Source organism: Protopterus annectens, chromosome 12.part0, assembly GCF_019279795.1.
Source record: "Protopterus annectens isolate FY-2018-M chromosome 12.part0, PAN1.0, whole genome shotgun sequence".
NCBI lineage: Eukaryota > Metazoa > Chordata > Ceratodontiformes > Protopteridae > Protopterus > Protopterus annectens.
Window position 1 is genome coordinate 541,182,239 of NC_056746.1, and position 72,089 is coordinate 541,254,327.

Genomic DNA, 72,089 nt, shown 5'->3' on the forward strand with positions numbered 1-72,089 from the left:
TAACACCACATACACAAATACCATAGAAATAGTCAACTTTCTGGCAGAAAGATTCAGTGAAAACTTCACCCTCCTGTCCCCCCATCAGTAAACCAGGACATCCCCAGCACCTGCCCCCCTCCCCTCATCACCAGGGAGCAGGTCCTTAATACCCTCTCAAAGGCAGAAAATACAGTTTCCATGGGACCCAGTAAAATCCCTGGCTGTATCCTACATGAACTCAGGCATGAGCTTTCAGCTCCGTTAGACACCCTATTCAACCAAAGCCTGAGTATCAGCTTCATCCCACCTGAATGGAGGACAGCCATTGTCATCCTTTTACACAAAGGTGGAGCAACCATTGACCCAGGCAATTCCCCATCAGCCTAACTAGCCTGATCTGCAAGGCCATGGAAGGCATTATCATGGATCTTATAAACAAGGACATTGGCAACCTCCAAACGCTTGACCCCACACAGTTTGGTTTTGTCAACGGGAGATCATGCCTGTTAAACTTGGTCAACTTCTTTGAAGCAGTCACCAAAGACATGGACAAGGGGAAGATGGTGCACACCTACCTTGACTTAGCCAAAGCCTTTGACACTATTCCCCACTTGGGCATAATAGATAAACTCTCCCAGCTAGGCATCAACCCATGTTACCAGATGGGTAGCTATCTGGCTCACTGATAGAACCCACTCAGTCAAAGTAGGGGAAACCACCTCTAGTAGTAGACCCATAATGAGCAATGTACCCCAAGGATTGGTCTTGAGGCCTCCACTGTTTGGGATATACTTTTCTGAGATGCAAGCCAAAACAAGTGGTCTGTGGCTGATCAAGTTTGCAGATGACTGCAAGCTGGGCGCTGTCTTAAATTCCCCTAGTGATGTGAACATCCTCAAATAGGGCCTTACCTAAACTAATGACTGGCCTCAAACTGAATGCCAAGAAATGCATCATTATCTCCTTTGGGGAAAATGTCATCTCCACTAATTATCACATTAATAACAATGTACTAAGCATGCCATCAGTCATGAGGGACTTGGACACCCATGTTGATAGCAACCTGACTTTGGACCACCACATTGCCTCCATTGTACAGAAGGCTTTCTACATGGCCCACCTCATAAATAAGGGTATTTCATCCAAGAACAAGGAGGTTATAACATCCCTGTACTCGTCCCTTATCAGACCCATTATCGAGTACAATGCCCCCTTTGGCATATAACTTGTCAAGTGCATGCAGCAGTTGGAGAGACCACAGAGGTTTTTGACCAGGAAAATCCAGATTCTCAAACACCTATCCTATACAGATAGGCTAAAAGTCCTGTCTATCTACTCATACAGACTGCTCAGGGGTGACCTGTGTCTGGCATACAAGGCCATTCAGACCCAGCCTTGATGGAGTTGCCGCATATCCGTAAGACAGACTCCACTTGCACAACCTGGGTGCAAGGCCTTACCCTGGTCTGTGAAATTAATAGAACTTGTTGACAGGATATATTTGTGTCCCAGAGACTCCCCCATCTGTGAAATAGACTACCTCTCCATGTCAAGCAGAGTATCTCTCTAGCCCTCTTTAAGAGGAACCTGGACGACTGGCTGGGAAACAGAAAGTATACCCCTGGGATCCCACCTGTGTCCCTGCTAGAAAGGGGGAACAGGTGCTGACTCTGAGGGCACATGGTGAAATTCTTGGCTAGGCTTATAAGGGCCTCCGGGCCAATAGTCTAGTATCATCCTATAAACCTATGAACCCATAAAATCATTTTACTTCTTTATTGGAGAAAATGAAAATTCATCAGTGCTCTCACTTGCATGTCCATTGAATGGTGAAGTTTAGCAAAATACAGAAAGTACTGCATATCTGCAAGTCAAATGGTACACAGGTTATTCACTCCAAAAGCCTTAACCTGGTATGTGACATTAATAGACCCTGCAGGAGTGACAAATTTGTCTCCCAGAGGTTAGCACACCTCTGAAACAGACTCTCACTTTATGTCAAGCAGAGCACCTCATTGCCCCTCTTCAACACACAGTCTCAACGATTGGATGGGTAACTATAAGTTCACCCCAGGGGTTCCACCTGTGTCCCTCTTGGGCAGGGACAATAGGTGCTGACCGTGGAAATAAGTGTAAAACTTGGCTCGGCTTCTAAGGCCCCTAGGGTCATTAGCCTAGTAACCTCCTATTATCCTATGAAAGAAACCCTAGTTCTGGTGAAGGCAAAGGTGATCCTAGGAATTCTCTTCTGGTTGAAGTGATCCATGCAGTCCTGTCCTTTTTTTTTTTTTTTCAAAAAGAGTTCAGGTACATGCACTGGTAATGTAGGAAGGGGAGGCAGTATGCCATTTTTTTCATACAGGTTATAACAATGCATAGCTCCATTTTTCATCATAGGAGGAGCTGGGTTTATGGCCTGTGATACTAGCAGAGTACACGTGTATGAATATATTTGAATCTAAAGGTAGAAATAACCATCTACAGCCAGCCTTGACTGCAACAAGTCAGGAACAATACAGACTGAAGTTCAAGTGCTTGATATTGGGAACTAAGTTTTATAATGGATGGTGTTATTTGCCAATCATGAAGCATTATTATATGGTGAAGAAACTTGACTTTGAATGCAATATTGCAGTCTTGTACATAAATAATTTAATAAATTAAATGTTCTGCAGATGACTAAGATGCTTGCCAAGCATGGAGAATTTTATTTAGTGAAAGAAGTAACTCTGTATCCAGTATTTGAGACTGGACATAAATAATTCAATAAACTAAATATTCTGCAGCTGAATAAGATGCTTGCCAAGCATGGCCATGTTTTTCTGAGTCTGTATTCGATGTTCAAGTCTGGATACAAATGATTCAATAAATGAAACATTCTGTAGTTGAATAAGATGGATTTTAATTCTTTATCTAGTTTGTCAAGTTCATGCTGTGTTTCTCCATTATTGTTTTTCATTTAGGTGTTAAATGTCTCAAGCCACCTACTTAAAAATAGCAGTGCATTTTTACATTAAATATCTGTCAAACTTCTCCTTTTATTAATAAAGTATCATCTTAGGTCTCCATAGACCTTGAAACTGTGGGTTCACTGCCTGTACCCATATTACAAATATCAATGAAAAATATATGAGTGTGTGTGCGTATGTGTTTGTGTGCTTGGCTGTACCCTCTGTACTATTTAGGTAAAATTTAGTTTCATCAGTAATGTTCGCTCTAGCTTTGTTTATTATGCATTTATTCTAGTACAATGTGAATGTAATTAGTTCTGTCATGACAAACTGGCGAGGTCAGGCCTATGTGTGCAGCTATGTTTTAAAGGGTACAGCTTTCAAAAATTAAATTAATGATAGGAATAAAATAAAAGTGCACAGCTGACAAGATGAATAAGGTTAGCATGGTCATACTGCCCATGCATTATTGCAACTATCGCTGTTTACGCCTTGATGGATATCTTCATTGCGTCACTCACTGACGGGATGCACTTATGCACTAGTAAACTCATAATGTTACAATTTAGTTTTGTGTCTTTTTTTCATTTAAAAGAAGAGGTGTGTCTGCTGTATATTTTACAATTAAATTGGATTGAAAAAGGAGGAACAGCTAATCTTGGTTAAATTGTCACCAAGAAATAGAATTCTAACCTTTTCCATGGTTGCTCACAGTACATTATTGCTCCTTCTACTGAGGACATACATGATGGTGTCATCATTTAATGCGCTGTATTTGGTTACAGAAACCTTCCTGCCATACAGCAAGAATTGGCACACAGCTGTTATGCTACTCAGAATGCCTATGAATAAATTGTTTTAGATCCATTCCTTATCCATATGGAGCAAGGAACACTGGAAACAAAGAAATAGAGGCCAGGCAGGTTATTACTGGGGCTCGGTGTAGCAACTGCCCAGAACTGTTTTTGTTAATATATGATTGCAATTGCACTTGTAGTCTAATAGATTTCCCACTGGCAAAGATTAGTTTAATACCTCAAACTCTTTTGATGAATTATAGATGCCCGGTGATTGATTATGACGACACACCCTTTAACGGCCAAGTATGCTAGATACAAGTGTTGATTCTGGATAATTGCATACAGAGGGCCTTCCAGTATACACTAGAAGAGACTAACAGCTAGATCATGTCTCTTGGGCAAGACCCACTGGAAACTTTGATCACATGTGCTTTAGAACTGCTACTTCTGAGTCAAGCTTTTTAATGTTACAAGAAAATAGCTCAAGAACACCGAAGACCGTTAGATATTTTACTTTGTTATGATTCATGGCATGCTCTGTAAATAACACGCTTTTTCATTTTTGTATGTGAGTAAAAGATATTTCCTTCATACCAGTTATGCTATATTGTTTAGAACTCAGATAATTTTTACATTATTTGCTTTACAAATTCTCACCTGTAATGCTTCATCATAAGCATTTTAAATATACCTCTTTTCTGACAGACTTAATTCTTTAAACAGCCAGATAACCTGCACGGATGGCAAGTGCAAGGCTCCAATCCAAAAGGCAAAGTTCAAACCAAAAATGAGCCAGCACATGTACAGTGGGTCACAAACTATTTTAATATATATTTTAATCCCATTCACATGAATCAAACCGGTTTCGGCTGATGCCTTCTTCAGTGATATAAACAAAAGTAAAAAGTTGCTGAATAACATATAAATTTATATACAGCGGCATCTTGTGTGTGATTGCATGATTGGATAAAATGAATTCAAAAATGTTCATTTAGTCCTGGTGGGATCAATCCCCCCCCCCAATTTAACTATCCACTTTTTTTCCTTGCTATTGAGTATTTCATGTAAAGTAGCTTTATCATTCCTTTTATACCTGATACAGTCAATAACAGTGAATCCAAAAGTCCCAGTAGCATGTTTCGAAATGTGTTTGTACAAAGCATTAGATTGCTTTTTGTTTCGAATATCGCTCAAGTGTTCCCCTATTCTAAACTTTAAAGGTCGTTGTCACCAAGAAATAGAATTCTAACCTTGCAGTGCTAGTATCTTATGGTGACTGTTGTCTGCTGGGTCTGTGTCCCCCACGGGATCGTCCAGGACCACATGCCCATGGCCTGCCACATCATGGTGTGGACAGCACACTTTCCTCTGTTGCACTGGAGGTACTGCCACTACGGGAATGTGAGTGTGCATGGCCATGTGGACTCTCAGCAGATGGTGTTCCTGGCCTACGTCCATATGTCCAATGCCCAACTCCAACCAGATGTTCCAGTACAGCCAATGTGTGGTTAAAGACACACACTGTCTCAGCCCACCATCTGTCCACTACATCAGTGAAACATTCCAGGGCATCACCCATGTGGTGGAGGCAGTCATGGATGTCAGACTGGGTTACAGATATAACCATAAGCATCTTTCTGGTGTTGCATTCCAAATGTTCCTGTGCCTCCATGACAGCCCAAAACATGGGGCGAGTGACCCATGATGTGACATCTGCAACAGAAGGTGGATGGACAGCAGTCCTCCTTCAAGCTCCCCTGTCAATTTGCCTGAGTGGGACCTCACCAGCTTTCTGGCTATGGCCAGTGTCTACACTCACTGATGCCATAGTTCTCACACTGTCCTCTACTATATCCCCACCCTCTGACTGTCCAATATCTGTGGCCTCTGGGATGTCAATATCTAGGACAGATTCAGCCGCCGACAATCCCACCTGTGGCTTACTATTGCCAACATTATCAACACAATCGATGAAACACTGACAGGTTGTGAGGAGGACAGATACCAAGCCCCCTGTTCACCTGTGAGAAGCAAGACAAAAGCAGTACATTAACACCTGCAATATTATGTATGCTAATCCACAGAGACTCATACAGATGAGGATCCACAACTCATTACATGTCCCACATCTTCTCACCTCTGATCCCATGCACAGCACACAAATTCACAACAACATACACAGACAACTCTGGCCCTGTATAACATGCACATCACCTACATCCGGATAATGTTGCCAAGTACAATACACTTGTGAATTATGCAATATGACAGTGTATGTGATAGAACTAAAGATAAAACCCAGTACACCTATCTTGAGAATGATATGATAGTTGTAGTATCACTGCCTCAGGGATGTACCTGTGATACTCGTGCACTGGCCTAGCAACCAAGGAGCCTCAATCCTCACCATTAACACCAGTGAGGAGCATCCATACAGGGAAAGGATAATAAATACACACACAGTAAAATACAATTCCCTTTAAGAGCACGCAGAGATCACAGTCAGATTGGAGCTGGTTTCTCCCTTTCTCTTCAGGTCCCAAATAATACTCCCCACTAGCACAGCTATGGGGTCCAAATCTCAGCCTAGTGGGCAAGCTAAAACCTCCAACACCCTCTCTGTCCAACCAGTGCTTTGTGTCCCTGCCCAAGTAGCTGACACATGCACACACACACACACACACACACACACACACACACACACACACACACACACACACACACACACACTTTGAGATAAGAGTTATATGCAACCACACAGACACTCCTGGGATAGGCTGGCACAGGATCTCCAGCTGTGCCCCTTTTCTGCCCAGTCTAAAAGGGAGTACCAGCTGCCACCACACACTAATATCAGCTACTCAAAGGCCCTTCTAAAAGGTTGTCCAATTATTACTCTGCAATATTATTATCCAAATGGTAAGTGTGACTGAACAGGCAAGGCTTATTAGAGTGACTTGGTACAGTATCACTATATACATGCAATGTCCTCTAGAGCTTAAAGTATCTCTACACAAAATAGCCACAGTTGAAAGGTTTAAAAATATTTAATAATAAATAATAAAAACATGAGACAATACTTCTTACGACACAGTGCCAGTCAAGAGTTCAGAGATCAGAGACAAATACTTAAAATAATACCGTAGAAAAGTTCTGACATCACAGAAAAACAGACTTGATTTTAATCTCCTATTTAAATGCTCAATGTGCTTATTTTACTTGTACTGATGAAGGGTGTGAGACCCGAAAGCTTTATAATAAACTTTTTGGTGTGTTTATAATAAGTTTGGAATATTTTGACAGTGACACCATTATTGTCTATCCACTGCAAATGCTCAGCACAAGGGCTTCCCTATCATGTTATGGTTTCATCATGTTAACATGGTACAATTTGTGCCTCTGCCTCCTGCCTAGCAGTTCCAATTGTAGGTAACATCACTTACATTTCTTACCACCTTTAGGGTCCCTCACAAGCTAATTGCAGCTTGCTGTGTCTAACAGGAATGAGAGCCATGCCCCACAGCATACTCTCAAGGTTGAGCATTCCTGTCATACTACACCTTTTTTTATTGTTGGGCTTCTGCCAAGTTCTTCTGGGCAAACCCATAAGTTCCCTGAGCCTTGTCCTGAGATTTAGGACATATGGCACAACAGACTCCTTGTGAGGTTCACACTCACCTTCCCACTAATCATGAATTAAATCTAGAGAGTCCCTCACCCTATGCCCATATAGCAACTCAAAGGGTGAAAAAACAGTGGATTCCTGAGGAACCTCCTGTAAGCAAACAACAGATGGGGCAAATATTTGTCCCATTACCTGTTAAACTGGTCTGCAAATGCCTGTAGCATGGACTTAATTGTAGAGTTTAACCTCTCAACCAGACCATTAGTCTGGGGATTGTAGGGAGTGGTCTTCAGGGTGATTCACCCCACAGTACTTCCACAGACAAGCCAGCAGGTCTGACATGAAATTGGCACCTCTGTCAGTCAGTATTCTTTTGGGAAACCTACCCTTTTGAAAATCTCTAACAAAGCATTTGCCACCTTTTCTGCCTCAATGGAGGACAGAGCCACTGCCTCAGGCTATTGTGTAGCATAATCTACTACACTAGGGTATACTTTTTCTCTGTGAAACTTGGGGTACCAGTAGCCCCACAATAACCACAGCTACCCTCTGAAATGGCTCCTCGATCACAGGTAAAGGCATTTATGGAAGTCAGACTGGGTTACACACATAACCATAACCATCTTTCTGGTGTTGCATTCCGAATGTTCCTGTGTCTCCATGACAGCCCAAAACATGGGGCGAGTGACCCATGATGTGACATCTGCAACAGAAGGTGGATGGACAGCAGTCCTCCTTCAAGCTCCCCTGTCAATTTGCCTGAGTGGGACCTCACCAGCTTTCTGGCTATGGCCAGTGTCTGCACTCACTGATGCCATATTTCTCACACTGTCCTCTACTATATCGCCACCTTCTGACTGTCCAATATCTGTGGCCTCTGGGATGTCAACATCTAGGACAGATTCAGCCCCTGACAGTCCCACCTGTGCCTTACTATGGCCAACATTATCATCACAGTCGATGAAACACTGACAGGTTGTGAGAAGGACAGATACCAAGCCCCTGTTCACCTGTGAGAAGCAAGACAAAAGCAGTACATTAACACCTGCAATATTATGTATGCTAATCCACAGAGACTCATACAGATGAGGATCCACAACTCATTACATGTCCCACATCTTCTCACCTCTGATCCCATGCACAGCACACAAATTCACAACAACATACACAGACAACTCAGGCCCTGTATAACATGCACATCACCTACATCCGGTTAATGTTGCCAAGTACAATACACTTGTGAGGTATGCAATATGACAGTGTATGTGATAGAACTACAAATAAAACCCAGTACACCTATCTTGAGAATGATATGCCAGTTGTAGTATCACTGCCTCAGGGATGTACCTGTGATACCCGTGCACTGGCCTAGAAACCAAGGAGCCTCAATCCTCACCACTAACACCAGCGAGGAGCATCCATATAGGGAACGGATAATAAATACACACACTGTAAAGTACAATTTCCTTTAAGAGCACACAGCGATCACAGTCAGTCTGGGGCTGGTTTCTCTTTTTCTCTTCAGGTCCCCAATAATACTCCCCACTAGCACAGCTATGGGGCCCAAATCTCAGCCTAGTGGGCAAGCTAAAACCTCCAACATCTTCTCTGTCCAACCAGTGCTTTGTGTCCCTGCCCAAGTTGCTGACACACACACACACTTTGAGATAAGAGTTATATGCAACCACACAGACAATCCTGGGATAGGCTGGCACAGGTTCTCCAGCTGTGCCCCTTTTCTGCCCAGTCTAAAAGGGAGTACCAGCTGCCACCACACACTAATATCAGCTATGCAAAGGCCCTTCTAAAAGGTTTTCCAGTTATTACCCTGCAATATTATTATCAAAATGGTAAGTATGACTGAACAGACAAGGCTTATTAGAGTGACTTGGTACAGTATCACTATATACATGCAATGTACTCTAGAGCTTAAAGTATCTCTACACAAAACAGCCACAGTTGAAAGGTTTAAAAATATTTAATAATAAATAATAAAAACATAAGACAATACTTCTTACTACACAGTGCCAGTCAAGAGTTCAGAGATCAGAGACAAATACTTAAAATAATACCGTAGAAAAGTTCTGATATCACAGAAAAACAAACTAGTCAAATCTTCCTATTTTCTACTATATCTAAGAGAATACACAGTTCTAAGTAACTTATATATAGAAACAGGGAGTGCCCATGATGTTGGATGTTCTCAAGACAAAATGCTCTGAGCTCTCTGATTTTCTCTCTCTTTAAATAGATAACACAGAGCTGCTTCACATGGCATCATTCTTCACACTTTTCTAGTGTTCCCAGGCTAACAGAAACTACATTTACATTCTTTACACCTGGTCAGAAACTAGAGCAATAAAGGACATTTATACATGTAAATTCTAGCCATTAACTCTGGTCTTAAAACAATAGGCAGGATGCCTCCATCTAGACAAATCAGCTGCAAATTTTGACATCAAAGACAGTCATAAAATGCTTGACTTAGCTTTCTTACAGCAGAGTCCACTGTTGTTACATTTTTGCAATTCAATATCCATTGCAGTCTTTTCAGATTTAAGAGAACAAGCCTGTGGCTTCCATTAATATTTACAAATGGCAGAATTATCTATAAAATTTTATCTGGCTAGGCTGGCAGCCTTCCACCTATCTTCACACACCCGCCCCTCCCTGGAGAACACAAGCTAGTTTTTCAAGTGACCCTTGAGAAACGTTGCTTGAGAGGGTTAGGTCTATTTGAGTATACCTTACCCCATTCCCTGTCTTGACAGCCCATCTGCATTGGCATTTCTAATTCTACTGTGGTGCTGCACTGACATATCACATGCTTGCAACCTTAGGCTCCATCTTAGCAACTTGATATTTTACTGGCTGGCTCTGTTCTTCCTTGTCAGGTCTGTGAGGGGAGCAGCTATGGTACTATAACTGGGGACAAATGTAGTGTAGTACCCTGCTGTCCATAAGAATGCTCTCACCTGCTTTTTGGTAACAGGTGCAGACCATGCCTGAATGGCTTCTACTTTGGCAGGTTCTGGCCTGATCTTTTCACTCCCCACTCTATGTCCCAGGTAGGAGACCTCTGCCATACACATCTGACATTTGCTGGGCTTAATGGTCAACCCTGCCCTCTGTAGTCTGCCCAGCACCTCCCTGGCATGCTGAAGGTGCTCTTGCCAGGAATAGTTTAGATGGCAATATCATCTAGTTAAGCAAAGGAAAATCCTCCTGCTGCTGCTAGGATATGATCTACAAGCCACTGGAAAGTTGCTGGGGTATTTTTCATCCCAAAGGGCATCTTTGTGAACTCATACAAGCCAAAAGGAGTCACAAAGGCTGACTTCTCTCTAGCACCGGGAGTCAAGGACACCTACCAGTAACCCTTGGTATGATCAATGGTTGTAAGATACTTAGCCCCACCCAGCTGCTCTAGGGCCTCATCTCTCCTAGGCATAGGGTAAGCATCTGACTCTGTGTGATTATTTAATTTCCTGTAGCCCACACAGAACCTAGTGCTGCCATCCTTCTTTGGCACCAGCACCACTGGGGAGGCCCAGGGACTGTTGGACTCCTGAATCATCCCTAGTTCCAACATCTCCTGTATCTTCTCCCTCAGAGTCTGTTTGACTCTCTCAGGCTCCCTATAAGCGGCCTGTCTAATAGGCCTTTGGGGTCCTGTATCCACCTGGTGCTGCACCAGGTGGGTGCACCCTGATTTCCCAGTGAACATGTCCCCAAACTCCTGTGACACTGTTCAGATTTCTCAAACCTGGGTAGGAGATAGCTGCTGGGACATTGCTACCCCTTCCATTGAGGTGTCAGTCCGAGCCTCACTGAGGAGATCAGTCACCAGATCTCCCTCAGACTCCTCCTGCAATCCACTGCAAATGCTCAGCACAAGGGCTTCCCTATCATGTTAAGATTTCATCATGTTAACATGGTACAATTTGTGCCTCTGCCTCCTGCCTAGCAGTTCCACCATGTAGGTAACATCACTTACCTTTCTTACCACCTTTAGGGTCCCTCCCAAGCTACTTGCAGCTTGCTGTGTCTGACAGGAATGAGAACCATTACCTGCTGCCCCACAGCATACTCTCAAGGTCAAGCATTCCTGTCATACTACACCTTTTTCTATTGTTGGGCTTCTGCCAAGTTCTCCTGGGCAAACCCATAAGTTCCATGAGCCTTGTCCTGAGGTTTAGGACATATGGCACAACAGACTCCTTGTGAGGTTCACACTCACCTTCCCACTCATCATGAATTAAATCTAGAGGGTCCCTCACCCTATGCCCATATAGCAACTCAAAGGGTGAAAAAACAGTGGATTCCTGGGGAACCTCTCTGTAAGCAAACAACAGATGGGACAAATATTTGTCCCATTACCTCTTAAACTGGTCTGCAAATGCCTGTAGCATGGACTTGATTGTAGAGTTTAACCTCTCAACCAGACCATTAGTCTGGAGATGGTAGGGAGTGGTCTTCAGGGTGCTTCACCCCACAGTACTTCCACAGACAAGCCAGCAGGTCTGACATGAAATTGGCACCTCTGTCAGTCAGTATTCTTTTGGGAAACCTACCCTGTTGAAAATCTCTAACAAAGCATTTGCCACCTTTTCTGCCTCAATGGAGGACAGAGCCACTGCCTCAGGCTATCGTGTAGCATAATCTACTACACTAGGATATACTTTTTCTCTGTGAAACTTGGGGTACCAGTGGCCCCACAATATCCATAGCTACCCTCTGAAATGGCTCCTCAATCACAGGTAAAGGCATTCATGGATGCAAGACTGGGTTACACACATAACCATAAGCATCTTTCTGGTGTTGCATTACGAATGTTCCTGTGCCTCCATGACAGCCCAAAACATGGGGTGAGTGACCCATGATGTGACAACTGCAACAGAAGCTGGATGGGCAACAGTCCTGCTTCAAGCTCCCCTGTCAAATTTCTTGAGTGGGACCTTGCCAGCTTTCTGGCTATGGCCAGTGTCTACTCTCACTGATGCCATAGTTCTCACACTATCCTCTACTATATCGCCACCCTCCAACTGTCCAATATCTGTGGCCTCTGGGATGTCAACATCTAGGACAGATTCAGCCCCCAACAATCCTACCTGTGCCTTACTATGGCCAACATTATCATCACAGTCGATGAAACACTGACAGGTTGTGAGGAGGACAGATACCAAGCCCCTGTTCACCTGTGAGAAGCAAGACAAAAGCAGTACATTAACACCTGCAATATTATGTATGCTAATCCACAGAGACTCATACAGATGAGGATCCACAACTCATTACATGTCCCACATCTTCTCACCTCTGACCCCATGCACAGCACAGAAATTCACAATAACATGCACAGACAACCCAGGCTCTGTATAAAATGCACATCACCTACATCCGGTTAATGTTGCCAAGTACAATACACTTGTGAGGTATGCAATATGACAGTGTATGTGATAGAACTAGAAATAAAACCCAGTACACCTATCTTGAGAATAATATGCCAGTTGTAGTATCACTGCCTCAAGGATGTACCTGTGATACCCGTGCACTGGTCTAGCAACCAAGGAGCCTCAATCTTCACCACTAACACCAGTGAAGAGCATCCATATAGGGAAAGGATAATAAATACTCACACAGTAAAGTACACTTTCCCTTAAGAGCACAGAGAAATCACAGTCAGTCTGGGTTTGGTGTCTCCCTTTCTCTCCAGGTCCCCAATAAGACCCCACACTGGCACAGTTATAGGGTCCAGATCTCAGCCTAGTGGGCAAGCTAAAACCTTCAACACCCTCTCCTTGCAACCAGTGCTTCATGTCCCTGCCCAAGTAGCTGACACACACACACTTTGAGATAAGAGTTATATACAACCACACAGACACTCCTGGGGGAGGCTGGCACAGGTTCTCCAGCTGTGCCCCTTTTCTGTCCAGTCTAAAAGGTAGTACCATCTGCCACCACTTACTAATAAGCTACTCAAAGGCTCCTTTGAAAGGGTGTCCAATTATTACCGTGCAATATTATTATCCAAATAGTAAGTGTGACTGAACAGTCAAGACTTATTAAAGTGACTTGGTACGGTATTACCATATGCATGCAATGTACTCTAGAGTTTAAATTATCTCTACTCAAAACAGCCACAGTTGAAAGGTTTAAAAATATTTAATAATAAATAAAAATACAAGACAATACTTCTTACTACACAGTGCAATTCAAGAGTTCAGAGATCACAGTGAAATACTTAACATAATACTGCAGAAAACTTCTGACATCATAGAAAAACAAACTAGTCTAATCTTCCTATTTCCTAGCTATATCTAAGAGAAAACACAGTTCTAAATAACTTACATATAGAAACAGGCAGTGCCCGTGATGTTGGATATTTTCAAGACAAAATGATCTGAGCTCTCTGATTTTCTCTTTCTTTAAATTCATAACACAGAGCTGCTTCACATGACATAATTCTTCACACTTCTCTGGTGTTCCCAGGCTAACAGAAACCACATTTTCATTCTTTATACCTGGTCAGAAACCAGAGCAATAAAGGACATTTATACATGCAAATTCTAGCCATTAACTCTGGTCTTAAAACAATAGGCAAGATGCCTCCCTCTAGACATGTCAGCTCCAAATTTTGACATCAAAGACAGTCATAAAATGCTTGGCTTAGCTTTCTTACAGCAGAGTGCACTGTTGTTACATGTTTTCAGTTCAATATCATATTCAATATCCATTGCAGTCTTTTCACATTTAAGAGAACAAGCCTGTGGCTTACATTAATATTTACAAATGACAGAATTATCTACAAAATTTTATCTGGCTAGGCTGGAAGCCTTCACCTATCTTCACAGTACCATCTCCATACTGTGTTTGAATGGGCATCTTGGAGTAATTGCTTCATGTATAGAAGGCTGCAGAGTTGCTCATAACTATAAGTGCAAACATGTTGATGTCTGTGCAAATGCACACCTGTCATTCTGTAGACTATGCATTGTAGTTAACTGCTCTGAAATGGAACATACAACTATTCTACTCTGGCTAAGAACAACATTTGTGCATTAGGCAAAAATGGCAGCCCTTAACTTTCATAGAGTATATATGATCTGTAAAACAACAGTATCACACTTCCCAGGTACAGGACCCTGGACTCCGGCCATTCTTGTGGACCTATGAAAAGGTGAAGGAGAGTTATTGCAGCAACATCAAATGGTGCAGTGCTACAAGGTAATATGTGCATATATCCACATGTACAGTAGCTAATGTGATACTGGCTATATTTCTGACATTCTGAGTATGTGCACACAACTGTGGGTAAAAGCCAGCCCCCTCCCCTAGTGCAGATAGACCTGACATCCATATACTGGTCTGTAGATCCTACCACAGTGACTGATACAGTATTATACTGGTGAACATGCTAAACTTACCTGGACACTTTTCTGATGTGGATGCTGTGACACTCGCCTCCAGGATGTATGGAGTGATGGAAGCCTGGGAACTGTTGGTTGATCCTAGGCTCACCAGGAATTCCTCTGTGACTGAGAGTGTTACAGGCCCTCCACCAGTGGTAGCACGATCTCTGGCAACAGTAGCTGCCCTTTGACATGCAGCATTGACCGTATCCATGGTCCTGTGTCAGACCTGCTCGTAGGTCCTGTTCTGTTGGCCAATCTGATTAACAGCTCTCACAAGGTCGCCCCACAATGCTGCCCATTGTTCATGATTGTGGCAATCCCTGGAAAGCATGATGTGATGGTAGAGTCTGAGGGCAATCAGTATAGCATCATTCTCTGCAAATGAAAATGGTGGATGTCTCCACTGGTACATTGTTCCTGCATAGTCCCTCTCTCTATCAGGTGATATCCATCCCAACCCAGGCCCCATCAAGTCTCCTTCCAATAGTATCTCCACCCCCTCACACCCCCTCTCTCCTAAATCCATTCACTTCACAACAATTAATGCACAAAGCCTTAGCAACAAAGTCCCTACTTTACATGTCTGGCTCTTCCATAATCAACCAGATATTGTTGCTATCACAGAAACCTGGCTTAAACCACATATAACTGACAGTGAAGTACTTCCACCTGGCTACCAAATAATCCGCAATGATAGACCCATTAAGAAAGGTGGTGGAGTAGCCTTAATTTACTCCTCCACCTACACAATAGCACCATATACCAACCCTATCCCTACTTTCTCTAACTCAGAATTAACCATAGCATCTCTTAAGATTAATAATCACAAAACTATATGCATAGCCACTGTCTACATCCCCCCAGGCCACGATAACATTCCAATACTTGAAGATATCCTCTCCTGGTTCTCTTCCACCTACAAAAGAGAAACCTATATCCTAGGTGACGTAAACATTAACTGGGCCAACATCAACTCTCAACCACCTTCTCATGCAATCAATCTCTTTAATTTTACCCAGATAATTAATGCCCCTACTAGACTTAATAAAAATGGAAATTCAGGTACCACCCTTGACTGGATATTAGTATCTCACCCCAATCTAATATCATCCTCTGGCAGCATCCCTGACCCTATCAATGACCACCTACCTGCCTTCGCAGATCAGCAACCAATCTCTACTCCTCAAGCAACACCACTACATCCAAACCCGTAACCTTTCTAAGTTCAACCCTCAAATATTTAATGATTGTCTAACCCTAATCAACTGGAACACCTTAAAAGCCCTTCCCCTCAACAATGTTATCACCTACTTCAATGAAGCCTTTCTAAATCTACTTAATGACCGTGCTCCTCTTAGAACCAAATTAGTCAAATCTAAAATATCTCCTTGGTTATCCAAAGAAACTAAACAAACCATGATGCTAAGGGATAAAAAGTGGAAGCAGTTCCACATCAATAAACTACCCACTACCCTAGTAGAATACAAACAGCTCCAAAATTCCATAAAAAAACTAATAACTAGAGACCGGAAATCCTACTACACCAAACTCCAATCAGCACACCCCTCCAACCCTAAACAATTCTGGAATACTATCTCCTCTCTCCTTCATCCCGAAAACAAATACAGCCCCTGCCCCAACCCATATCTCTCTGAACTTGATACAGCCACATTATTCAACTCCTTCTTTGGGGACTGTATAGCTAAACTAACCACCTCCTTCCCCAACCTTCTTCCTAGCTCTCTATCCCCACCCTCAGCATATCCTCCTGACAGCATACAACATCCATCCTCCTTCAAACTCAACTCTGTTCCTACAAGCATCATAAGAAAACTCCTATCCCAACTAAAACCTTGCTCTTCTGCACCAGACAACTTACCCTCTTTCTTCCTCAAACTTGCAGCCAACAGCAAAGCCCTACCTATTTCCATTTTAATAAACAGGTCCATCAAAGAATCCCACGTCCCATCTATCTGGAAACACACATTCATCATTCCACTCCACAAGGGTTGTAAAAACTATGATACCACCAACTTTAGGCCAATTGCTATTCTCTCCCCACTCTCAAAAATACTAGAAAAATATATTCATATCCAACTAATGTCACATCTAACCCACAATAACCTCCTCACCCCACCCATCATGGTTTCTGCTCTGGCCATAGTACCACTACAGCTCTTCTGTCCTTTCTTGAATCCATCAACCAGGCCCGTGACACTAATAAGCTAGTATCATCCTTATTCCTAGACCTATCTAAAGCCTTCGACACCGTCTCCCATCCCATACTCTTATCACAACTTTCCACTCCTAACCTTTCTCCCTCTACACTATCTTGGTTCTCTAGTTACCTCTCTGAAAGACACCAAGCTGTAAAATGGAAATCCTTAATCTCCTCCTTCCTACATACCCCCACTGGTGTACCACAAGGATCTGTATTAGGCCCCCTTCTTTTCAACATTTCCATTAATAACTTTCATCTCTCCATTCCAAATTCCTCTGCAATTCAGTATGCAGATGATTCCACTATCATGTGTACTGCTGACTCCCCCTCTGACTTACTATTAAAAACCCAATTAGCCTTTTCAGAAACTGAAACTTGGATGCAGAACAACCACCTTGCCCTAAACTCAAGCAAAACCAAACTAATGGTATTTACTCCCTCCAGAACTTCTACCATTGATAATTCTTCCTTCATTATATTAACCCAAAACAATACCTCCACTGAAATTGTATCTCACACAAAGCTCCTTGGTGTCATTATCAATGATCATCTAAAATACAACATCCATATAAATACTGTTATTAAAAAAACTCATCAGAAATTAGGACTCTTGTATCGACAAAACCGCTTCCTTACTCCAGCAAACAGAAAGACCTTAGCCTCCTCCTTCCTTTTCCCCTCTCTCACATATGGTGCCCCCCACTCACCAATCTCCAACTCAGTTTATAATCCAAGTTAGAATACTGCTACAATAAAATCAGCAAATTTGCCACCAACTCCAAATATTCATCCCATCACTGACTTGAGTTACCAAACTACCTAAACCTGCTAAAACTCTCCATAGCTCACAAACTCATCTTCAAACCATCTAGCTGTCCAGCTCTCTCCTCCACCTTATCCCCTATACTCCAAATCACCCACTTCGGTAAGAAAACCAAAACCTATTACAAATTCACAAACCCTCTAGGCCCCTGGCCGCTTCCTGCTATCTTATTCTATAGCCAAACTCTGGAACTCCCTCCCCCCTACCTTCAAAACACTGCAAATCCCACCAACTTCAAATCCCTCCTTCACTCATATCTATTCTCTAAGTGGATTTTCCCCTGCTCTTCAACCACAAGTTCCCACTTTGTAATTCGTCATTCACACATAACACTCTGCTCATCTCTTGCATCCTCTATATTACTAATACATTCTCTGTAAATACTATACTAGGTTCACTCTGCTTCAAGAACAAATTTTTACTACCACTACAACTATACTTTATTCTAACACCTACAAATGCTAAATTCACTAAGTTGTACTGTAACATGTATGTATGTCTGTTGTTTTGAACAGCTAAATTCACTAAGTTGTACTGTAACATGTGCTATATGTCTATTGTTTCAAGCAATGTCCTCTTAATGATGAATCTAACTTACTATTGATAATATTTTTGACATTTCTGAATTGTAATTGACTTGTTACTGTAATTGTGTCATGGAGCTTATCTCCCCGGGACTTCACTGAAAACGGGCCTTTCAAAGCCCAGTGGACTTCCCCGGTCATCAAACTGAAATAAATAAATAAATAAAATAAAATAAGAAAATAAGGTGGGAACACATTATAGGACCAGATCCATGGATGTTGACTGTGTACAGAACCCACACACCCATAATGGCCTGCACTATCCACTGCTCCCTCACACGTCATACCCCACAGTCTTAGCAACACACTACATGTGTGATTATCACCAAGATAGTAGAAATACTGGATAATGTCCCTGTGTGCCGTGACAGATTCTGCTGTATGTCTCTACACCCATCACTGCAGTGTACTGTGGTGTGTCCCCTATGGGCAAATTTCCACTAATATGTCATACAGCCACTGTTGGACAGATAGCAGTGTGCTATTACAACACCTATACAGGGACAGTTCAGCAACACCAGTGTACCACAATGACAGAAAGCAATGCAAACCTGCTGCAGTATATATTCCCTGTAGGCATCATACCCATCAACTCTACAGGTGTTTGCAGAATGTCAACATGTTTGCCTCATAGATGTGGTCCTTTTTGCACAAACTTGTGGATGTCTGACAAATGGTTGTTCAGTCATTGATGGTTGCTGTCAGAAAATTAAAACAGAATCTGTCACACATCAGATGCCTCAGAAAACACGCATGCCACAGTAATATCTGTTTTTCTACTCACATTCTTACTTTATATGGCCAATATGTAAATTCTGTTACTGAGTTTGGGCCTTTGTCCTGATTTCTTACTGTAGGAGGTTGAGAGGTATGCCATGCATAGCTCTCAACCAGACAGGGACGACTGTCCACAAAACACAGACTTAGCCAGAGTACATCAGGGACATTCAGTGACACTTTTACAATGTTAGTACTATTTATGTGTGACATTGACAGACTGAGAGGAGGTGAATTGCAGTACATCGTTTGATGTTACAGGAGTATACACCCTTACTTAGTGTCACACATGTAACATGTCTTACATGTAATCCACTATCTTTACTACAACATCCAACTGTTGTAGGAAGGATTGACAGGGATAAAGCAGAGATGTGATTCAAAGTGGGTGCAGTTGAGAGGCATGCCTGTAGGTGTTGGACAGCAGAGTATCACTGACATGTCAATATCATAGATCTAATATAAGCCTACTATGTTAATCCCTGTTCCCCATATTTCCTTCCTCCTATCTGCATCCTGTTTTATGGTGAAATCTAGTACATACCTGATAGAGTGATGTATTCCTTTTTTGAAGTGTTTTTCTGCAAATGCTTCGCACATATGCTGTCTGTGTGAGCAAAACTACATACAAACTTGTTCCCCATATGCAATTGCTTACCTTTTGTAGGTAATGCTCATTAACAGGTAATTGCCTCTGTGGAAATCTGTGGCTCAGATTTGTTAACTGAATCCAAAACAGCTGAATTGCACTATCATTAGTCAATGACATGGCAGCAGAGTGCAATATATAAAGCCTTCACGTAAGCCATGGCCGCTTTCTTAGTTTTTGAGATGGACATTACAGAGGTGTAGAGACTACAGCATCGCAGAGGGTGAGTACAAATACTGTTCACTGTAGAGATGTAAGAAGTATGTCCACAGTTTTGCCACATATGTTTGGTCAGTGTCTCATGACAGTGTGGTTATCTGGCAATTCATTGGCAAACATTGTGGGTTGAGGTCAGTAAGGGGAGAGAGACTTGTGAGTGTCGCACTGCCTACCCTTCAGAATATGCAAGCTAACGCAGTAGCTGGTATTCTTTCAATTATCTTTGTAGGGGCAAACTGTAAAACATGTCCCTATCTCTGGGCCTTTGCCCCCCCTTTATATATTGTTGTGTCTGGATCCCTTGTTATAGGGGTTTGGAGGTATGGTTGGTCTGTATCAGTTACCTTAACATGCAGCTGTGTATGCTACAGGCTGCAGCTGCTGAGCAGCCTAGGACACATATGAGGGAGTGTGAACACTTTGGATGCCAGAAAGCTGTATGTGTAACTGTGGCAGCAGTGGTAGCCCTGTCATTACAGCAGAGCCAGAGCAAGGGTACCCTTTACAGTCCAATTAGAGTAGTAAGCAACATATAATTAGGCAATACAAATATGTGCAGTATGTCCCTACCTGCAGGCCTTTGACTAGCAAAAGTGGATAGCAGATAATTCAGTAGGAGTAACCTACTGAGATTAAAATTGCATGACTCAGTCATTACTTGCTGTCTTCACAACAATGTAATTGAAATGCAGCACACTGGATTTGAACCCAAGACTGTGTGTGGCAACATGTACTGTATGCAAGGCATTTAACAGACTGAGGTGCTGAGTCAGTACTAGAGCAGGTGTATTTGGCAGATATATGTGCAGATATACAGGCTGTGACACACATTGTCTGCAACCATCAGTATGTGCATGGCTTTCAAAGGTAGATGTTCTGCAGCAGAGTCCCAGTTGAACATATGTACTGTGCCATTGATACCTTAGCAGGTGTGTTTATGGATGTTGCAAGTAAAAGGGAACATTTACCTGCTATCCCAGGCCTCACATACTGCCATTATTATTTATTTGCCTGTCTACTGGTGAATTTTTGCATCAGAGTCCCAGGTTCACTCCCATTTTTCCCATTAGGCTTCATTTCAGTCGATCAGTGGCAATCAGTATGTATTGCTGGAAAGAGGTGTTTTAATTAAGATCTATGTGGCATAGTGGGTTAGTGCAGTAAGCTGTAGTTGACAGGGCCCTGCTGCAGGGGTGATTACTTTGTACATGTGCCTAACACTGTGAGAAACACGTAAGATCATTAAGACACATTAAAGCTCATTTAAGTGGATTTGCGTGCTGCGGCGAGATGTGCTGCATCGCAGCACTTCACTTAGCTCTGCATAAACTCATGCTAAAAAATTAAAAAGGAAATAAAAAGGGGATGATAGGAGAGTGGGGAAATGGGGAAAGCAGGGAGAAAAACATAGTGAAAGGCAGGTAGGGATGTGCAGGATGGGTGTAGGAAAGAACTATAGCTTTCCATTTCTTGTACAGCAACAGCTGTGCATTTTGACAAATTTTGTTGATGAACTGGGACTCTCAAACCACAGAGAGAGTGGTGTGGAAACATAAATGTGTTGTCAAGCAAATTGGACCAAATTAGTTGTGTCCAGTGGACACGTGTGTGAAATGGAGAGCTATGTATGGGGCAATTTTTTTTTATTATTATTATTTTTTTTATATAAGGAGGGAGTGGAATGTTGAAGAAGGGATATAGTTACGTGTTAGGACGTAAGTTGGGTAGGAAAGGATACAACTGCAGACAGACAAGACAGCAGACAGGGAAGGTGTGTAACACATGAGGGGTAAACACTTTGGATGTGGAGGGTGTTGTGGAATCTGAGAAGAATGTGCCTCCAGACAGGAGCAGCATGACTGTGGTCCCCACCCATGGGCAGTCGACACTGCTCCTTCACTGCCCCAAAGGTGGCTGTGCTGGAGGCTGGGTGGCTGGGCCAGCTGGCCCCACCAGGTTGTCCAGTCCACCCTTAATCTGGCACAGGTGATGTTCATAGCTCCTATGAGCAATCCTGTGCTCCGTGGCTGGTAGTTGACTTTGGGTGACTACCTCCCCTCTGGCAGTGCTCCTGAGGGGACGGGCCCCATCCCCTGAGGCAGTTACATCTGAAGATAGTGCAGAGCCAACAGAGGGGGCACCACAGGCCTGTGTCCCAGATGTGCTAGGACCTGGTGCCATAGCCAGTTGAGGTAGGGTAGGCAGATCACTGGGAACCAGTCTACCCTGAAGTGCTGTGGTGATGGATGTATAGCAATAAGTATAGGTTAGTTATTAACAAAACTATTGTTAGTAATAACAGCATGCCAGAACATTGGAAATAACCCAGTTGCATTTCAATGCATATTAAGTGAAACACAACAATAAATAACAGAACATTCAGTATATTAACAGCATGCCGGTAACAGTTATGGAATAAGGCCAACAGAATAGGTAATTCAACAAGATATGTTAATATGCAACCATTTTAATACACACAGTAACAAAATACATGCCCCAAAAATACAGTTTAATGTAACAACATATGTTAATAGTAAACCATAACCAATAAATAACAATAATATATATATGAAGATAAGGGGTGGGGAGAGAGAGAAATACAGTCCATTAATACCATTATAGGCTGTATAGTTGACAGCAGTACTGCTATCTACTCCACAGGAATGTCCTATCTTTATTTGTAAAAGTGCCCATAGCTGCTGTAGCATATACATACCTGTCAAGCTATCCACATGGAACAGTATGGGTCAAGAAGTAAGAACTGCAGGTACACAACTACACACACCACTTGCACATCAGGTGAACCTATATAACTATCAAGGGGTACTGTTGGCTGCTGTAGTGATTCTTTGTTATTTACATATTCGTGTCAATGATGAATCTGTGAGAGAGGGAATACGCACTAATAATTACATTATGTGACAGCTTGACACTTGAGAGACATGTATGTGTACAGTACAGAGAGTAAACAACTATCATGCCTTGCTTGGCAGGCATGGGGATAGAACCCGATAGCAGTGACTGCAGAGGTCATCTACATTGTATTAATTGACTGCAGCAACTTTTAACAGACACTCCAGGCATATAGCCATACCAAAGATTACACATTTTATTTCATTTATTTTATTTTATTATTATTATACTTGTTTCTTTATTTAACATACATTCCTGGTAATGATTGTAACAGTCTGTGACATCTAAACACACAATTATTTACTCATAATATGGGCTACCTCACCCAGGTACCTGTAGTTCCTGTGGAGAGAATATATGTTACCTTTTCATGACTGATGCTGTAATATTTAGTGCTACATAGCACTGGATTTGAACCCTAGTCTGTGTGTCACAAAATGTACTTCCTACAGAGCATTTAGCAAACTGATCTACTGAGTCACTGCTGATTACTGACTGACTGATATTTGCCTAGAGCTCAGCTGGCACCACAATATGACTTGGTAATAGTAGTACAGTTTTATACTAGACTGCAGTGACAGTTGAACACACATGCATGAAATTCAAGCATGACAGAAATAGAAGGTAACCTATACATTACTACATAGAATGCAGGTGTACACAATATGTCGCTAGTGTGTTGAAATATCTGTGAAATCAACAAAGAATATCTGATTATGGGTTATTATTTGCAGTCTACAACTATTACACTGTTATGCATGATGGCAGCACTGTACCTCACAGTCTAAATGCATATAGCTGACGTAATGGTGAAAACAAGACAATCCTGATGTACACAATTTACCTTGGTGTTATTGCTCTTGGTTCTTGTGTAGTTGCAGAACAGTTGTCATAATTTCTTACAAAACAGCTCTGAATCTACACTTACTGCACAACAGACTTTATTAGATACACTTTCATGCAGGTACTGATATTACGTTGTGTTTTTATTGCAGAACAGTTGTCATAATTGATTTCTTGCAAAACATCCCTAATTCCACAGTTACTGCACAACAGACTTTATTAGAGATACCTTCATGCAGGTACTGATATGTCACGTTTTTATTGCAGAACAGTTGTCATAATTGATTTCTTGCAAAACAGCCCTAATTTCACACTTATTGTGCAACAAACTTTATTAGAGATATCTTTATGCAGTTACTAATATAGTTTTGAGTATTTTATTGCACAACAGTTGCCATTATTCAGGTGTTGCAATACAGCTGTAAGTGCATAGTTATTGCACTACAAACTTTATTGTATATACTTTATTACAGTTAATGCTTTACACTTCCCTGCTTATGGCACTACAGTTGGTAGTATGTACTTATTGCAGTACAGCTGTAAGTCCACATTCATTGCGATACACTCTTTATTGTATATTCCTAATCGCAGTTAATGCTTCTCTCTTTCTTGCTCATTTGACTATAGATAACAAACTACATCAGTACCACATTCACGGCGCAACCTGGCCAAGCGCCCAGCATGTACCTCAATGTTGTGAGCCCTCTCCTCTGCAGCTGTTGAAAGAGAAGAACACCAATTTGCATATCAGTTTAGCAGACATTCAGATTAGATATTAGTGGTATATAGGTAAAAGTAATTACATGCATGTGAGACATCCCCTGCCCAAAATTCTTGGACACAGGTGTCCAAGAGATCCCCCTGATGTCTCTTCAGGTCATCATAGTGTGGTGATGACACTGCACACCTGTGTGGGGGATAGCAGTAGCACTGGTGAGATATCTTGGCAGCTGGTTCCAGGCCTCTGCCTTGCACTCTGAGCCCTGCTAACCTCCCTGCAGAAGCCAGCCTTCATGATTTTTAATAAGGAGTCTGACCATGACTCTGGACTCCAGGATGCCCCAATCCTGTAACCAAAAGCTCGAACCCTCACCAACGCCTGCCATAGTATCCTTCAGAGAAAGAACTCCAATGCATTATGCTGTATTCCCACCTATTGGGCTTAATATAGCTTGTTTTCCTGCCTTAGCATGCCATTGGGCAATATTTAAAAATATGGTGTATCATTTAGCAGCACACAAACCAGCGCAGCCGAGCTGAACAATGCGAAAACCCAAATACCTATATACTTAGCGGTGCTTAGTGGTGCACAAACCAAACCAAGCACAGCAAAACAGTGCATAAACATTTTCAGCCATCATTGTGTTTATGCAGTAACCCAGCCACTGGGGATGCACAAGCCAGTGCATTTCTTTGTGCCGGTTCCAAGCCCGGATAAATGGGGAGGGTTGCGTCAGGAAGGGCATCCAGTGTAAAATTGTGCCAAATTGTACATGCAGACAACAGTACAGAAATACATACCAGATCAGTTGAGGCCCGGATTAACAATGACCGCCACATGTACTGTTGGCCAACAGGGTGCTGGCAGAAATTGGGCTACTGTTGGCTGAAGGAGGAGAAGAGGGGGAAGGCATGCCTGAAGGCAGGTAAATGCTAGGACTGTGATAGTGAGGGTTGGAACTTTGAATGTTGGCGGTATGACTGGTATATAGAGAGAGAGCTAACTGATATGATGGACCGAAGAAAGGTTGGTATATTGTGTGTGCAAGAGACCAGATGGAAAGGGAGCAAGGCTAGGTGTATTGGAGGTGGTTTCAAATTGTTTTATCATGGTGTGGCTGGGAAGAGAAATGCCGTAGGAGTTATCCTGAAGGAACAGTATGCTAAGAGTGTTTTGGAGGTGAAAAGAGTGTCGGATAGAGTGATGTTTATGAAGCTGGAAATTGATGGGGTAATGATGAATGTTGTTAGTGCATATGCTCCACAGGTTGGGTGTGCGATGAATGAGAAAGAAAAATTTTGGAGCGAGTTGGATGAAGTGGTGTTGACTGTACCCAAGGGTGAGATACTGGTGATTGGAGCAGATTTCAATGGGCATGTTGGTGAAGGGAACAGAGAGGATGAGGAAGTGATGGGTAGGTATGGTGTTAAGCAAAGGAATGCAGAAGGTCAGATGGTAGTGGATTTTGTGAAGAGGATGGACATGACTGCGATGAATACATATTTTAACAAGAGGGAGGAGCATAGGGTAACATACAAGAGTGGAGGAAGATGCACACAGGTGGATTATATCTTATGTAGAAGGGCCAGTTTGAAGGAGATTGTAGACTGTAAAGTGGTGGCAGGGGAAAGTGTAGTTACGCAGCATAGGATGGTGGTTTGTAGGATGACATTAGTGATCAAGAAGAGGAGGATGAGTGTGAAGACAGCACCAAGGATCAAATGGTGGAAAATTAAAAAGGGTAATTGTGAGGTGATGTTCAGGGAAGAGTTAAGGCACTGGGTGGCAGTGAAGAGTTACCAAATAGCTGGGTAACTACAGCAGAGCTAGTAAGAGAGATGGCTAGAAAGGTGCTTGGTGTGACATCTGGAAAGAGGGAGGAGGACAAGGAGACCTGGTGATGGAATAAAGAAGTACAAGAGAGTATACAGAGAAAGAGGTTGGTGAAGAAGAAGTGGGATTGTCAAAGAGATGAAGAAAGTAGACAAGAGTATAAGGAGATGAGGTGCATGGCAAAGAGAGAGGTGGCAAAGGCTAAGGATAAGGCATATGAAGAGTTGTATAAAAGGATGGACACTAAGTAGGGAGAAAAGGACCTGTACTGACTGGCTAGACAGAGAGACTGAGCTAGTAAAGATGTGCAGCAGGTAAGGGTGATAAAGGATAATGAGGGAAACGTACTCACAAGCAAGGAGAGTGTGTTGAGCAGATGGAAAAAGTACTTTGAGGGGTTGATGAATGAAGAGAATGAGAGGGAGAGAAGGATGGATGATGTGTGGATAATGAATCATGAAGTGTAGTGGATTAGCAAGGAGGAAGTAAGGATAGCTATGAAGAAGATGAAGAATGGAAAGGCTGTTGGTCCAGACGACATACCTGTGGAAGCATGGAGATGTTTAGGTGAAATGACAGTGGAGTTTTTTAACTAGAGTGTTTAATGAAATCTTGGAAAGTGAGAGGATGCCTGAGGAATGGAGAAAAAGTGTTTTGGTACCAATTTTTAAGAATAAGGGTGATGTGCAGAGTTGTAGTAACTACAGAGGGATTAAACTGATCAGTCACAGCATGAAGTTATGGGAAAGAGTAGTGGAAGCTAGGTTAAAAAGGGAGGTGATGATTAGTGATCAGCATTATGGTTTCATGCCAGGAAAGAGCACTACAGATGCGATGTTTGCTCTGAGAGTGTTGATGGAGAAGTACAGTGAAGGTCAGAAGGAGTTGCATTGCGTCTTTGTGGATTTAGAGAAAGCATATGACAGGGTGCCTAGAGAGGAGTTGTGGTATTGTATGAGGAAGTCGGGAGTATCAGAGAAGTATGTAAGAGTGGTACAGGATATGTACGAGGGTAGTGTGACAGCAGTGAGGTCTGAGGTGGGAGTGACGGATGCGTTTAAGGTGGAGGTGGGATTACATCCAGGATCAGCTCTGAGCCCTTTCTTATTTGCAATGGGGATGGACAGGTTGGCAGACGAGATCAGACAGGAGTCCCCATGGACTATGATGTTTGCAGATGACATTGTGATCTGTAGTGAGAGTAGGGAACATGTTGAGGAGACCCTGGAGAGGTGGAGATATGCTCTAGAGAGAAGAGGAATGAAGGTCAGCAGGACTAAGACAGAATATATGTGAATGAGAAGGAGGATAGAGGAATTGTGAGGATGCAGGGAGTAGAGGTGGCGAAGGTGGATGAGTTTAAGTACTTGGGATCAACAGTTCAGAGTAATGGTGAGTGTGGAAGAGAGGTGAAGAAGAGAATACAGGCAGGATGGAGTGGGTGGAGAAGAGTGTCAGGAGTGATTTGTGACAGACGAGTACCAGTAAGAATAAAAGGGAAGGTCTACAAGAGGGTAGTGAGATCAGCTATGTTATATGGGTTGGAGACAGTAGCATTGACAAAAAGGCAGGAGTCAGAGCTTGACGTGGCAGAGTTGAAGATGTTAAGATTTGCACTGGGTGTGATGAGGATGGACAGGATTAGGAATAAATATATTAGAGGGTCAGCCCAGGTTGGAAGGTTTGGAGACAAAGCCAGAGAGGCAAGATTACATTGGTTTGGACATGTGCTGAGAAGGGATGCAGAGTATATTGGGAAAAAGATGCTAAGGATGAAGCTGCCAGGTAACAAGAAAAGAGGAAGGCCTAAGATAAGGTTTATGGATGTGGTGAGAGAGGACATGCAGGTGTTTGGTGTGACAGAGCAAGATGCAGAGGACAGGAAGAAATGGAAACAGTTGATCTGCTGTGGCGACCCCTAACGGGAGCAGCTGAAAGAAGAAGATTGTGTTTATGCAGTGCTTAGCACATCTTAGTAGGTCTTAGCAGAGCATAGCTGAGTGCAACAGGCCAGGATTTAAAAATAATTTGCATAATTTGTATTTTGAAAATAAATCCTTACTTGCCCTTCCATGTATTCAAATCCTGCACTTACTGCACATGAGGCTGTAACTCTACCGGTTTATCTAAGTGGATATCTAAAATATTGCTATACCTTTGCATATAACTGTGATCTACCTTTAAGCAGTGCTGAGAACCATGCAGTGCCATGCAAATCTGCTCAGCTACACTTAAATATGACCTTTAAATAATTAATCAAATACATCCAGTTTTGATTTTTTAGATGTCTGGCAGGTGTCTTAGCCCCACTTAGCATTTCTGTGCTCTGTGCCGCACAAACAAACAATTAAAAATAATTAAAAAAAATTACGTTGATATACAGCAATCAGACAGTGCAGGTAGTTACTCATCTGCAGACACAGTTAGCACCACACTCCCTACACTGATTCAATAACCGTGTTCAATGGCTCCACCCTGGCAATGCACCATGATTAATATGTAAGGCATGCTGCCGAGGGGGAACCATGTATATGGACATGTTAACATGCCATGTAGGCTCTACACTATGCCTACACAGATTTTATTTGACTACTGTGTTACCTGCAGTGAGTGATCCACTCTTTTTTTTCTGGAAGAAACCTATGACATCTAATTTTGAGGTGTTGATTTTCTTCGAAGCTATATCCATCTTGATATTAAGTATGCTGGATGCTGGAAGTCACAGTTACTTGAGTCTAAGAGGATAACTTTATCAACAAACAACATACATACAATCCTTACATCTCCAAAGTAAACTGAAGTGCACTTTCATATCCTATCCATAAAAAAAATCATAAAAAAGAAGGGAGATAAGAACATCCTTGCTGAAGTCTTATGTCATACTTTGTAATTTGTTCATTTTCTTGGGTACATCACAGCACTTTCTGAGTTAAGTGTCACAATGTACCAATATTATTTTGTTTCCTTATTTAATTGAAACATTTTACTAAAATGCTTCATAATTGTTTTACTAAACTATGGCCCAAATAAGTTTAGTGTATCTTTCAGTGTTGTCAACTAAGGAATAAAGTGAAGTGTGTTCATAGACTTTAATGGATGCATCTGTGAGCATGAGAGCTAATGGGTCCATTACAGTGTATGGACACATTGCAATTTCCTTTAGTTCACATCACCAACGTCAAAGTTTACTGTTTGTTTTCAGTGGTTCAACATTAGGGAAAGCAATACTTTCAAAGGATTGTTATTTCAAAAGGTGCCGCTTAAAATGTTTGCCAATGGGGTGAAAATACTGTTTGTCACTTCATGTACCACATACTGCTGTGGCAAGGGCATTTTTTTTACAGAACAAACTACTTTAAATAGATTTGACTTGACATCCAAAACTGGGGCTACTGAGTTAGGAGCACTTTCTGCCTGTTCTGGAGAATAATTCAGCTTTTGCCTTCTGCATTTTGATTTTTCTCAACCAAAAATGAGCAATTTGTCCAACATTTAAAAGCAAAATTTGTTAGAAAAACTACTACTATATGACTTCTTCCTATTTTTCCAATATGTGTTGGCATTTGCCTTCTCTGGAGTTACAGCTTTTCTTGTCTAATAATAAAGTTCTCTGGTTATGAGTGTTTCCTGCCAAGGAGATTACAGAACATGAATATATGGATTCTCAAACCTTCAAAACAAAGTTATTTGCTATTTGTACATTGAAGAAAGAAACAAAGCACCAGAGTAGTAAACTTGCATACTCGTAAGAGAGGAAATATTTATTTATCTAGCACTTAAATGGATTTAGAGTTTTGTTTGGTGGAAATGTAAAAGCTTTATCTTCTATTCAATCTGCTATTGAAAAAATATCCACCCATTTTGTACAGATGAATAGTATTCATGCTGAACTTGTTGAAAGAACTGATGAAACACTAATCCCTCGGATTTACGAAGCCCGATATGGCATGCAGGAATAGTTTGAGCTAATTTCGGTAATATAGCCCGAAGTGCGATCCAGGAACGAGGTCCTGGGACATGCACGTGAGCTCTTAGGATAATCCTGCATGGACCGAGCCCCTGTATGTAAATTACCCTCATTTGCAGGTGAAAACCATGCAAATGATGGTAATTTGTGATCCAGGAAGCAGGCAGCTGTCAGTTCATAGGTTCATAGGTTCATACTAGGCTATCTGCCCTAGGGCATTTATAAGCCTAGCCAGAGTGTGTGTGGCTTTCACCACCCCTTAGGATGAGAATACTATACCCATTAATTTGCTGTGCCTCTGTCCAGCAGTGATACAGAGATGATTCCCGGGGTAAACCTACGATCTCCCATCCACTCGTCAAGATTTCTCTTGAACAGAGTCAGTGAGGGGCTCTGCCTCACATGGACTGGGATTCTGTTCCATAGTGTAGGGAGTCTCTGGGTGATGAATCTGTCCCTCCAGCACGTCCTATTTATATCCGTGTTGAGGTTTAAGTCTCTTGCTCTCCTGGCTCTGGTGGATTTGGATTTTTGAGGTGGAGCATGTCCATTAATTCCGGGTTGGACATGGCCTTGTATGTCAGGCACAGATCACCTCTGAGCAGACTGAATAGAGCTGGAGTTTCTTCAGTCGGGCATCGTATGACATATGTTTGAGCCCCTTTATCCTTTTGGTGAGGAACTTTTGGGGTCTTTCCAACTGCTGCAGGTGTCGGGTAAGGTACATTCCGAATGGGGCGTTGTACTCAATCATTGGTCTGATAAGTGAAGAGTACAGGGGTACAATGACCTCTCCTGATCTGGATGTGAATCCCTTCATGATCAGGTGGGCAATGTAGAAGGTCTTCCTAACCACTTTGGCAATGTGAGTGTCAAAAGAGAGGTTACTGTCAACTTGGGTCCCCAGGTCCCTGATAACTTCTTCCGTGTTTAATGGATTACCAGGGGTTACCTTGTTTTTCCCAAAGGGTATGACTATACATTTTTTGGCATTTAGCTTAAGGCCATGGCTCTGGCATCAGTTATCCATTTCTATGAGACCTTTCTGGAGGATGTCTGTGTCTGATGGAGTGTCAATTATGGTGCCCAGTTTGCAGTCATCTGCAAATTTTGTCAACCACAATCCCCCTATGTTTGCCTGCACTTTAGAAAAATAAATGCCGAACAAGAGGGGGCCCAGGACTGAGCCCTGTGGGACACTGCTCGAGTCTGACATGGCACCAGCAACTCTAACCCTGTGTGTTCTGTCCTTGAGCCAGTTTGCAACCCATCTTGTGACATATGGGTTTACATCTAAGCTGGTGAGCTTTTCTATGATGCCCGAGTGGGGTATTGTGTTGCTAGGTCAAGGTAGGCTGTGTGAACTGCCTTACCCTCATTAATGGCCTTAGTGACTGTTTAGTTCAAGAGGCAGGATCTGCCCTTGACAAAGCCAAATTGGGTAGGATCCAGTGTCTGTAGGTCCCCAATGTCTTTATTTATGAGTTCCATTATGATCCTCTCCATAGCTTTGCAGACAAGGCTCATCAAGCTTATGGGGCGGTAATTTCCAGGGTCCGTAGAAGCACCGCCTTTGTGGAGTGGGACCACAGTTGCCGTACGCCATTCTTTGGGTACGTATCCTGCAAGATTAAACAGCAGCCTTATGTGTGGGTTTAGTTCCTCATTGAGTTTGTGTAGCACACATCCGGGGACACTGTCCGGTCCCATTGATGCTGTGTTTTTTGCTTTAGAGAGAGCAGCTCTCACCTGGGCATCTGAGATGTTTGGGAGGCTAGACTCTGGTGGGATATATATTTCATTTGGGGAGGGAGGAGAAATTTGCACTGAACCTGTCTGCCAGTATGTTGGCAATGTCTGTGGGTTCAGTGATTTTTTTATCATTTTGGACTAATTCTGAGCATATCTGGGAGTTTCCACCCAGGTTTCTAACATAGCTAAAGAAGGCTTTATGATTGTCTTTTGTGTCATTAGCGATTTTTCTCTCAAAGTTGGCCTTGGATGATTTTATGAGTGATCGTAGTTTTTTGCTAGTATTGATCAGAGATGCCTTCCCATTTAAGGATTTTGCTCTGTCATGTAGTAGCTTTCTCTTCTTGTTGTAGAGTTTGTTTATGGCTGGAGTCCACCAGACCTGCCTTTGGTGGAAAGGGTCGTGATTTTATTAGGGATTGCTTGATCCATACATTCCTGGAGGTGCTCGTAGAAGGCATTTGTAAGGGTTTCAGCAGCGTGGGTTGTGGTTTCCACTGGCTCGGGGCCTTGAAGGATACCACTCCAGTCTTAAGAAGTGTGAAGTTTGCTTTTGAGAAGTTCTTCACTGTGGTCTTTTTGCTGGGGTGGGGCGGAATGTGGATCTCCAGTGAGATTAATTTATGGTCTGATCTCACCAATGAGGGATATACTTCCGGTGTGGAGCATTTTGTCCCCATGTTTGTGATGATCAGGTCTAGTATATTTTCTCCTCTTGTGGAATGGTGACTAGTTGTTCCATAGCATTTGAGTTTATGAACTCAAAGAACCTTTGGGCTAGGATGTTGGGGCTTGAGTAATGTTCCCAGTCTATGTTTGGGTAGTTGAAGTCACCCAATATGATGGTGTTTGGAGAGACATTTATACTCTCCAGTGTCTTCAGGAAGGCTGTGTGGGTTTCCTGAGTTTGAGAAGGTGGTCTGTAGCATGTTACAAACTGTAGGGCAGTTTTACCTATGGTTAATTGCACCTGGATGGTCTCCACCTGGAGGTGTGGGTATCCTTTATGAATATGGATAGTGCAGTCTGCAGGACGAGTGCAGTCTGCAGAAATGTACTCGGTTAGTAACCGAGTATGTTTCTGCAGACTACAAAATGGAGCTATGACAGCACCAAATAAAGGTTGCATATCATTGATGAAGCATGCCAGTGGCCAAGTAGATGGCCATTAGCATTGAAAAATGTGTAAAAAATAAAAAAAATAACTTTGATTTTTTTGTTGCCGATCTTGCCTGTTTAAGCATAGGGCAGCAGCGCACAAACGGGATAAGATGGAAAATAATAAAACAAACCTAAAATAAGCAGTCTAACTAAAAGCAGTATTCAGCCATGCAAGTCAATGGCAGGCATAAGACAACCTGGCCAGTGAGTAATGGTTGCTAAGGATGGAGGCTCAGTGTGGGACATGTAACTATGCATTAGCAGGCAATCCTATGCAAATGAGGGGAAGGATAGTGAATCCCATATTTCCCCAGGGTGTGAGGAAGGTCTCAAGAGTGTAAGAGTAGAAATAGCTGGGTGCAAGACTAGGAGATAGGTGACATCATTGGGGGGGTGTCAGGAATACTATAAGTGGATTGGAGCCCTGTGGCTCGGGACTGCTCCTAGCTTAGCACAGCTAAGTTAGAGGTATGTCCAAGCTGCCTAGCACTCCTGACAAAGTGTAAGTGGGTGTGCATGTTGCGCACCAGGTTTCACAGGAAGAAAAACGAAGTTAAACCAGGAAATAGCAGCTCTGGGCACATTTGAGCACTCTGCGCGCTGCACACACGGGCTCAAACAGGGAGGCAATGGGAAGGGAAAACAGCAGTAGGAAGGTAATCAAGGAGAACAAGCTGAGCTGACAGGTGAAATGTATCAGACACAGCCAATCACACAGGCAGCAGCCCAGCCCAGCGCACCACTATAAACTATGCAAACACCTTTTTCCTTTGTTGTTCCCAATAACTCTGCACCACCGGTGTATACAAACAGGGAAATTTTAGAAAATGAAAGCAAGAGAAATAATGCTAGGGGCTGCTTTTGCTATCATAAACCAGAATGTGCAAGAGGCTAAGGGTGGTGAGGATGTCAATGCTGCCAAGCAACCCACAGTGAGGAGACGGAGAAGAGTGTACAGACCCAGAGTAACCTACCAAGGGCTACATGAGCTGGAGATAGTGGCACACTATAGGGTGGACAGGGACTTTCTACAGCAGATTGTTGAGCTGTGCCGGCCATGTCTCACACACAGAACTAACAGAGGGGAACCCCATCCCAGTGGATACCAAGGTATATGTAGGCCTATGTACACTAGCTACAGGTACCTTCCAAAGGCCAACTGGGGATATGATGGGGATATCATAGGCATCAGCATTCGGGGCACTCCACCAGTTCCTGGATGCCATGTCAGCACATGTCGGTGAGCACGTATACCTCCCCATCACCCGTGAGGCATTGGCCAGCAATATGCATCTTTTCCATCAAATAGCAGAATACCCTGAGGTAGTGGGTAGTGGGTAGTGCAATAGACTGCACGCACATATGCATCAAAGCACCACCCGATGAGCGAGGTAGGGTCTACATCAACCGCAAGGGCTTCTCCTCCATAAACTGCCAGGTTGTATGCAATGCCCAGGGTATGATAACGAATGTGTGTGCTGGCTGCTCTGGAAATTACCACGATTCCCACATCTGGCATCTGATGCAGCTGTACCACAGATTTGCCAATGGGGACATCCCATACGGTCACCTAGTGGGGGATGCTGGATACGCACTGGAGCCGTGGCTGATGACACCCATCAGGATTAGAGGGATAGGTTCCTGACCCAGAGACTCCCCAGACTCTGGAATAGACTGCCCATACATGTCAAGCAGAGCACCTCTTTGGTCCTCTTCAAAAGGAACCTTGAGGATTGAATGGGAGAAAGGAAATTCACCCGGGGATCACGTCAGTCGCCCTGCTAGACAGGGGTCCAGGGAAGTAAATAGTGCGGGAAGAAATAGCCAGGGAGTTGTTATGGCTAGGCTTGTATAGGCCTTAGGGCCGATAGCCTAGTACCAACATATGAACCTATGAATCTATGAATCAGAAATGCACACACACCTGAACAAGAACTCCATAATGAGGCACACGCACAAACATGAATCATAATAGAGCGTGTGTTTGGGGTGCTGAAGTCATGGTTCCAGTGTCTGGACACATCTGGTGGAGCCTTGCAGTACTCACCAACTACATGTACCCAAATTGTCCTTGTATGTGCCATGCAAAACAATATGATCCTGCGGAAACAGCTGCAGCAGGAAAAGCATGGGGCAGGGCCACACAGCCCACCACCATTGGAAGGCCTGCACAGGCACAGAGTGACTTGGAGGAGGAGCAACCTGAGCCTGCCCCAGTAGGCAGAAGGAGGCGTGCCTAGTATGCCCTGGCCCTGGCAAAGAGGCAGCGTATAGCACATGCACTGACACAGTAGGGAGCCAGGGAATGTCACCTCTCTCTGACTCGCACATACAGTAAAACATGACACTACCTGTGCTCAACCATCTATAGGGAGTGTACTCTGTGCATCCGACATAGGCAGCACTGCAGCACCACCCTCAATACTGGGACACCCACAAGGTAATTGACTCACACATGCCAGTTGGGGGGGCACATACACAACAACTGTTAAAGTCAACAGGACAGGTGTAGACAAACACAAATAAATGCTGCATTATGGCCTCTGAATGAGCCCTATGTGTAACCCCCCCCAGACCTACACAGACAGACTACAGCAGGCCAGGCAGTTGGATGGAAGATGTGAAGGCTAGGAAGTTTGAAACCAATATGTAAGCAGTGAAAGTCAGGATTTGTAGTACACTGGTATGCATCTAGCCAGCATGATAGGCAAGACTACAGACTGAAATGGAGTACCTGACATACCAGTACAGTCCTAGCAAATGTGAAGAAGTGTCAAGTTTGCTCCCCATCCTACGTACACTAATAGTAACAATCAGGTGTGCCCCCCACTCCTGTGGAGAAATGGAGAAACAGTTAGGTGTCCTCCCCTTGCTATGCAGAAATGTAGCAACAGTGCAAGCCAAATGACCAATGGATACCCTGCAGACACAGCATGCTACCTGTTGGTGTACAACACAAAGGTCAGCACCACAGTACAAACAACCTGCACATGCTCCACACATGCAATACAGATGGCCATACTGGGCATGCTCATACGCTTAAACACATGAAGGCCATGTCTGCAAACACCAGTGGACCAGACATATCTGGCAGTTGCAGTTCTTAGTGCAGACACGTCAGTGTGCACCACTCCTGCCTTGCACACACAGTGGATAGAAATACAGACATATATGTAAGGACACCACACTATAATAAGCCAAAGACAGACGGACATAGATGTGTAGAAGAGGGTCAACGTAACAAAGACCCAACCGGGACTGTCTCACCCAGCACACAGCCAAAGGCCCACAACCACATGAGGTGCAGATGCACTCATTGCAGATACTAGCCATCAGCATCTGTCAGCATGACAGACTATGTGGTGCTCATGCCAGCTGTGCAACATGACTGTACAAGGAAGTAGTCATCTAATAGCTGTATACACGTACCTGTGACATATGACCCCGTGTGTGCCCGCATGTGCATGTCAATCCCTACATGAATGCACACACCACCCACCCCATAGTAGTAGTATGACAAGTCTGCTGAGGTCATCCAATTTGAAATACACCTTTGTGAGAGCTGTAGCTCAGGAATCACCATGGCATGTCCCATAACTGCGTACTGCTGTAGTGATAAACCAGTTAGGTAGTAGTCCAAACCCCACACTTGGCAACTGTGTGAGTGTGTGTGTGTGTGTTTGTCTGTCTCTGACTGTGTAGAGAGCAATGCTATTTAGGATACTCAAGCCCCGTACAATTCATATACTGAACTTTGGCAAGGCCGCTGATGTTACTTATCTACACCTCTGGGAAAGTCATAGTCCAGTAATCTCCATAGCGCGTCCTATAACTACGTATTGCTGTAGTGTTATAAAGTAGTTTGGTAGGTGTTCTAACCCCAGACCTGGCAACTGTGTGTTTGTGTGTGTGGATCTGTGGGTGTGTGTCTGACTGAGTAGAGAGCAATGTGTTTTAGGCTACTCACACTCCTTACAGTTCATATACTCAACTTTAGCAGAGCTGCTGATGTCACTCACCTAGAAATACACCTCCGGGAAAGTCAGAGCTCAATAATCTCCATAGTGCATCCTGTAACTGCGTACTGCTGTAGTGTGATAAAGTAGTTAAATAGGTGTTCCAAACCCAGACCTGGCAACTGTGTGTGTTTGTGTGTGAATCTCTGTGTGTGTGTGTGTGTGTGTGTGTGTGTGTGTGTGTGTGTGTGTGTGTGTGTGTGTGTGACTGAGTAGAGAGCAATGCTTTTTAGGCTACTCACACTTTGTACAATACAAATACTCACCTTTGGCAAGCCTTCTGATGTCACTTATCTAGAAATACACCTCTGGGAATGTCACACCCAGTGATCTCCGTAGCGTGTCCTGTAACTCCATACCACTGTAGTGTGATAACGTTGGTAGGTGTTCAAACCCCCAGACCTGGCAACTGTGTGTGCGAATCTGACTGAGTAGAGAACAATGCTTTTTAGGCTCCTCACACTCTGTACAATACATATACTCAACATTGGCAGGGCTGCTGAGGTCACTCACCTAGATATACTCCTCTGGGAAAGTTATAACCCAGTAATCTCCATGATGCATCCTGTAACTGCATACTGCTGTAGTGTGATAATGGAGTTAGATAGGTGTTCTAAACCCAGACCTGACAACTGTGTGTTTGTGTGTAGAGCTGTGTGCCTGACTGAGTAGAGAGCAATGCTTTTTAGGCTACTCACACTCTGTACATTTCATATACTCACCTTTGGCAAGCCTGCTGATGTCACTCACCTAGAAATACACCCCCGGGAATGTCACACCCAGTAATCTCCGTAGTGCTTCCTGTAACTGCATACTGCTTTAGTGTGATAAAGTAATTAGGTAGGGGTTCTACTCCTAGACATGACAGGTGTATGTGTGTGTGGGTCTGTGTGTAACATGTATCCTGTGTAGAGGTAGCTGTGAGTGTGTGACACCTGTGGCCAATGTGGAGGGGTTTTTGCTCAGTTATTTTATAGTGGCCCTACTATATATTACCATGTCAACCATACAGGGATACTAGATGTAAGTTAGCTGAGAGGCAGGTGTGCAAAGCCATACCCAGACATGTGACATCAAGGCCAACCAATCACAGTTAGCAACCCCACTATTACTCACAACACACATGCCTAGGCAACAGCCAATATGTGAGTAGTATATTGCATATTGGCCACTGGTAGTAACTCTGCAGTGATAGCAGTAGGCTACAGAGGGCATGTCACCCTGGCCATTTGTTCATTATGCATGTACATGCAGACAGTGCACCTCCACCATGTTCCCAAATGGACACCTGCAGCACCCGTGGTGCCTTCACATGCAACTCCCAACAGGCATACCATGCCTGATAATACGCCCTATATGGACAGATGACACTGACATCAGGGAATGCTGTTACCATGCTATCATTGTAGGTGCAGGGCAAATCTGCTACCCATTACCAGTTCCTGCCACAGGTGGGCAAGACTGGCACATCCAATGATAATCTGTGTTCACAACATGGGCCAGACACCCTGGGTACAGTTCCACATGTCACTGTACATAAAGGGTGAGTGCAGCATTATATTACATCTACAGTAGGGGTCCACAATACTATAGCTTATGCATGTCTGTTTATTACTACTACACAGCAACAGACTATCTATATGACATCTCAGATTTGCATGATGTACCTGTACAGATTCAGATGCATACACATGAGTGGTGTATTGATGTGCCCTGGGGCCTTACCTGCATGCTCCTCAGGCAGTGTGTCGGTGGCACCCACCTCCACAATGCACCCTGCCAGTTGTTGGTGGTGCAGGTGGGCAGATGCCACAAGGCTCCTGAGTAGCTTCTCCACACAGGTGAGGGGTGGATGGACAGCTTGTCTCCCCCTGTTGTGAGGTGGTCTCCCCATACAGCAGCAGCACGCCGACATACATGATGAAGCAGGCCACTGCAATGATGCCGGACCTGCTCATGGCTGCGGTTATGCAGTCCGACATCATTGAGCTTGTGAACTAGTTCGTTCCACAGAGCGGTCCTCTCCTGATGGTCTTGGGCTGTCCATCTGAAAAGTTGCTCATAGTGCTGCACCAAATGTGATACTATCACCTCGGTCTCTGCAGCACTGTAGGCTGGAAGACGGATATGGGGCATTCTCCCTGGAAGACATAAAGATGGAAACAGGTCATTGCAACCATACAGCAGGGTTACCATAGTTCTTAATACACATTTGTGTCTCCCCCCACCATATCAGCTACAAAAAAGTTTATAGAATGCAATTGGTATATCTGCTGCTTACCTACCATTGGGACATATGTTGTATTGTACCAAGCGTTGTGCTATGTGTTTGTGCCATGTTCTGTGCTATGTGTTTGTAACCATGCTCCCTGTGGGGATACTATCTCTGCTGACCTGTTACAGACTATTTCACCTGCATGCCATTGTTAGTGCCACTATATACATATATATCTATATATATATATATATATATCTATACATATATATACATATATATATATATATATATATATATATATATATATATATATATATATATATATATATATATATATATATATATATATATATACGTATATGTGCAGATATATCTTGTGGGTGTTTATATACCTACATCTATATAACTGTCTGTATATCTGCAGACATACCTGTCTAATTATATATCACACAGATAACTATCTCTATGTGGGGTGCATACAGACATCTGGTCCACATTCTGTAACTGTCTTTCATTCACAGCTGCACTGTTCTGCCTTACTGCAACACAGCCAGGTTTCACATATGAACACAGACTAATATTAGGGTGGTATATGTGGTGAGAGATTGCTGGTAAGCCTATTATACACCTATGGCATTTGTGCATGCTGCATTAGACATTAACATGACTATCCTGCATGTGCTCTGACACCCATGTGTCTATCATGACGGCAGTACTTCCACCACCAGCTATTGCCCACATTAACATACCAAACACACATATTATGGCTTAATTCTTTGTCATTCCTTGCTGATCTGAAACAGTTGGCGGGTATGTCCCACTGCCTACAGGGACAGACAGTATTTCCCAGAGCAGTTGTTCAGCAGAACGTCATTACAGGAACAACTACAGATGGCTCATATCAACATTCCACATCATATTTCCTGTTATTCTATGCCACATACTACTTTCAATTACATACATATATGTTTTATTTACCTGTCATTTTTTTTACTGACAGCTGTGACTGCCTGTTGTTTGCAGTTTATGTTTTATATGTCTTTTCATTGTGTGTGTGTGTTTCTCTGTCTCTGTTTCTCTCTCTCTCCACTAGAGTGATTGAGCTGGTTTGAATGGATTGCAATATGGCTTTTGTAAGTGATGCACATGATCAGGTGTTGGGCTCTGCACCAATCAGTGTGCAACAGTTGCTAACTGCATGCAGCCTGCTGTGTAGTACTTCAGATAACCACTGTCATGGCAACCCAGTACTATAAAATACTGACTCATGTGGGCGTTTTCCCTTAACCTTTCCAGTATGGAGGACAGCCTTCCTGTTTGTGGGCAGCAATGTTATAGACAGCAATTTGCAATACCTCTTACAGCAGGAATTGCAGACACCAATTACACATTTGTATGGGGTTTCAGACCTACAGACAGAGTGAGTGTTCATATGTGCATTGTATATTGCTGGTCTTGCAGTGTTTATGTGTACATAGTTGTTTAGGATGGAATGCAGTCTGTCTGCATAGCTCTCAACTGTGGACCTATCCACATGATGGCCAGTGGATTGTGTGGCTGGTTTGGTCTGTGCACTACACAGGTCTTGCCCTACATATATCACTGGTAGTCTGTCTGTTGCATGCTATCAGTACATGGCTACATCAGTTTGTGTTGTATTTCTGCATAAGGGTATGTTGCAACAAATCTTGTAACACCAGCAATATCCAGGATGTGTAACAGCAATATTGCAAGTATGGCCCTGTGTGCCATCCTCTGGCCTCCACATATATGGCAGGCTTTGTCCTTCTGTGATACAGTTAGGGGTTGTTGGGTAATGGCCTATCATTATTTACTACTAGCATTCGTGCTACCATCCCAGTCATATCGCGGACTCCCACAAAATATATTGGTCAGGGTCCAAACATGTGACCAATACATTGACATTACCACAACCATTACATTCCCCCCCTAGGGCTTGACTACAGGGTGTGATTGGAGACTGCTGGAATACATCAGTAATTGTTGATTGTTATCTATCTTGAAGGCAAATCCTTTGTCTACTGTTGTACTGATTGAAGGCCTTGGCCTGGACAGCATAGTATGTTATATATCCACATTGCTTGCATCTACTGTTTTGTGTGGGCCTTACATTCATCACTGATTAAATATGTCAGACTTCATGTGCTGTATGTAATGGCATACATTATTGTATAGTACACAAATAAAGGTTGTCTATGTATGCATACCCGTGTGTCGTGTCTTGTCCTTTGAACTGTGAGTGGGTATGTTTGATGTACATTTTCTCATTTGTGGGACATGTTGCCACACTGCACATTTCACACGTACCAGTTACAGGGCTTATGGCTGAGGAATATACTTTGCACCCAGTACTTCCACACTACTCCTACATATGTATGGCTACTAATACCTATTGTCTGTGTATATGTGTATTTACCTATATCTATATATATCATATATCTCTATCTATATATATATATATATATATATATATCCCGATATATATTTTATATATATATATATATATATATATATATATATATATATATATATATATATACATATATATGTATATACTTGAACATATTTGTCAATGTAGAGATGTGTGTGCATATCTGAACCATTGTGATGTGTATCCCTTCCACACTGTGCATTCCCTATGTTAGAATGACTTTTCTGCATGTTATGTTACAGATATTACCCTGACATGTACAGGTGAATTGGCTTACTGTGAAAGCATTGTGGCTGTGTCGTGGAGGGTCCTGTAACCAAAATATGCATGTGCTGGGTATTGGATTGCACAGCATATCTGTTAGGGCTGTGTGTGTGTGTGTGGGGGGGGGTAACAGAGCAGTAATTACCAGGTATCCCTCATTTGAGCCCTCACCCCCATTAATAGTGCATATGGTCTGTTATGTTGTAGTTAGTGGTTCAGATGTTTTTTCCCATGTAGTAATGCTATACACAGTTCTATCTGTATCCATATTTATATACATATGTTTATATATATATATATATATATATATATATATATATATATATATGTGTGTGTGTGTGTGTGTGTGTGTGTGTGTGTGTGTGTGTGTGTGTATATATATATATATATATATATTTGTGGATAGATATCTATATATATATATATATATATATATATATATATATATATATATATATATACATATCAGTGTCTATCTGTCTACATTTCCAGATATATATATCTGTCCATATGTCCATGCATGTTCGGATCATATTTTTGGCCTGTACCTCATTCTGTTGGCAATTGACATGGATGATCACAGGACTGTAGTCAGTAACTCGTGCCAACACTTTTGTGTTTCAGACTTCATTTCCTTCATGATGTGTGTTCTAATACATATCACTGTGTGACTAGCAACATTTTAGGTGTCTTATAGCAGTATTTGCCATATATCCTTACTTGTACCCACATTTTGGCACACTTTGTCCTGAATTCTTGCATTAAGTGGTTGTGTGGTATGATATTAGTACATTTCCTGTACTGTTGACTGCTTGTGCTGGATGATATGTTTGTGAAAACATCAGATTATGTATATCTGCCATGTGTATGGAGTGCAGGGTCCTGGGTTCGAGCCTTGGAGTGGCATTACAATTTGTTGCTGGGCAGAACAAGAAACGCTGGCTGGATGCACCAGTGCTGCGCTCTAACATGAGTGCCTTCACCCACACCAGCCATTCTGCCTGCAGTAGGAAGCTACCACCCCTTATGGAATGTATTCCCGCCTGTGTGGTTTATATAAAGCCATTTACCCGCACTTTCCTGTGATTGGCCGGGTTTGAATAGGCTAAGCTAGGGGTACACCTGCTTACCTAATGTTGGCAGTGCTTATAGGGGTATACCTGTAGGCAGATTGGATTGGCTCCCCTACACATTGCTTACTCTTACTAAGTTGAGCTGTGCTGTGGTTAGCATTGCTTAATTGTTAATTTGCACTATATTTGCCTTCTGGCAGTAATATATTCTTCATTACAAGTTTTATGTGTCTGGTATCCGCGATTCATGTGTACATACACTGTATAGGGACCTGGGGACTTCTACACTTTATTACAATAACACTTCACATCTATGCTTACTGCAGTAGTCCAGTTCACATATTTATGTTATGTAGCAAGGTAGACCACCTCACACTGTACATAGATTCAGTTCACATTTTTATTTTGATTTTCCTGTGGTGAGGATTACTTTGCTGATACCTCATTCATCTGTATTGCTTTGATGGTTTAGTGAGTGGCTACTGTGATGGTGTCAGTAATTGGTGTAGGGCTCTGGAGTGTTGGGTGGTGGTGGACTTGGGACTTGGCTAGGTGTAGGATCTTTTTTTTCTTGAGTTTTCTATTCGTGTGTAGACAACATGGTGGTCACCTGGGTTGGGGTTTCATTTTGGTGGAATTTTGGTGTGATAGTGCAGTGAAGGGTGTCACCTACTTACTGTGTAGAGTGCAACACCTAGGCCGATAGGTATGTGGGGTAGCTGGGGTCCAGGGGCTTATAGGCAGTGTTGCTTAGGGGACATGAGGACATGTGCAGGATGGGTGCACAGGTGGATGGGGATGTAACATTTCTTCCTGTCTAACACAGCTGTATATACAGGTAGCATTGGGGTTGGGGTGGACTCACACCACTGTGAGGGGGGTGAGGACAAAAACATACCTCTCAAACTGTTTGGACAGGAAACCAGAGCAGAACCCACATAAACTCCTCACATTCATAGGGACATTTTCTATATATTTGTAGTATTAACCTAAAACATTTGCAGAATAAGGGAATGTGGATTTATATAGGATTTCTGACGTGAAACATCTATAACTCTGTATTACTAACATTATTTATTAAGGGCAATTCACCACCTTTTCTTCAGCACTCTCCAGTTTTCAGGGGGATTGAGAGGGACAGAACTAATATTAGAGTGTATAGCAGGGACAGTTGTGAGGTCTGGACACCAATACTACCTTGTGATGCCAATTAGTCAGGCTTCCATGCCTACAGTGGGGTGTGGTGACCAAGTGTTCTTTGGTGTAATTTAGTGGGTTTGCAACAACACATCTGGTTATACCGTCCTTTGCCATGTAAACTTGACTTTGCTGCAGTGGGACTCGTACCAGGCATGGCTGCTCATTGGGTGTCAGCTCTGTCCAATGCGCACTATTACTTACATTCCTGGGGCGGTCCACATAGAACCACTCCAGCCAACACCTGCATTACTAGGTCCATAATTGCATAACCATAATTCCCCCATCTGACCCTCCTCTGCAGCACTCATCCTTACTGTGGGTGCAGGTGGGGTCTAACCAAACCACTATACACTGCCCACTCTCCACATGTCAGGACCCATGTCATACATTGTCTCGACCCATGGGTCATCAGGCTTGGCCAACCTACTGGTCCGTGTACATACACGGCCTGGTTAGATAAATCATTACAGGGACTGACTCTGATCATCATTAATTTTTGTGGTGTCCCACAAGGGACATTGATTTCTTTGTTTCAAGATTAGACTTGGCTGGTCTCTTCCACTGGTAGTATCCTGCCTGTGGTCTGAGAAGCAGTGGTGTGCTTACTTGTATCATGTATTTGTATGTTTCACCTGTCAAGGTAGGGGGGGTTGATACTATGGGTTACACGTTTTTTGATTAGATCCCTCACCCCCATTGGCACAGCCTGTGAACATATGTAATTCGTAATTGCTATATCATATCCTAGCTATATACATGTATGTATTTACACACACACACATATATATATATATATATATATATATATATATCTACATTACTATATACATATATATCTCTGTATATGTATGCATGCATGTATATATTTATATATTGCTGTATATAAATATATATATATATATATATATATATATCAAACAACATATGGGTGTCTGCATATGTATATCTATATGTGGGTATTTATATGTATTCTGTCTCTGTATGTCTACATTTGTACTACGGAGAAGGAGGGGTATATCTCCATGTAGCTATAGGTAGATATACACACAAATACCTATACATATATACATCTACATCTGGTTATTCCATTCTTTGCCATGTAAATTAGACTTTGCTGCAGTGGGATTTGTAGCTGGTGTGGCTGCTCGTTGGGTGGCACCTCTGCCCAATGAACACTTTTGCTTACATCCTTGGGGCTGTCCATATAGACCCACTCCAGCAAACACCTGCACGCCTAGACCCATAATCAGCTACCCATAGTTCCCCCACCCGCACCTCCTCTACAGCCCTCATCCTTACTCTGGGAGCAGGTCGGGTCTGAACACACCACTACACACTGCCCACTCATCACTTCACGGGACCCATCTCGTACATCGTATCCACCGATGGGTCATCAGGCTTTCCCACCTTTGTATTCCAGGTATGTACACACCCTGCCTTAAAAGGTCATCGCACTGGCTTCTTCCCATATTATGACAATTTTTGGGGTGTCTCGCAAGGGACACTCCTGTCTATGTGCCAAGATTAGATTTCACAGGTATACTGTGTCCCCCCCCAGTTGTATCCTGCCTGTGGTCTGGGGAGCAGTGGACTATTTACATTGTTTGTGGGGTTGTTTGTATGTTTCCTCTTTCCAGCTGGGCAGGGGGGAAGGTCATGCTACATGTTACATGTTTCTTGCTTGGGCCCCTCACTTCCATTGGCATAGTCTGGGAACATATTTCATTCTTGGGTGCTGTTTCCTATCATAGATATATATCTGTGTATATCTACGCACACACACACACACACACACACACACATATATATATATATATATATATATATATATATATATATATATATATATATATATATATATATATATATATATGTCTGCATATATATATATATATATATATATATATATATATATATATATATATCTAAAAACATGTGGATGTATGGGATGTATGGCTTTAAACTCATTTACTAGTGCTGACATATGCTTAGTACTGTTTCTTGCTGCTTAACCTAACTAATGCTTTATGCATAATGATACTGACACCTCACATGTGCATTTCCTGTAGTACTCTAGGTCATATATATATATATATATATATATATATATATATATATATATATATATATATATATATATACATATATATATATATATATATATATATATATATATATATATATATATATATATATATATATATATATATATATATATATATATATATATATATATATATATATATATATATATATATATATATATATGTTACTCCATGGGTTATGCAACATACATATTACTCATTATGTGCTTTGCCATGGGAAATGGTATGTCTCAGTTACCTTCTTGTTCCCCCCTCCTTTCTCACTTACATCCATGGGACGGTCCCATTAGAATGGGTCCGTCCAACCCTGGCATGTCTCGGCCCATAATGTCTTACCTATCATTCCCTCCACCCCCTCCATCCTTCACATCAATCATCCTTCCTACAGGTTCGATCTGAATCTCACCACACCACTAGACATTGCCCACTCTCCACTTCTCGGGACCCATTATGTAAGTTGTCTCACCCCTTGGGTCTTCAGGTTTCCCACACATTCAGTCCGCGAACATACATGTCCTACTTTGCTTACCTGTAAGGCATGGTATGTTACCCCGAGGACTCTTTTTAGCAGTATGTTTGGGGTCGTCCCACTAGGGACGAACATGCATTTGTTTAGGATTTGACTTTGCAGGATGACACAGTTTCTCCCACTTGTTGTATCCTGCCAGTAGTCTGGGTAGCAGTGCTGTGGAATGCTTAGCAGTGCTTAATATTCGATTTGCATGATATTTGCCTTTTGGCATTGATGTCTTCTTCATTACATGTTATATATGTGTCTTGTATTCTTGATTCATGTGTACATATGCTGTATGCGGTCCTGGGAACGTCAACACTTTATTGCAATAACACCTCACATCTGGCCTTACTGCAGTGCTCCAGTTCACATATTTATGTTATGTAGCAGGTTTTACCACTTCACACTGTACATAGATTCAGTTCACATGTTTGGTCTGATTTTCCTGTGGTGAGAATTAGTTTGCTGATACCTCATGCATGTCTATTGCTATGATGGCTTAGTGGTCTACTACTGTGACTATAGTGTACAGAGTCCTGGGTTTGAGCCTTACAAAGGCAGTTTATTTTGTTGCTGGGCTGAACATGGGTCATTGGATCTAGAGTGATTAAGGCACTTTAAAGCTGTGGTAAGCGGGTTTGCGCAATGGTAAGCACTGCCAACCACCAGTTACAATGTAGGTTATGCAAAAAAAAATATATAAAATATGTTCATATACAGATTTCCATGCCGCCTCTCCTCTTAAATCCTTACTTACATGCAGGACTAATTTAGTCCTGCACAGCAGATTAGTAAATCCGGGGGAATAATAATTTTACAATGATAAAAGAATGTCTCAAGATCTCTTTTAAGACTAGAGTTGCCATCATTTCATCCTTCCATTTCCTGCAAATAAGCCACACCAACTGCAGAATGAAAATACACCCCTTGTCTTAGGGTGGCAACACTTCCTTTTAGCAAGGCATGGTCGGAAGCACCCATTTTTTTAATGTCATATACAGTGACTGCATGAGAAGTCTTGGATGATATGCAGCCCTAGGCAAAGTGTTCCATGGCACTTCCTACCCTTGCTATCTACCACCGTCTGGCAGTTGGCACAGGGGGTTAAAGCTGCATGCTGTGGTTCATGGTTTGATTCTCTTTCCCCTCATTTTTCTATTGTGTGACCTTGTGCAAGTCACTTAAACAGACCTTGCTCCTGGATCACCAGTGAAAAGGGGTTGTGTAGCTAATGGGCCTACCTGGTTAATAAATGGATATTCACACTGTTGCACATCTCAGTGCTCCCCTGTTTTCCACTCATTCTTTCCTCTTCATGCTTTCCAGAATGCTTTTCTTTTATCAGACTTTGTCTTACTTGTCATCTTTTTTCCACATCATTTCAACACATCCTAAATGGCCCAGACTATAATGTAGTACTTATGCAGGAAATGATTTAATTAAGCCACAAGGCCACCAGAGGTTAAAGGGTTCTAAATGCCCTGATGTGCATTTCAGAGTATTTTTCTACAACCGTTGGTCTAGTAATGGTCTTAACAAAAAATCACGACTTAGGAAAGTATTTTTGTTTTACTCTCAAGGAATAAATAAATTATGTCCAAGGCGTAATGTTAAAGAATGACAACACAGTAGTTACCATTAAACTGAATAGTAATTACCCATGAACTAGCAAGAAAATGCTTGTAAGGCCATATAAATTATATCTGACATGACTGCCTTCCTCCTTACCAAAAAAGATAGCTACTTTCTGTTTACCTCTCAGGTGTTAAATCGGTATGGAAGTAAAAGGACAAATTGCCATAGTCATACATATTTAGGTTGCTGCTGTCAATGTCTACACAGCATGCCACCTTAATCCTAACCCCAAAAGACAAATATCTTCTGTGTATCTATTTGAATTCAAACTATAGTGAAAAATAAAAGAACAAAGAAAGCACAATAGGATATATTTCAGCCTAATGCTCTATGTTGTACATATGCAGCAAGCCTTCTTTCACCTGCCCAGAACAAATTCACCTGTATATACATCTAATTCATTTGTGAAGAAAGTGAAAAAATAACACCCACAGCAATTCTTTCCATCTTGATTCTCCTACACAGTAAACTGACCCTAGTCAAGTTATAGGTGGCCTTCTATGCACTCTTCTAAGGTGTGATTTTTGAGGAAAGGTAAGAAAATCATGAACATACTGTCTCAGCCAGCACACAGGCTATAGAAACCCTTCTGTGCATTTCTTTGAAGTTTGTGAAGAAAATTAAAGACATAATGATCATAGTATCCCTGCCCCCCACAAACTCTACCAATCTCTGTATCCACCTCTAAACAGGGTCAGTTATAGACTAGGTGGGGATCATGGTTGAGGATCCTACTAAGCCACTTATACAATGATGAATGATGTCCCCCAGAAGTACTCGGGTTCTAGATGTTTTGGGATGCATCTTATGCCTTATTTTTTCATCATCCAGGAGATTTATGTACATATCTGCTGATATTATTTTTCATACATATACATATATTCATACTGCCACTGACAAACCAAGGCTGTCACAAGGCAGACACATGCACAATGCTTTATGCAGGCAAACTGGAAGAACATGAGTTTGAATATGGCACAGTATTGGGGGAGTTTGAGGAATCTAGAGCACCCAAGTAAAACCCATAACAATGGCAGGGAGGACATGCATATTCCACACAGTTGCAACCATAGTCAATAACTCAGGGAGAGTGCTGTCAGTTGGCAATACTACTCACAGTGCCACTATACCAACGATATGTTCCTTCCCAACACATCCAGCTGAGACCACCAAAAATCCAGATTGAGTACTGATAAACTGAGAGGTTTCTTTTTTTATTTCTTTTTTTTTTTGGCAAACAAAATGCATGCTTAGAATTTTGGTGGCTATCAGCACTTTAACACAACATTTTTATGACTCTCACAGGAAAGAAAGGCAGTGAAACTAATTAGGTATTACTGAGAAGTTATAGACATACAATGGAAATGCCATCCAGTACTTGAAAAATAATCCTGGATTAGACAGTTTAGTTATACCACATTCATGAGATGGTCTAAAGTTATAGCTATGTTGGGTTTTGTGTTAAAACAATGAAAACTGGCTGTTGGTATTTTTGTCACACATTTTAAGTCTGATTTTCTTTTGACCCCTCCCTACCCAGAACTGATTGCCATTGTTTCATATCCCAAATTCCCATTTCATTGGATCAGCTGAGTTGAAGTTTCCTTTAAATGACTGGTGAATGTTTTGTTAATTGGGTTACTTAGCAGTACAGGTCAGGTAATATCCTGCCTCTTGTACTAAGACATCAGAATGAGTGTCTGTGTTGTTTTTAATAGTGAGTGGCATTTGTGGAGTTGCAGGGGTACAGTATTGTTCAGGGACAGTGGAGATCCATGGTGGTGTGTTGCAGGGCAGTGCTAGTAATTATCCTAGAGACAGTGGACATCTATAACAGTGTGATTGAAGGACAGTGCTTTTAGAGAAGTGTTCCTTACCTACACTGTTATGTAACCTCAGAGTTAGTATATTTAGTGATGGAGATGTATGCTATGCAGTGGACTTGCTCTTGCAAATCTCATGTATTTTGTTTTGGGTTGCTGTTTCTATTAATTAGGAGTCAATATATTTTTTGAAAGGGAACATGGTATGTTTATGAAAGCTAATAAAGTGAATACTTGTGCAAAAGAAAAAGCTAAGACTGGCCATATATTCAGAGAACACATAGTTAGAAACCATAAGAAGCTAAGGTATCTGACTACAGAAAAGATCCAGCAATCAGAATTAGGAAAAGTCACAGGTTATTGTAATAGCAGTGCTACCAAATGATCAAAAGTAGTAGCCAGTGGCAGTCATCGGTGTGGCACACTGCTGCCACGAGTACAAATGGAAACCCTAAGATTCACCAGTTGTACAGTAAGTCACCTTCCAAATACTATACAAGACTGTCTTGATGTGAACCTAACTTAATTCAGAAGTTGTAAGCTATGTTTTGTGACTTATACAAACATGGATTAGGATACTAACATGACAGATATTTTTTAGTGGTGTGGACCATGAATGACATGAGAAACTGTGCAGACATAATGGCTACATCATCAACAACATTGACAACTAAAATTCAGGACCATGTGTATTGCTACCTGGAGAATCAATGGAGCAGAAAACTCCTGCATATAAGGAGATAAATTTCTAACTGGGAAACATTGGTGAGTTAAAATCTTTACTGAGTGTACAATCTTAAGGGTGCAGAAGCATACTTCTCAATCTTATATAGCAAGAAATCTTTACAAAGCCAAAAATAATGGGGAGACAAAGGTCCAAAATCAGGGATAGACTTTAAATATTATCCTTATAAATGTAGAAAGCTGTTGTCTACCAAGTTATGCATTAGCACTCATTTTCTGAATGATATGAAGTTTGAAAATCAAATGTATGTCATTATTTAGAGACATCAATCCCCACTGATTTGCCAGGAAAGCACACATTTTATGAAGAACAGAACAAACATATGAGACAAAAATCAGGACATTTTTGCAAAAATCTGGATAGTTTTGAGGTATGTGTCAAAGCATGTTGTGGACAAGCAGTGCTTCTCTCCAAAGCAGATGGGAAGTGCATAAGACAAATGTACCACCAAAATCTGGCAGCCACTGAAGAGACCATATAGGCTCAGTGATATCCAGTAGCAGACTATAAGAAGCAGGGATCCACCATGTCAGGCATTGAATAAGCTATGTGATGCACAGGGGCTGGATGTAGTGCATTGTCTTCCATCAAGGTAGGTGTTAGTATGCCACATACATTGTTGTAGGAAGGACAGGACACTATATCAGTAGAGAAGAGTGGACAGCCTGCAGAACTTTGAAAGGATGGAATGGCCTCTGATATCAAGTGCCTTTTGTTTCGCATTATACTTGTGATAGACAGCAAGCTGTTGAGTTACTACTCCTGACAATTCCTGGAAACATAACTGGCCTTAGTGTAGCAGTGCAATGGCTAACAGATTGGACTTTAGAAACAAAGAGCTAAATTATGTAACATCTGCACACCATCCATTCCCATGGCATATATTAATGGGAAATTGAAATGTATCACCTCTTTTATGTACTTATAAGACCTTACGTGCATTCAGTATGAGGAGGTCCATGTTATTGGAAATGAGAGAAGAGAACTAGCAAAGGGCTATACTAGTGGTCATTCCACTGGATTTTGAATGGGTCATTATCAAAAATTTGCATTCCAACTTCCATGGTCACTGATGAAAGGCTGTGTGTTCCACTCCTTCCAGTCCATCTGTACAGAAGTCAAACCCCATGTTCTGGCATTGTTATATAAATCAGGCAGCTAGTCCCAGTTCATTGTGAAATGCTTTAGTGGCTCTTGCTTTCTTGACACCTATGAAGGTGCCTGAGGCATTTGCATATTTGTGACACATCTGTCCTTAGATGGCCACTTCCTTTTTGGACTATTTTGTGGGAACTTTCATGATGGAAAGGAAATACACTAATGGTACCCATGCCTCAAGGGTTCATCGGCTTATGCCTGACTGCTCAGTGGATTTCTGGTATATGAGTGGCCTATGTGTTAGAGGGCTTTCTAGATGTCAGAACGTTCTGGAAGAATGGCAACACAAATTATGGTATTTTCAGGAGAAGCATCAAGGCCATTTGCAGATTGTAACTGTGATTTTGCAAGGTGAGAAAAATAGATCTGTGAATGTCAGGGATTGTCTGCACACTTTCACACTCAGTAGTCCCAGAGAAGGCATCAGTTGTATTACAGAGGAGTGTCTAGGACTGATTGTTTATCACCATGCTGCTTATGCCTAGATTTCCCCTACAATGTGACTTATTCCCTGAAACTTTAATATTGTCTAATGAAGTTTGCCGATCTGTTTTTGTGGGAATTAATAGTTGCACTTCAAAGCTCCTGTAATTTTCATTTGTGTTGTGTGTTTGTTCTACTAAACAAAGGTGGTGGTGGTGTGCATTCAGTGTAATTGTCCTAACTGTGGTTTCCATTTCAGTGTTCCTGTGCATCTCACTTGCTTCATGTGCTCCATGTATTCTTGATTGGCTCTGAGTGAGTCCTTTCACATTGCCTGCACCAGTTATCAAGTGTTACAATCAGATGCTCTTTTCATTGATCTGACATGCTGTTCCCTCCAACTCCATGGGCCCTTTCCCTGTAGTGGTCTCTTGTATCTGTCAGCTTACACTTCCATTTCTACTTCAGTGCTTTACCACTGGACATGCAGGTTTCTTGAATCTGTCAGATCAAGGTTGTCATGTCTCTGCTTTCAAACAATTGTCAGTCTGTGAAAGTGCTGTAAGACAGCCATCATCCACCCTTTTTCAATATGTCAGCTTCCAATCAGATTTCTTCTAATGAATTGTGAGATGCATTATATGCCAGAAGTCTGCAGAGAAGGTGGTGAAAACTAGAATGAAATACTTGAACAAAATAAAAGACTGTTGATCAGGGTACAGAACTACATTGAGCTAGAAGAAGTTTAATGAAATGTGGATACATTTCTGGTTCAAAAAGAAAAATTCTGAAATCTGCAGAAGAGTACAGTGAACATTAATGGATGTTTGACTATTAAGGTGCAGTTTGCATAGTGAATGATGCTTGAAGAAATGTTACCAAGGCAGACAAAGAGGATAGTCAATATATTTACTGGGCATTAATATGGAGAGGTAGATGTTCCTTTATGTGCACAAAATGACCCAACGTGGGAACAGTGAAGGGTTGTGGATAATGAAGATGTTCCAGTGTTGAGTGGAGGGACAGTTGTTGTGGATAATGGAGATGTTGCAGTGTTGAGTGGAAGGACATACAGTCACATAGTTGGCTATTGGTCATTTCCATATTTTAGGCTGTACTACCAACCTGTCTACCAAAAGTAGTCTTAAAAGTAGCATTCAAATACTGCACTTGGTTACAGTTTACTTATATATAAGCAAATGAAAGTCCACTTATATACATACTTTAGTACTGCATAATTCTATATCTCAAACAGTATGCACTACATAAACTTTTATATAAATAAATATCTAATCGATACTTTCATAGTATATCCGTGGTGGTGGTGCTGTGGTAGCGTTGTCGCCTCACAGTAAGATGCTGTTCGATTCTCATCTAGAGTGTCTTCTGCGTGGAGACATACATGAATGGGCGTACCTTCATTGAAGGTTGTGCATCAGGCCTGGCAAGCCGGTACGTAAAAATCAACTGCCAATCATTAGTGGACTGGAGTTCCGCTGTGGCGACCCCTAACCGGGAAAAGCTGAAAGATACATACATACATACATACTTTGATAGTATATCAGTAAAATTACAGGAAAACTCTTCTTGATGGATTCTTCAGGAACCTATGCTTGAAGTCATCCATTCAACCAATTAAAAGTTAGCATGGTTTTGAAGCTCCTTTGCTCAGGGATGGGTATATGTCCATTTTGAGGCACAGCATGACATTATGGGCCAATTACATAAATAAGGTTATTCCTGAACCTTCCAGGTTACTGCAAATGACCAATGTGGATCTTAACGAAAGTCAGTGAATAAGAACAACAATAATAATAATAATAATAATAATAATAATAATAATAATAAAGATACAGCAGCTGTACTGCTAACAAGTAAATATTTGAGTATATTTGCCTGACTTGCATAGAATCTCAGCAGCTCAGGCTCTATGTGTGCTTAAGTCTCCTACAGAGGAAGAAGAGTGGATATTACTGACCCTCCATGCAAAGGTATAACCAGGCATACTCTTTGTACTCTAATCAGTACATTTTTTTTCTGAACCTGTTAGAAACATTGGGACTTTATCAAGCCATATGATGTATATAACCATCTAGATTAATGCTTCTAAAATATGTTTATAGCATTCTTTAGGAGAGGGCTGCAAATCTAAAATCAATACAGGGAGACTCAATAAACCCTACAAGGTCATTTTTGATTGTGTGCGCATTGCAGCAGGATGCTCACATGGCTGCAAATAGTTTTAGATTCAGTTAACTCCACGTAGAGGTGCACACACACACACACACACACACACACACACACACACACACACACACACACACACACACACACACACACACACACACACACACACACACACACACACACACACACACACGTAAATGCAGAAACTTTTGTGGCATGCAAATTACAGCATAAGTAGTTGAATTGTATGCTAATGAAGCAAATCAACAAGGTGGAGTGATTCAACAAGCTGTAAAGCAACTGTGTAGACTCCGTACTCGTGTTGCCCATGTATTCAAAAGTTTTCTGAATACAGAGATGGAAAGGTGCCTACACAGAAACAAGACCAAGTAAAAGTCCATACATTTGTACAGAACTGACCATAACATGTAACCCTACACACAATATGACATTATCAGATACAGTGAGTGCTAGAAAATTAGATTAACATTAGCAATAATTCCGTTTTAAGTGCCATGACATAAATGCAGCTTTGCTCCCCCACACCCAAATGAATAATATACTCATAACTAATGTAGACAGCTAAAAGTGTAAACTCCATGAAACATACTATTCATACTGACATGTAAGCATATGCAGTATGTATCTGATGGAGGAGTCCCTTTAAATCCTCAAATTTCCATAACATCGACTCACAGAACAATGAGATGACTTAAGCAAAAATTTAAATGACTGAACTCCTGGTATGGCATATTTCACCACGGGAAACTAACCACTTGGTGACCATGGCAAACACCCTTTTTTCCACTGTAGTGTGAACTTGGTGTTGGTATATTTAATTGGGGGGGGCAGAGACGCTCCCCACTTTGGTGGATTTAATTTGCTTTGGTTTTTGTTTTAGTTATTGGCAGCCAAATGGTTAGTTTCCTGGAGGTGAAATATTGCATTCCTGGAGTTCGTTCATTTAACTTTTTGCTGAAGTCATCTCGCTGTTATGTGAGTCAACGTTATGGTAATTCATTGTTTTGACATAGATCCCTGATGGAATACAGTCAAGTTGTATCAAGACATTGGGCTCACCTTCAGTTTCCCTGATTATACAGTTACCAACCATGTAGATTCAGGGCTGTCAGCACAGTGAATAAGCAAATGAGGTCAAAACTCATTAGAAATTCTTAATCACAAAAAAATGTAACCATGTAGGGATGCCACTTTGTGTAAGCACTACCATAGTGTTTGTATTTAATGCATGGCAACAGTGAATGATGACATCAGGGTGGATGACACTGGTTACATTTACAGAGGTGTACATGTAATTTATGAAGTGCAAAAGTGCATGTAAGCAATGCACAATTCACAAGTTCTGTTTAATCCTCTTTATTTAAATGTATCATCTCTGTCTGCTTTAAGTTAAAATTTCTTTTTTAATTTTTGTCATTGTCTGCACAATTCAGCGTTTAATGCAACCATGGGAAATGGATGAATGAATGGCAGATTTCTCAGTGCTTGGCACATAACTATTCATGTGGCAGCATTTGTATGTACAGGTCTAGAGTATGGATGATCGGGGTTTCCAGTACAGGTTTTCAACCTTTCCTGAACTTTTTTGAGCTGCATGTTTGCACGATATCACAGGCTCAGAGAAAAGTAATAACAAGATTGCCTGTGTTTACCTTATTTCAGGGTCAGTGCATGCAGTGGTGCATAGGTGTACATCATGCACCAATGAGCACTAACAGAGTTGATATATTCAGTAAAGCAGCAGATGTTTTTCATAGGTGCTAATTACAGCATAAGCAGGTGATGCAGGTGATTTTTCTGCACAGTGGAGCTATTCAACAAGCTATAAAGCAATCATGTAGCCTACATTCTGTTTTTTCCTGAATACTTCAATACCATGGGAGTACAGACAAGGAAATTTTAGACCAGAAATAAAATTGTCAACTTTTGCATTTGCAAGGTAAGTCCTGAACCTAGGATGTATTCTTTAATAATGTTATGGCATATCCTTGTATTTCTTAACTTGGTGCAGTAATAAAGTAAATAGTGATGGATTTCTACAGAAAGTACCTTAACATGTGACAGCAGACACTTATTTTACTTATATGTGTTCATTATTAAGTTTTTTTCTTATTCTTCTAATTTTTATTGCACTTTTTGCATGATGTACCTCATAGCACAAAGATTGGTATTGGGGAATTGTTGTGTTTATCTGGTTTGCGTGAAGAGCGGTGGACCAGCTAGGAAGCAGACAACCAAAAATAGAAACTGGATACATTCAATTAATGCCTTTGGCCATTGTGAAAACCCAGCATGGAGTGCAGAGGGTACTTGATTCTAGTACAGTGTGCAACCTTTGTCTTACTACTGTGATACTGCAGTTTATAGCAATGAAGTGTAACATAGATGACTGTTTCTTCAACATTCTTGTGACAACAGATGTAGGTGAAGGATTGCCATACACATGGTCCTTGGTTTGAATACAGCATATTTCATATAGTATTACTTTTAATAATAGAGTAATCTATGTATTATTACATTTATGATGAAATGTATGACTGTGGGTATACTGTGCAATATAGTCTTGTAAATATATCCCTGCTATCTTGACTGGCATGGCTTTAACTTTTGTGAAAAGCACATACACAACTGCCTATACATGCAGTTGCTTGCCACTGCTGCATTCTGCTTGGCAGATGTTAACAATGTGGTTTGTGTTTGCGCACTGCTTACCTAGGGGCAAACAGGTGTAACTCGCATGCATGTACATTTTGTTAACCATCTCACAAATTCTCTGCTCACTGTGCTTTGGAACTGTATATATATGATGCTTTCTTATCAGTGTTTATTGTCCTTTTCCTTTGTATGATATAAAAGTTCATGTGGAAACATTGCAAATTGAGGGCACATTCTAAGTATATGTCATATATTCACAGTACATACATGTGTTGTCCCCCTCTCCCAAGCAGTAAAACCTTGGGGTCTCAGTATTTGTTTCACACATATATCAACCACACTACAAAATGTAATATATAATGTGTGCTCCCTCATGGAGTGAGCCATTTGGTGGTGCTGAAAGCTTTGCTCTGCTAAACGCAAACATCCAACTATGCTCAATAAGGGTGATTGTGTTTTTATACAGCTAAGCTTCTACACACCCCACTTCTGTTAGGTTACTGACCTCATATGAATCTATGTGCCTATGCAGGCCTACCAACCTGTTGTCCTCCACATGGCCTGCTGATGTCATCTACTATAAGTTCAGCTGCAGCCAAGTAAAAGTTAGACTTGTTCCATGGCACTTGTGTAAAGTACTGAGTTCTATAGTTTGTGTACATAGATAGGGAGGGGTTCTGTTTTCACTACAGTCAGCTGTGTATGTGTGTGTCTGTCTAGCCAGAAGAACAAGTGTATATCCTGCAGTTACTGTCCCAGTCTATACATTGTCAGCATTTTGATACTTGTACCTGTCTTCACATCCATTTCAGGAAGGCCTCCCAAAGTCTTCTCTCCAACATGCACTGCTGATGTCATCCACTATAAGTTGACCTGCAATCATGTAAAAATCAAACTTGTGTCAGGGTGCCTGCATAAAGTACTGCATTCTATAGTTTGTGTTCTTAGATAGGTAGGGGTTCTGTTCTCACTGCAGTCAACTGTGTATGTGTGTATCTCTACTCAGCAGAGTGGACATGCTATCCTACAGTTGCTTCTCCAATGGCATGGCTTGCGAGTATCTTAATATTTGCAGATACCTACACATACATTTCATGCACACCTGCCAACCTTTTACCTCTCACATAGCCTGCTGATATCATCTACTATAAGATGACCTGCAGCCATATAAAAGGCAGATTTGTGCCACAGCACTTGTGTAATGTACTGTGTTTTATAGTCTGTATACTTAGATAGGTAGGGGTTCTGTTCTCACTGTAGTCAACTGGTTATGTATATCTCTACTCAGCAGAGCAGACGTACTATTCTACTGTTACTTCTCCAATAGCATGGCATATTATTTTAATACCTGCACAAACCTAAACATCTATTTCATGCAGCCTTCCCAACTTCTTGTCTCCTACATGGCCTGCTGATGTCATCCACTATAAGTTGACCTGCAGCCATGTAAAAGTCAGACTTGTGCTGTGGTGCTTGCATAAAGTACTGACATAAATTGGTAGGGGTTCTATTCTTACTGGAATCAACTGGGTGTGTGTGTGAGCTGTTACTTGACATTACAGAGAGAATTTTACACCATAATGTTGGACACTCCTATTACCATATGCTCAACAGACAATGCTGATGTCATTGGCTATATCAGATTATTGCATATGCAGTCATCCCACCAGGGCATGATCAGACACTGGCATGGAGCCCAGGCAGATGTCACCTTAGGTTCATAGGTTCATAGGAGGTTATTAGGCTATTGGCCCTAGGGCCTTTATAAGCCTAGCCATGTTATACCCCTGTTCCCTTATTTACCAAGATGTATGGTCTATATTTGCAGCACAAGTCTATGATCAGCACTGACTGTCTTTATCTAAGAAGGAAAAAGGTGACCCCCCCAGGGTAAATTTACAGTCTCCCATCCAGTTGTCTATGTTACACTTAAACAATGTAATTGTGAGGCTTTGTTTTACGTAAATTGTGAGGTCATTCCAGAACAGTGGCAATCTCTGGGAGACATGTCTGTCTCTCCCTTGTGTCCTGTTAATGCCATTCCAGAACAGTGGCAATCTCTGGGAGACATGTCTGTCTCTCCCTTGTGTCCTGTTAATGTCACAGGGTAAGTTAAGATCACAAGAAAGAGTGAATCTTGTCCCATGTGACTTGCTGATGTGCAGCATTTCCATTGCGGCAGGGTCTGAGACTGCTCTGTAGACCAGGCACAAGTCACCTCTCAGCAGCCTATAAGATACAGAGTACAGTGACAAGGCCTTCAGTCTGTCCATGTAGGTCATTTGCTGAAGGCCCTGAATTTTCTTGGTGAGAAACCTCTGAGGTCTCTCCAGCTGCTGCAGGTGTCTGATGAGGTACATACAGAAGGTAATGATGTACTCTATTAGTGGTCTGATGAGGGATGAGTACAGGAGAGTTAAAATCCTTAGCTCTGTGGATGTGATGCCCTTACATATAAGATGTACAACATAGAAGGTCTTCTTTACCACTGTGGATACATAGTGATCAAAGCTAAGGTTGCAATCAACTTATGTTCCCAAATCTCTCACCACAGGATTTGAGCTAAGGGAGTACTGTTAATAATGTAATTTGCAGGGACTTCCCCTTTGCCAAAAGGGATGACAATACATTTTTTGCATTTACTTTAAGTTCATGGCTTTGGTGGCACCAGTCATTTGTCTGTGTAAGCCTTTTTGTAGTATGTCAGTATCATTGGAAGACTCAATGATTACACCCAGTTTGCAGTCACTGGTGAACTTGGTAAGCCACTGGCCATCTATTTTCACCTAGACTTCTGAGAAATAGGTTCCAAACAGTAGGGAGCCCAGCACAGATCCCCATGGTACACCACTGGTTACTGGTCTGCTGGGAGAGGTAGAATTCCCAGCTTTGACTGTATATGTTCTGTTGGTAATCCATTTGACTACCCATCTTGTGACATATGAGTTAATTCCCAGCTGGGTAAGTTTCTCAATCCCTTTTATTTGGACTTGACAAACTTGTTTGACCGACACGGTTTGGAACTGTTGGTAGTTATTATTAAACATTATAATATATGGGTGGATGAACTTTCAAAGACTATAGTTGACCTAGATGTTAAGATAAAAAACAATTTGAACTTTGAGCGGTATAAATTTGAATACAATAGGATTTTTCCTAGCATCGATGATCATATGGCCAAACTTAAGTCAAATAAAATTAAGAAGTTGAGCAGGGACTTAAAGGCATATGAACAGGGCTCAGCTTACCCAAAACCATCAGCAGCCCAAGTCTGGCTCAAATCCAACCACACCAATAATCATTTACAAACTGGTAATCATGGTATGAATGGGGGGGGTATGGGTCAAAACTTGGACCATGAGGTATTAGATGTTGACTTGGTCCTTTCAGGTGATAAACCTGAAGATGGACCTGGGCATATCGTTTTTACTGATGAACCAGGTGTTAGGCAGAGTGACAGATTGCTGAATGCTTCTAAAACAACCAGAGTCCTACAGCATGAATCGAAACAAGTTCACAATCAGGATTTTCACGAGGGCAATCGATTAGGGGCCAGACCGAATCAAAAGCACTTTCCTCAGAACATCAGGTGGAACAACAAAAACAACAAGTGGAGGAAATAACATCTAGTGAGATTAAATGGCACCAATTCGGCCAGCAAATAATGGACAGCAATGTACCAGTTTCTGGCGAACAAAATGAATGTGGTGAACCGACAACTAGTATCAATACAGTTGGTCCATCCATTGTGTCTAACAGAGAGGGTGACTTTAATGTTTATAATTATTCCTCTATTACCATTACTCCTGATATGTCTGACTTGCTGGCGAAAGGGTATACCTTTGTACCAACACAGAAACTGGACCTTGTTAAAACTATTATTGATATCAAACTTTATGTAAGGAAGCTAAACCTCTTCCTTTTGATGTGAAATCAGAATAATAAGTCTGGCAATGAAAACCACCTCTTTGTCCCTAGTACATATAATCCCGCATTAAACCCGTTATTGCAAACTTTTGAACAGATCTGTGAACTGGATGTTCGGCAGATCCTTCATACAAGTGGGAAGAGGGAGTTCAAATCCAATATTTCTGGTGAGGAAATGGAATTTTGGGATTTTATTAAATCTCAGAGTATAAGGGTATGTAAGCCAGACAAAGGAGGAGGGTTAGCATTATTTGACAACAGTGATTATGACACGCGTATGAAGGTACTTTTAGATACACCAGCATACCAGATCAGTTCACGGTCTGAGGTGAATAAGGCCTACCAATTAATCAACATGTGTATTAGAGATCTATTTATCGATGGTAGGATTGAACAGAATGTGTATAATTACTTATCAGTTTCTTTCCCGAGATACCCATACATGTTTGGGATTCCTAAGTTACATAAAGGTTTAGAACAACCACCTGTGTGACCGTTGGTTGACGGCCGTAATTCCCTCACTTACCCCATAGCATTATCGACAGCTTGTTAAAAAAGTATTTGACATCTGAAGTACAGGTATGTAGGGATTCTTGGTCCTTTTTGGATGATTTAAATAAGATCGAATATAGTGAAGAATATAATTTCTTGACAATAGATGTCAAGGACCTATATACCTGTATTCCCCACTTAACAGGTGTTGAATGGATAGCCCTTAGATTAAAGAAAAAGGGTGCTTCAAACAGTGAAATTGGTTTAATCACTGAATTATTAGATTTATCCACGGTGGTGGTGCTGCGGTTGGGTTGTCGCCTCACAGTTAGACGCTGTCCAGTTCGATTCTCAGCTAGAGCATCATCTGCGTGGAGACATGCGTGAATGGGCGTACCTTCATTGAAGGTTGTGTGTCAGAGCTGGTAACTCGGCACATAAAAATCAACTACCAATCATTAGCAGACCGGAGTTCTGCTGTGGCGACCCCTAACTGGGAAAAGCCAAAAGAAACAAACAAACTGAATTATTAGATTTAGTTTTAACAAAAAAATTTTTCATGTTTGGGGAAAATTTCTATCTACAAAAGTCTGGAGTGGCTATGGGTTCCCCTTGTGGGGGCAGTTTTGCCAATATGGTTATGTCACATTGGGAATCTGAATTCATCTTTAATAATTCAGATTTGGTTAACAACATCATGTATTATACAAGGTTTTTGGATGATATTTTCATCTTGTTAAAGGGTCCGCTCCAAGTAAGTACTGACTTGGTCAATTATTTAAATCAGACCACAGATTTTCTTCGGTTTACTGCATCGTTTGACACTGAGGCAATAGCCTACCTTGACGTTTTGGTAGTAAAAAATAGATTTCAACGGCATTTCCAGGCTAGTATCCACAGGAAGGAAACATATTCAAATGAGTTTTTACATTTTTCTAGCTGCCACCCTTTTCACCAGAAGCGCTCAGTTGTTAAAGGTCAGCTTGTTAGAACAGCATGTATTAGTACACAACTGAGCGATTTCTGTGCTGAATGCGAGCTGCTTAAAACTATGTTTCTGGGACGTGGTTACCCAGAAGATTTAATAGATATCTTGATAGACGAAGTTAGAACTAAATTAATCAACATGGTGTATTCTCCAATATTAAGTGTCAAGGTCCACAGTGAGAGTAACACCTTACCTGTGGATGTACTGGATGAAGGAGTAAACAACAATGACAGAAGGTTATTAACTAGGGACATCGACCCATGTTTGAAATTCATTACAAATTTTAGTTGTGACAGTTACATGGTAATTGATATTTTAAAGAAAAATTGGGATTTATTCAGAGAGTCACCAACTATATTAGATAAACTAGGTAACTCTCCGTACATGACCTTTAGGAAAGGTAAGAATTTAAAGAACATTTTGGAATCAGCCATAAACCCTGTCCCAAGAGTAACTGGGATGTTCAAATGTGAGGCTTGCAGCTATTGTAAATACATGGTACCATCTAGTTCATTTGAAGTTAATAACTTAAAATTCAAGGTTAGATTCAAATTTAATTGCCAATTTAGAAACATAGTTTATCTTGCTAGATGTAAACTGTGTCCTGCGTATTATATTGGGAAAACAGAATGCAGACTTCGAGAAAGAGTATATGAACACCAATATGCAATTGCCAAAGGAAAGATGGAAAACGCTTTGGCTAAACATGTTTGTTTATATCCTAGCCATGCGTTTTCCTATATGGCAATAGATCAAGTGCTACCTTCTTTAAGGATGGCCCGAGTCCACTTCATTTAGAAGAATTGGAACTGGCCTGGCAGATAAGATTAGATGCATATAAGGTCCCTGGTTTAAACGATATGTGTTCCATTAGCTGTGTTTTGAAAAGCAAAAATCTGAGTCGATAGTTTATATTAATCATTTGAAAAGATAATCTTTCGGTAAAGATACATACATATATATATTTATACAAATTGTAAATTGAAGTAAGTTAGAGTTTATCCTTTGTATAGTTCAACTTTATTTATTACAAATGTATAGTAAATGTTGCTGCTTGTATTTTGTCATTCTAAGGTTTTTCAAGTCAAAGTAAGTTTTTTAACTTTGGAATAATGTATCATACAAATGTTCCATGATGGCTTGCCTAAACGTTAGGTGCATAAATTGATTATATAAAATGTCAGTGTATGGTGACACACCTAGATGTTATACATGCATATATATCTTACATGTTTTATCATACATTTTACCTTTTATCTTAGGTCATTTAATTATTTTATTTACTTAATTTGTAGATATTTGAAAGACTGTGTTATTGAATTATACGCTGGTTTTAATGGTGTTGCAAATGTTTTACTGTTGTAGCAAAGATTTTTTTATGTGTTTGCAGCTTTAAGCTACATTGTTGTTGCATGGGTGGGGTATTAACCACATCATTTTACCTGTGTTTAAATTAATTCAGATGTAATTGTTTTCACTTCTGAAGAAGTTTGCTTCAGTGCAAACGAAAAGCGCTTTAAGTAAAGTTTGGTTTGGAACAGACCTGCTCGTGTTGTTTTTTTTATTTACTCAGTTTGTGTTCGTGAATTTACAAGTTTCTCAATGATGCCAGAGTTGGGGGCTGTGTCAAAAGCCCTGGCTAAGTCAACATAGGCTGTATGTACTGTTTTGCCTTCATTCAGGGCTTTAGTGACATTCTTGAAGAAGTCCACCAGGTTTAATAAGCAAGATATATCCTTAACAAAGCCAAATTTGGTTGGGTCAAGAGTTTGAAGGTCACCTATGTCTTTGTTGATAAGATCAATGAAGATTCTCTCCATGGCCTTGCAGATGAGGCTCATTAGGCTTATGGGGCTATAGCATACCTCTCAACCATACCAAATTCCTTGGTAAATGTCAGTTTTGAGGGCAAAATATTGGGGTGCCATGAATTACCGAGTGGCCCCTTTAATTTCCAAATTTCCCAGGTTTGTTTTTAAATTCTTGACATCATCATGTCTCAGGCAGGGCATGCATGTGAATACAAAACCATCGCTGTATTTTCTTTTTAAGTTGAATGTGAGTAATAATGAAAATTTGTCCCTGATCCTGGGCTTTGGTCCCCCCGGATCCCCCTATATTTACTTCTTTTTTGGGTATCTGACCAATTCTTGAGCAAGAAAGACATGTGCGGTAAAGAGACGCTATGTCTAACAGTAACTTAAACCTGGTTAACATAGTTTCTTGATTGTTTTAGTATTCTAATATGTTTCACTAGCTTTAAATTTTTCTAACTAATTTTCCTTCTTTTAGCTAAATTCCAGTTCCAGTATGGTTTCTCTTAGAAATATTGCATAATGTATGTACTTTTTATGCATAAACTTGTAAAGTGCTTTGAGAAAAAGGTCCTTTAATGATTAGACCTTCCCTGAGTATTGTCTATTTTTGTTGTCATCTGTTGCCGTAGGGAGTGTTGTGCATTTTCTAGTTCCAGGGTTGGCAAACTAGAAAGAGAGGCTGTTTCTGCTAACTCACGTTGTAACTGTATGAAGTGAGGAAGATGAAGTTTAGATTTAACAGTGTTAACATCAAAGCAATCATTTCTGAGCTCAATAATGGGTATGGTAACTAAAATCGTATTCTTCATTCTGCTTTTTGTTTATCTTAAATTTAATTCATATTTTAATTTCTTAAAACATCCTGGTAGTTGGCAGGCACTTCTGACACACTGCATCTAGCTGGGATGATGCCTGCCACATTACGTGTCTTAGAGGAAATTAAAATAAATTATGCTGTTTGGTATTGCTGTTGATAGAATATTATTCATATGTTTTGCAGGAGCATTTTTTTTCAGAATATCTCCACATAACTTTGATTTGTTTGTTTGAATTTTCCTTGCAATGGCGTATATAATTTACTACGTTTCTTTACTATGTTTCTTGGAGACGTAAGCTGGCATTGGCTAGAACAGAATGTGTAGCATGGCATAGAAAAACTACATTTTAACAGGAAAATCTCCAGCTCTGCCCTTTAAAACAGTTTCTTAAAGTGTTTTTTGGTACATTTCATTACAGAAGTAACACGCTGCTTGCAGTTCACATTGTATCCAATATGTACGGGATTTTGCTTATGTGCTAGTGGTGCTTGTAGTTTGTCTTGGTTAATATACCGGTTTAAGAATTTAAAGAAAATAAATGGAAAAGACTCATCAGTGGCAGTGTGACTGAATTCCCATTTCAGTTTGTCTCTCTTTCACAAGCCATCTTTTACTTTTACAATCCCATCTACCCGTTCTCTTCCTCACTACACTCTAATCACTTCAGCTCATCTCTATGCTTTTTTCCCTGCATACATTGTTTTCCTCTCACTACTGCTGTATATAATGCTTGCACTATTTTTGAAAGTTTTTAATCTCTGTAATTTTTGCAAATACCAGTGTGCGAATTATTCCTATTTTAGTGAACTGTAAACAAACTTATCCTGCAAAAACAAATCTGCATTCATGTTATGAAACCTTGTGTATAGCGAATTATAATGTATAGCTATTTCAAACTGTACTTTTCTTATTTACATCACGTTTTGTAATTCTGGACTGAACCTGAAAATGGTCTATAGAGACTAGTGTTCTACTCTCATTAAAAATGCCAAATAAAATAAAGCTGATAAACTTGGTATTTTGAACGTTGTCAGAAATTAATATACTAAGTAAAATAAGTGTACAAGATCGTAATGACCAGTGGCGGCTGGTGACTTCAAATCAAAGGGGGGCTGCAGGAGACAGCTGAATGGGTGGGATCAATGGGAAGGGGTGTGGCCAACTAGAAAGGGGAGGGGGTATGCTCAAAACCACAACAACTAACTAAATACACTGCCCTGGGTGCCAAACCGTCATTATGAGAGTCCAATCAAGAAAAAATGAAGCGCAGAAGAATAAAAATATTTCAGTGCATTGGCTGCATGACAGCTTACTTAATATCTAGATGGAAACAAAAAGGTTGTGAGGCATGAAAAAATAAATTACTTTTTAAATACATTAATGGAATTCCAGTCAGAATCAAGTATAAGAAAAACAAGCAGCACTCAACTCAAACCACTTCTTCCACTGCAGTTCTAATTATAATTTATATTCAGCTTTATTAAAGTACCAAGTAACATGCTGAAAGTAGAAATCTCTGATGCCCCCACTTGTAAAAATGTTTCTTATCCAAAAAAAGACCTGCTGCCTGACAACTATCTACTTGTTTCATGGGGAAAACATGATCAAAGTAAAAAATGAAAAGCAAACAAGAAATAAGCTCAAGATACATTGCTTAAAAGGATTACTGTACAGGTTATGGACTACACGACTGGCATTCTGTTTAGTTTACGGGTAAAGCCTACAGAGATGACTGGAAGTCTCCAAGTGTAATGAGTTTCTTAAAATAATGTAATCATGTCCTTTATTACAAATACTGTCATATGCATTTCAATACCCAAGGCTTTTACATTATCTAGTTAAGTATTCTCTACATGTCAAATAAACAAAAAAATCCAGGTAAAGCAAGTAAGAGGCGACAAAATAACACAGCAATAGCGTATACTTATTTATTATCCAAAACTTCATCAGAATAAAAAACAAGTGCCAAGCCCTTCATTTAAATACCAAAAAGTCACATGTTTAATTAAACAATTATGAATACCTTCATTTGACTTAATTTGATAAAAACAATAATAGTGGCCAACCAAACCATTTAATAAACCTATAAAGGTTTATTTAATTAAAATGAGAATAAATAAAATTACCAGTTTTGTTAATATCCAACCTACGCTGTTTTAAGAAACAATGTTCATCGTGTACCTCATTTTACATAGGGATGACCACCAGGGAGCTTAAAATTAGAATTAGGGAACATCTATATTCTATTAAATCTAAGGATGAGAAGAACGCCTTATTCAAACACTCACTGATTTGTCCATCTTTCAATAAATTCTTTTTTTCAGTTCTTGAAGTGGGTTATAAAGATATGAGGGATGGTGATTTTAAAAATTATTTGCTGCAGAGGGAGGTACACTGGCAAATAAAATTGAAATCAGACATTGCCCCTGGCCTTAATGAAACAATCAACATCAAATGTTTCTTAAAACAGCGTAGGTTGGATATTAACAAAACTGGTAATTTTATTTATTCTCATTTTAATTAAATAAACCTTTATAGGTTTATTAAATGGTTTGGTTGGCCACTATTATTGTTTTTATCAAATTAAGTCAAATGAAGGTATTGATAATTGTTTAATTAAACATGTGACTTTTTGGTATTTAAATGAAGGGCTTGGCACTTGTTTTTTATTCTGATGAAGTTTTGTACGAAAGCGGATAATAAATAAGTATACGCTATTGCTGTGTTATTTTGTCGCCTCTTACTTGCTTTACCTGGATTTTTTTGTTTATTTGGCATTTTCGTTTGGTTTTTGATATATTCTCTACATGTCAACAACAAAAAGGCTTCAATGTTGGCAATTCTTTAACAGTATGCTTATTAAAGCTTACTTGCATCTTACGATCTCAGCCAAGCTTACCTGATGGTCATTAAAGTATTGTTACTTAAACACAGAGCAACAGACACTTTGAGTAATAAGCATAAATCAACAGTACAAAAAATATGACAGAAACCAGACCATTCTGCAAAAATCAAGGACAGATGAAAAGCCACTCTAGTACTTGTGTCTACCTTGGATGGGGAGGATAGTCTGCACATTTACACTGCATAACTACTCCTTGCCTTGCTTCAACACATCCAGAGTCACTACATGGGGGAGTGGGGTGAAACAGAAATGTCTCTGGCTGACTGTGATGGCCCTGACATATTTGTCATACCTCTCAACCTCAGAGCAAGAAATCTGGACAAAACCATACAAAGAAGCGGGACAAAGGCCCAAAAATAAGGACAATTTTTAAATATTGCTCTTATAAACTTAGAAAGATAATAGAATAGGTCTTGCATTAGTATGAATTTTCTGAAGGGTATGAAATCTGAAACTCAAATGTCTGTCATTTTTTTCTAACTTAGATCTTTAATGATTTTGCACTAATTTGCCAAAAACACCCCACAATTTTATGAAAAATGGACCAAAAATGTGATGTAAAAATATAAAATAGCCACACAATACAGCTGGGAACCTGTCAAAGAAGGGGCACCTTAATATTAGTACTGCTAACATGAGCAGCTGACAAAATAAAAGAATCTGCATGCATTTCTGAAATAAAAGTAATCTATAACTCTGATTATTACAGTTATTTCTTAATTGTAAACCTTCCATGTTTTCTTCCAAAATTGCTATTTTGCGGAGGGATTATTAGGGGGAAGAGCAACATTTTGAGCCAAAATCAGGGACAGTTAGAGGTTTGGCTATGCCTAATTCTATAAAGCAATTTATTTGCATGTACCACTCAACCTGTTAATGCAATACATCTGGACAAGGCCAAATATATTGGGGGAACATATAAACAGTACTAAAAATTGTTCTTGTATAAACTGAGACAGTTGATAGAACAGGTCTTACTTTAGCATGCATTTTTCTGAAGGTTATAAAGTCTGAAACTCAGTGTGTCATTATTTAGTGACTTAATTCCTAAATGATTTGCCAGAAAACCACAAATTTTATGAGGAACAAACCAAAAATAAGAAGCAAAAATCTATTCATTCTTTGAAAATCTGGACAGTTGGGAGGTATAGTTCAGCCGGGGTTGTCTTTGAGTTTGCCGCCCTGCCCCCTCACAAAACCATGGTCGAATGGAGTCTCCCCCTGCAGCCATTCCAATGATCCATTACTTGGCTATTTCACTCCATTTACCATAAACACTAATGTGCATGATGATTTGAAAGTTTTATTTTGCATTTTACAGCACAAACACTAAGACATCTGCTAAACAAAGCAATGCAGTCTCACAATGAAAACAGACTTAGCATTAAAACTTCTCTGCCCTTGAAACTCACATTCATTGAAACAACATTGAAACCCACATTCAAAGAAAATACATTTTACCAGTGGCAGATAAAGATTAATTCTGGGCTGTTTTCAAATCATAGGCCCCTTGCATATGAAACATACATGTGCTCTTTGATACACCTGCCTATTGTTTTGAACATTTTTCCAGTAAACTATGAAACAAAACGCATGCACCATTAATGACAAAACTGCCCAATTCAGAACATCTTTCCAGTAAACAATGAAACAAAATGCATGCACCCATAATGACAAAACTGCCCAGTTCAGAACATTTCCATCATAAAAGTCTACTCAAGCTTCTACAGTCCACCATTATCAGTAAATATGCACAATTCTACAGTCCAGCATTATCAGTAAAAATGCACAATCTCTGAAAAAGTAAAAAAGTAATCTAAATAATTCCACATTAAATAAATCTGTAACTAATGAAGAGGTTGCTGCTAGCAAACACCTTTATATTTCATGGTTTCATCGAAAAATAAAGTGTCTGATGCCCCTGAGGAATAAATTGCCTATATTACATTAAAAATGATAAGCTAGTAATACTGCAATAGGAAATGGATGGCAAACTGATAACAGGCTCATAGTTATTATCTCAACTTATTCAGAACGGCAGCATTCACCCTTTGTGGGAGTAGAACCAACAACCTCCTGCATCAAAAGCAAGTACACAACCTGTTGTGCTATTAACCAAGGCAAGCTGACTTAGCAAAAGCAGCACTAAACTTTTCTTCCACTGCAGCTCTCAGCTCCTTGTAAAATCTACTCAATACTCAACTGCATCTCAACTTCGCAACACAAGAAATCTGGAAAAAGCCAAATTTATTGGGGGGGTGGTCAAAAGCCCAAAAACCAGGGACACATTAAACATTGCTTGTATAATTTTGGAAAGTTGCTAGAATAAAATGCTGTGTTACCAGCATACATTTTACTGCCAAGGTCCCTGCGCAAAAGAGTCAGAGCAACATACCACTATGCCATATCAGCTGCTTTGTGAAAGAAAAATGCTGTGTTACCACCATACATTTTACTACCAATGTCCCTGTGCAAAACCGTCAGAGCAACACACCACTATGCCAAATCACCTGCTTTGTGAAAGAAAAATGCTGTGTTACCACCATACATTTTACTGCCAAGGTCCCTGTGCAAAACAGTCAGAGCAACATGCCACTACGCCAAATCAGCTGCTTTGTGAAAGAGCGGAAGACTGAAACTTAAATGGCTATCATTTAATGAATTCAGTTCTCACCATAGCTGTCAACCTCTTAGCACAAAACACCTGGACAAACCCAGTAATGAGGGAATACAGCCCTCAAACATATTCAGTGAATTCAGTTCTTGCCCTAGCTGTCAACCTTAGCACAAAAAACCTGGACATAGCCAATAATGGGGTAATACAGTCCCAAAAATAAGGACAAATTTCAAATATTCATCTTATAAACTTAGGTTGTGTTACTATGCATTTTCTGAAGAATATGAAGTCTGAAATTCAAATGCCTGTCAATTTTACTTCTGACGGAACAAAAATAATTTTCAACAGAGGCCCAGGGAGAAATACTGCAGACACGTCTTTGTAAAATGGCAGGACACCAGAGCAAATCCACACAAACACAGGGATAAGATGCAGACTCCACACAGAAGGCACCCCAGCCAAGAATCAAACCAGAAAACCTATAGCTGTGAGGCAACAATGCTACTACTACACCATCAAATATGTAAGGAATTAAACATTCAGAAACCTGAAGTCTGAAATTCAAATGCCTGTCAATTTTATTTAACATTTGTTAATCAGGACAGTCTGACTTGGAACAAAACAAAAACAATTTTTAGCAGAGGCCCAGGAAGAAATTATGCAGACATGTCTTTGTAACATGGGAGGACACAAAAGCAAACCCACACAAACACAGGGAGAAGATGCAGACACCACAAAGAAAGCACCCCAGCCAAGAATCAAACCTGAAAACCTGCAGCTTTGAGGCAACAATGCTACCACTG